The sequence below is a fragment of the Serinus canaria genome, chromosome 3, assembly GCF_022539315.1.
Source record: "Serinus canaria isolate serCan28SL12 chromosome 3, serCan2020, whole genome shotgun sequence".
Taxonomy (NCBI): domain Eukaryota; kingdom Metazoa; phylum Chordata; class Aves; order Passeriformes; family Fringillidae; genus Serinus; species Serinus canaria.
The window spans coordinates 42,470,780-42,542,425 of NC_066316.1; the positions used below are offsets into that span (position 1 = coordinate 42,470,780).

Here is a 71,646-nt window from a genome sequence, read left to right on the forward strand (position 1 = left end):
GGTTTGGAATATTAACATAACAGGAATCCCCAGACTGCAGCAGTGCTGTAAAGCTACAATTAAAACAAAAACAAAGCAAAACACATTAGTGTGACTGGCACAGATTGTTGTCTGTGAATTGTGATTTTTACTAACAGTAAGAATGACTCAAAGCACAGAGAACTCAAAGTCCAGAAGCCTGGAGGAGTCTGAGGCAAAGTTTTCCCTCATCCCAGTCAGTTTGGAGAATGTCTGAAGTTCAGATCTTAATTTTCCCAAAGTTTGTAGTGTTTAGATTCACATGTCTTGTATCACAATGGATTTGACTAAGTCTCTCTTACCTTCATTAGACTCTTGATTTTGGTAGGATCAGTTTCTGGGAGGACAGAGGAAGAACTGTGTGTCCTGGTGCAATCAGATGAAGAGCTATATGCTTTTAATTTATTATTTTTTAAATAACTTGAAAACATCATCCATCTGAGCATCTCCAAGGTTTTGCCAAGCAGCAGTGAAGTTAACAGTACCCACTCTTCTTCCTGGTCCACCTCCCTGGTGCATTGCATTCACTAATCACATGCCAAGATATTATTAGCACACTTGAACAAGATTCCCAACAGCTGGAGTGCCACATTATATTTTGGGCAATCTAAGATGATGCCTCAGGGTCCAGCTCCTGCCTTGACACGAAGAGATCAAACTCTCAGCTTTTGTGCCAGCTTTGCTCTTGCAGTGGCTGTGAGAACAGATGGAATGCAGTTGTGTCTGCTGGCAGGGGGTGCCCGCGTTCCCCACATCACCGAGGGGAGGCTCCCCAATGCACGGCTCCTGCGGGACCCCCGCTGGTGGCCCTGCACCACTGCAGCTCGCTTCAAGAAATGTGGGGAGCAGCTCCTCTCCATCCTCCCACAGTATCTCCCGCCTGGGTAGGAAGTGAGATGCTCTGCCCATCGAAAGGAATGTGGCTACTGCATGGGGAGGGAGAGAGAATAAATACCACAGGGCCTCCCTCAGATGGCTGATCTAGAATTGCCTGAAAACTGCCCTGATCAGCTATGTAAAGCCCCAGGAAAGGCACTACTGCTCAGTGGACAGCACAGGCCATATCCCTTGCCAGTACTTTATCTCAGTGTCAAGCTGAGCACACCTGTAGCAGATAATCTAGTTCAGTTTGTAACCCTGAAATTGAGAACTGTATTACACAGCATGTTGAGGCTGCTGAAGCCGTATAAGCAGTTTCCTAAATACACAAGAGGTAACTACTCTGTGTCCAAGGTGGCTCAAGCAAATTCTAATCTATTACTCCAGTCAACATCCCTTGAAGAGGTAAATGACACAAATCTATTTTCCCCAGTTTGAGTTGTTTCTCTCTCCGTTATCCTCCAACTTTGTAGGGATTGAAGGCATACCACAACTCCTGAACCTGTGAGGAGAAAGATGTCTATGATCACAGAGCTGCTTGGCAGATAAGCCCCATGCCAGATTTGATTTTCATCAGAGAAAATACACTGAAGAGTCTGTAAAACTACTAATAATTTTAAGTAAAAGGTAACCCAGTTCAATTTAAACAGTTGGCAGCAAAGGAAATACAAAGAGTGTGTAAATTGTAACGACAGGTTGTGGGGACCTTCTCTGTTACCATGCTGGAGTGCAAATCTGCTCTTTGAGCATGGAGTTACACAGGAATTTCAGTCCAATATTGAAGTTAAATGACCAGAGGTCACACAAACTTGACTTTGAAGTCACTAATCAGAAGATTTTACATGAGACATAAAACTGCAGCTGGGACAAGCAATTTTTTACATATCTGCAGGGGCTTGAAGTGTAGCAGTGTTTTTCAGGCAGAACACAAGTTACATGTTGGTACTTAAAGAAAAGCAGAAAGGTGAGATTCTCTAAAGGACACCTGCCAGCGGTACAGAAACACCTCAGGAAAACTGGAAAACCTAAAAAACTAACTGTACAAGAATTAGAAAATGCAGAAGACAGCCACTACCAGGAATGAAAAAGACCTGAACATAACATCTGGATCATTTTCTGCATCTTCTTCCCCCAGCATGCTACCCAAAACCTGCCAAGCCACACTGCAGGGCAGCCTGCTGAGTGCACAAAGCTCCATCTAGTGAGGGGACAGACTGTACTACACATTCAGCACCCAAGGTAAGTAGGGATTGTCGCCAGACACAACAAAGTCTGGAAGATAACAAACCCCTTAGCATTACACTGCCTCGGTGTTGATAGTCCATCACACATACACACACACCAACTCCCATCAGACGAGAGTACAGCCTCTCTATGTCCAGAAACATTTTCTTCCAGCCTCATCTCACTGAAGTGACTTTGTAAGAATGTAACTGAAGTGACATCACTTGGCTTTCATCAGCTGGCTGCTGCTCCCCTCTCCCTCACAAGGGACTGACCTGAAGCTCTCTGACCTCACTGAACTCCAAACATCCTTTCTCTGATGATCAAAACAAACACACCACTAGTGCTGTAGGTCCAAAAGTCTTAATACATGCTTCTCACTGTTCAGAAAAGTTATTGCATTAAATTCTAATACATAACTTTACCTGAATTTTAAAAAATCATTTTACACAATTTTGCCACAGCACCCAAAGGAAACCAGAATTTATATGCAGTTATCCCAAAAAACCCAATATTAATGCCTTTTCAGATTAGCAGAACTGTAGTTCATTCAGTAATTACTGCAAATCCCAACTTGAACAACACTATCGCCACAAGTGTACAGCTCAGGAAAAGGAAAGTGTCATTCCAAAACTGAAAGTTTTTAAACTATGACTCAGCATACACTGATTTTCTCTGTTAACCAAGTTAATATAAAAGGGTGTTTAGTTTAATTCCACACCATTTTCTTTATGTTAGTTTTTCTTTTATGATGACTTAATTGGGGTTACAAGTTATCAATGCCACTTATAGCAGTTTATACAATCCACACCTGTTTGAATTGTGACAGACACAGGAACATAATGTTTGACGACTCAAATGAAAAGAGTCCCTGATGCATTAAAACCAATATCAATGTAAGCCCACTGCTCCATGGATGGCAGCAGAGACAAAATCAGCGGGCTCAGTGTGCCATAAATAGATTGATGAAGGGCTCAGTGACAGAGGCATAACAGAGCGTGTGGCAAAATTACATTCTACATTTCATCCTCAGCTAAGGGTAAGCTGTGCTACACCATCTCACAATAGAAGCATGAACAGGGCTCTCCTCCCTTTCAGCCTCATGTTAATGCTTGGGAATTGGGAAGCTACAATTCAGCTTTTTGCATTAAATCCCCAAGCATCACAATAATCAGTCTAGAGTTCCAGATCTAACCCTTCTCCTGCAAACACACACACACACAAGATAAGGCTCATCTGTATTTATTCTTTCTTCTGCTGTTAAAGAAAAAGAAATATATCCATAGTCACAGAAAAAAAAAAGCCATCTCTTCTCCCTCTCCTCCAAAATACCCATCACCACAGAGAGCTCTCATTTATAATTTACTTGAAAGTATTTCTCAGATTAAATTCCCACTTCAAACAGATGACAGAGATTGTATTACTTTGCTTTACTTCACCAGGTTCTGATATCAAAAAGAGTTACTACTGAAATAACACCAGTAGGACACTCACTCTCTCTTTAACAGAACATGTTACACAAATTCTAACTCACTGTCCCTGTCCCTTCAAATAACAGTAGAGCTATTTCGCTGGTTTTCAATCAATGCAAGCTGGGAGCAACAAGTTACCCTTTAAAAACATTTTGCATTACTTTTTTTTGTGAGTTGCTAGCAAAAGGCCCAAACACTGAAATGCAAGTGAGCAGAGACAATAGGATGCTTTGCAAAATCTGACCGGTCAAAAGGCATCCAAAGAGCAAGAGAACAAAACCCAGCCACTCAAGTGGAAACTGCATTGAACTAGCACTATGAAAACAGGGAGAAATTAAGAAGCTTCAGTATAACAGTTATGCAGAATGTTTTACTAGTGATACCTTTTGCTTGTTCAGGCAGTCACAAGGCATTCATGACCATGATACAAACTGCAAGAGCTTTAATTTGAAAGCACTACAGGAATAGGATATTTAGTTATTCCCATTAAGGATGCTTTTTGAGGGACTGATTACAAGGTCCCTTAGCTGTAACATGATTTTCTCACAACTAAGAAAGTTTGCACAGAAACAGAAGAAGTCTGTACAACTTAGAAGTTGAAGCTGACAGCTTCCCAAAGCCAGCCTTGACACAAGACTTGGCTTACTTTATTTTCACAGACATACACTGCATGAGACACCAGCCAACACCATTCAATCCAAACATAAGAGCATTTGTATAAAGTTTCCCCATCAACATTAAAATTGCCAACCAAATCCTTGTGATTTATGCAAAAAAGATAGTTCTTGCTTATTGCTGCATTACAGGAAATGATGCTAGTTCTTGCAGGAGACAGTGTATATTTCAAAGTTCACATCTCTTACAAAAAGCCTCAGTCTCTTCACCAGGTGTTGGTTCTGTACAGCAAAACTAGCATTCCATTTCTTCCAAATGAAACAGTCCCTTCAGTCCCTCTCCCTGCCCTGTAAGTCTCAAGAGCATTTATGCCTCTTCACTATGGTTCCAACCAGGAGACAACAGCCTGTAATGCATTTGTGACAGCACCTCAAGCAACAGTGCACACTTCACTAAATGGATGTGACCCCAGTTAGATCCATGAGAAAACATGGAAAAGGAACACAAAGAGGAGGGAAGCAATTTATTCTCACTTCTCTTGAAGGGAACAAATGGTTCTGACAGCAGGTTTGTTTTCAGACACTTATAACTTGGGCTGACAGGCCAGCTTATTTAACAGAAAAAGCCCCTTCACCCAAACACTAGAACCTATACTAAAATCATTTTTATTTCAATCTGCCTCTGAAATGAATGAAGATAATCTCAACGTTAAAGAAAAGTCTGCACTGCTACCACAAAAATCACATTGTGCAAATCCATGTCATTTATCTGCAGTGCTGAGTCACATCTGGATGGTGGATGTGCCTTCCTGAATACCACACCCTGGGAATGCTTCAGCACTTCCCCTCCTACCAGAACACTGCCTTAAAAAAGAACTGCTACAGTGACATGATGAGAATTGATCTTTTCCTGCCATCTGCTGTACATGTACGTAAGACTTTCACAAACAACTGGCCAAAATTTGTGTATTACAATTATTCCCAAGTCACAAATACTACACAAGCCCTTCAGACAGGATATGCTGTCCAAGGACACGTGACCTCCACCTTCTCACTTCCCTGCACCCCATTCACCAAGTAAAGCATTACATGCTTGCAGGGATTGATTCAAAGTCTTCAGCTTCTGGAATGCAGCAGACAAGAGTTCTGCATCTTTCAGGGACTCAAAAAACCCCTGTTTAGTTCATCTGCTCAATGTACAACATGTTCAGTAAGTGCTGCCACCTTGTTCCCGGGAACAGTTAGGCTCACTTCACACCACAGAGGTGGTACTTTCCGGATTTACACGCATCAATCTTGAGGCATTTCTCAGATCCTGTAGCTGCTTGGCTGGTTTTCCAACTCCTTCCTCAAACCTTTTTTCCACAACAGGAAGGACAGTTTCATACAGGAAAGAGGCGTTCTGCCTAATGAATGCTTTTTTCTCAGGGTCCTGTTCACACCGTAAACTGTAGTCGACATGCTGGACAGCCACTAGGATGATTTCCACGAGGCTCTCCAGGAGAACCATATGGAGCTCTGGAAAGTAAAGCTTTAATGCTTCCTCCAAGAAGGCCATAGTCTGCTTAGTGAAAGCTACTACAGTGTAACTGAGGTTGACCCAGCAGTCATCACCTGTGTATTGGTCAAAATTGCCCACCCCACAGCTCCTCATCTCCTCCCTGAGCTTCCCCAGCGCCTCCGGAGTCATCAGGTTCATCTTTCTCCACATCTCCTCAGAGTTGCGGTGCTTGGTGGCCTCGATGATGATATCCTTGTAGCTCTGCAAAGCACCTTTGATATCCTTTACCAGGAGGGCGTGAATGATGAAGGTGAGATCCAGTCCAATCTCGCTCAGCTGCTTGCAGTGCTCTTTAGCCACCTGGGATAACAAAGAAAAGCAATGTTATGTTATTACTGTGTTGTTATTACTGTGCAGGCTCCCTTTACATTTTACACATTTACCAAATTTATCTCAGAAAACTAAGAAGGGTTACTCATACTTACTTCTTGTGCTTTAAGAATCTCGTTAATGAGAAATTACTAACTGAAAGATACATTCTGGATGTCAAAAATACTCTGGACAATTACACTATATAACCCACACACGTAAGCTTCCCCCCCCCGCAGTTAGCAACTGAAAGAAAGCATAATCTCAGAAACTTAGTCTTGCAAAAAAAGTAAGAAAATGTAGCTAAGGACAGCCTTGGAAAACAAAGAGAAAGTTTTGAAGTACTTATAATTCAGGTGTAGCTTATGTAAATGTTAGGACCTCCTACTAGTTAAAGGCAAATTAAGAATCAACACATTTTGCATTCCTGATAAAGGCAGGGTTTTCTTTGACATGTATTATAACCTTAAGGCTTTCCTCTGTTAAAATGAAAAAAAGCCAAACAAACCTCAAGTGAATATTAATCTTTCAACGCAGAAAACCTATCTGGAGACCCACACAAGAGTCAACAACTAAACGAGGGTTAGAAAAGAGACTTTAGAGCTTTCAAGCCTTTGTTTCAGCTGCTGCACCCCACTACCCCCCTCTTTGGACTCTCTTACCTTGACACATTCTGCCGCAGTTGACAAACTCTCTTTGCTATCAAATACTTGCTTACTGAAGGCATCTACAAACATCCTCATGGACGAGCGCGCCCAGACTACAAAGGCCGAGTAGCAGCCGTTGTTGCCGGCGAAGTCCGTCTCAAACTCTCTGGCCGTCTCCAGGAGGCTGGTGAAGAAGACATGGCAGAGCTTGTGGATGTAGAGCAGCGTGGCGCCCTCGATGCGCAGCTGCCGGATGGCCGTCTGCACGGCGGCTGCCCGGTTCTTCAGGAACAGCTCGCAGGCCTTGGTGGACTGGCCCAGGCGGATGAGCTGGGACACGGCTCGGCGGGTGGCCCGCGGCCCTCCTCGCAGCGAGCGGTCTGGGGACAGCTCGAACACCAGCACGTCCGTGAGCTGCCGGACGCGCTCGTCCACCTTGGCCCGCAGCTCTTTCACGGGCTGGCTCACGGGCTTGTCCGCCAGGTACTCGTTCAGTTTATCCAAGAGGTCCACCGCCCCCTCGAAGTCCCGCTGAGCAATGCAGACGTCCAGGTCCTCGGGCAGCTCCTGGATCCACTCAAGTGAGAGGTCAACGACCTCCTCCTCAGCGGAGGGCTCATCCTCCTCCTCCTCGTCCTCATCCTCGTCGAAGGGGTTGGTGGATTCAGGGGGAGTCGGGGCGGGCCGGGGCAGGGCCTCCTGCTCCAGGCGCCGCTTCTCGCTGAGGGCACGATTGCGCTTGGTCTCCTCCAGCACCTCCAGCCACTCCTTCTTGATCTTGGCGTTCTCAGCCTGGAAGATGCGGCTCTCGGGGAACATGAGCAGCTTGAACATGTCCTTCATAGGCGGGTTGTCCTTGACGTTGACCACGGCCAGCCCGTCGAGGGGGTACAGGGCGTCGTAGCGGTAGGCGCCGCGGCGGTTGGGCAGGGCGGTGGCCACGAGCAGGCAGTCGTTCATGAGGAAGGCGTGCACCCGCTGGATCTGCGCCATGTGGTCGGCGTCGTACTCCACCAGGTCGCCGTTGTAGACCAGGTACTTGCCAGGGCTCTCGGGCAGGAGGTCGCGGCAGCCCTCCACCTTCTCCAGGAGGGTGGTGAGAGTGCGCTGCCGCCCCTCCTCGTTGGCCGCCGCATCCTTGGCCGACAGCGGCAGGAAGGGGTCGGCGGCGGCGGCGCGGCGGGCGCCCAGCGCGGGGTCGTCGCGGTCGGCCTGGAGGAGCAGGGCCTGGGTGACGGCCTCCATGATGCCCTTCTGCTCGGTGAGGATGTGGCTGAGCTGGTACATCTCGCTCTCCAGGTAGCTGATCTCCCGCGCCGTCTCGATGAACTGCCGGTAGTTTTGGTAGACATTGCGCTTCAGGCTTTGCGCCGTCTCCTCGCTCAGCGCCTGGATGCGCTGCCGGTGCTCCTGCAAGTCCCGGTCCCCGTCCGACTGCTGCGACAGCTGCTTCACGTACTCCCCCGCCGCGAAGCCGCCCGACTCCAGCTGCCGCCGCAGCCGGCTCCCGCCGCCGCCCTCGCCCAGCGACAGCGCCATGTCCGCGCCGCCGCCGCCCGGTACCCGCCCTGCCGCTACACGGGACACGACACCGCGCCGCGCCTGCGTCCCGCGGCTCGGCGGCAAGAGCGGCTGCCCGCGGTGACGCGATGGGGCGGGGGCGGAGGGAAGGGAAGGAAGGGAAGGGGAGGAGGGAAGGGAAGGAAAGGAAAGGAAAGGAAGGGGCGGAGGGGACGCCGGCGGCGCGCGCACTCGGAAGGACTCGGCGGCAGCAGCCCGCGGGTCGGTGCTGCGCGTGCGCCGCGGCCGCTGCGGTTTCCGGTGGCGGCTGTGCCGGCCGACGGCAGCCGCGCTCGGGATGGAGGACGAGGATTTCTTATTGGCGCTCAGGCTGCAGCGGGAATGGGAAGAGCAGGACGAGGCGGAGGCGGCGGCAGCGGCACCAGTAGCAGCAGCAGCAAAGCGCCCTGATGTCTCTCCGTACCGCTCGTCCCTCCGCCCGCTGTCGGTGGTGGACGAGGCGTGGGAGCTGCTGGACCCCAGCCCCGACGTTCACGGTCTGTTCGTGCACTTCAACCAGACGCTCTTCTGGGGCAAACTGGAGGCTGTCACGGTGTCCTGGAGCCCCCGTATGACCAGGTGCGGCACCGGGGGGTGTGGGGCCGAGCTCCCGGGGCTGCCCTGTCCCGGGGACGGTCGCACGGCCGGGAGGGCGGCGGGCAGACCCATCCTTGTGTTTCGGGAGCGGCCCGCCGTGCCTCCGCCCGCCCCGACGGCGTGCGCGGTGTGTCGGGGCGGCGGGAAGTGCCGGCATCCATGGAGCCGCAGCGAGTGGCTGCCAGTGTCGGGGAGGAGCTGTCACTTGTCGCTCTGTGCTGCTCCTCGCTGTGCCCCGCTAGCGCCTTGTTGGTGCTTTGGCTTCTCTTCCCGGGCACTTGGATGTTCCGCATCTCTGGCAGAGCCCGTATGGCGGGACAGGAGTTGGTCGCTGTCGTTGTCTCCTTTACCTTGCATCTGTCGTCCCTGGCAGCCATCAGTGGCTTTCCCCGGGGTGCAGGCAAGCCGGAGGGATGTTAAAATGGAAGAAATTACTTGGTCTTAGATGGTGTGTGTGGAAACCTCACGTACTCGTGTTGCTGTTCTGGTTCTCAGTCTTTATGGTAGTTTTACTGCACGTCAGATAGGCAAATATAAACCAATAATAGTATATTCGAAAAATGTAGAATGGGTTAGGAAGGGGAATATACAAGAAATTTGAGGTTAAACAAACCCAGGAATCTTTGAAGTGCAGTCTGCAGTTCTGCAGCAGATGCAGTTGCTGGCGGCTGGAGTCCTACCGCCTCTTATCCTCTGCTGGCTGCAGTGTTCTTTAGGCATTTGGAAATAGTTGGATATTGCAATGATAGAGGACTAGCTCAGTAGGACTAACACAGACAAGAAAAGCGGTGCTTGCTGGGCTAGTCCACAGAAGTGGAAGTATATGCAGATTCGGTATGAGCCAAAAGTTGAGGAAGGGTGGGGAGTGAAATTGAAACAACCAGCAATTAAGTCAGCATTTGCTGCTGTGACTCTCCAGCCTCCGTGCAGTGTATTTTAGTCCGTCACAAGTTCTGAAGGAAACATTCTTCTGCCTTCAAAAGAGGTTTTTCTACTCTAAGGAACTTGTGGATTTTTATTTTTCTTTGCTTAACAATGCTGAGTTTTTCAAGTAACTACTCAAAGGGATTTTATTCCATGTTCTGAGTGACTTAGCATGTGTTTACAGGGGATGGCATTTTAACTTAAATTCTCAGATTTCTTCATGTGCTATGGAAACAAATAGATTTTCATATTTTCTTTCTTCTTTTCCTTTCAGCTCTGCTGGTATCTGTTCATATCATGAAAGAAGTGGGTTGTGTTCCATTCGTCTCAGTGAGCCACTTCTAAAGTTACGGCCAAGGAAGGATCTTGTGGAGGTATTTGAACATGGCTTATGAACCTGCACATAAAGTGTATTGTGCCTACCCCCCTACTTCATACAAACATTTTAGATTTCATAGGGGGATTCTTTTGTGCAGTAACTTATAGGACTGTTACGTTTGTGTGGCTTGTGTTGCAGTAGCATGGTAATCTTTAGTTTTATGTTTCTAAGTGGGCAACTCCAAGTAGAAGTTTTAAGTCACTCTTTTTTTTTATTGACTTTATTTAGAGAAAGAAACACTCCAAGTTTTTAACTCCTAAATTATCCTTTAATATTAAAAGCAAACGTGGACTGTAGCTTCTAAAGGGCCAGCAGCAGAAAATAAGGATATAGGATATGACTTAATGTGACATTTTGCTGCTCCTTGGGCCTCTGCCAGAGCTGCTGCTTTGAGCTGGCTGAACATTCAGATTTGCCTAAGAACAGAAATGCTGTAGAGTTTCAGCTTGCTCAAAAGTGGCTCTTTTTTGGGGGTGTATAAGGGATGATGTCTTTAAAGAGGTGATTAAAGTTTGAAGATTTTCTTCTTTTTGGAATGCTGCTTATTGGAATGATATTATGCAGCATGTTTTAATGATGTGGGAGTAGGGGTAATTTTGGTTTGATACATCAGCTATGTTTTTATGACCCAGACTGAGTATGTGAATAATCAAAGGTAAGATCAGTAACCACTATCAATGTAGAAGAGTAAAATACTTACAACTTAATGGTGAAACTGAAAATGCAGTGCTTTTCAGTGAATATCTAATGGTTGCATCATTGCAGACACTGTTGCACGAAATGATCCATGCCCTGCTCTTTGTCACTCATAACTACAAGGATCGTGAGTCTCACGGACCGGAGTTCTGCAAGCACATGCGTCGCATTAATCTCCTGACTGGAGCCAATGTCACAGTAAGAATAATCCTCTTCACCTGATTTAACAGAGCTTTCTTCCTCGTTTGTTGTTTTGGTTGACGGGTGCAGAATAAGTAATGTTCTTATTAGACACTCCACAGTTGGTACCAATACAAATTTGCATCCAAGTGCGTGCTAGTTCCATAGTTATTTGTTGGGGATGGTGGTGGGAACAGGTTGAGGAAGATGTGGTGAGCTGTTAGTCATGTAATTTTCAGGTATGTTCTCTGTAAGAAATTTTCTTTAAGCTTCTTGTGGTAAACTAGAAAGAACTTAAATGGTAGCAGGAGCAGAAGTGCTCCATGTGAAGAGCAGTCAAGATTTACATCAATAGAGGGTAATGATATTTATGTCAATATTTAAAAGTAATGTGTCTAATAAGATCAATTAAGGTAATAGCTGAAAGGAGAATACAATACTGGTATTGTTTGCAATGCATTCTAAACAGTTCACATTCTAGGTGAACTTGTAGATAGATTTCCAAAGTGATTTTATTGCAGTTCCAACAAGATAACCAGGACATATTCCTACACATCCTGTCTTTTTTTTTTAAAGCTTTGTTTTAATGGTAGCTAAATATTGGTCAAATTTTACTCACTTCCAGCTGTTTTAACTGTTAATATAAAAAATCACAGCAGTAGTGGAAAGAATTGAATGGAAATAGATTATTCAAAAAAATATAGAGCTAGTGATATAAAATTTGTAACTTCCTGAATGACTGGATTTTTGTGTTTGTTTTTTTTTTAACGTAGATCTATCACAATTTTTATGATGAGATTAATTTGTACCGCCAGCACTGGTGGCGATGCAATGGCCCCTGCCAGAAGAGAGCACCTTACTTTGGATATGTGAAGCGCTCAATGAACAGAGCACCCTCTGCACATGACTTCTGGTGGGATGAACATCAGAAGACCTGTGGGGGCACGTTCACAAAAGTGAAGGAGCCCGACAAATTCTCGGAGAAGTCCAAGCAGAAGACTCAGACAGCAAAACCTCCACATTTGAAGTCAGCTAACAAAGGTATTTTATAATTTTTTTGTCTTTTCTGAATTGATTTTTGTCCAGACATTTTCTTGAATGAATATGAACTAGACACCACATAAGCTTGGTTTAGATGTTACTGTTACATAGCCAAAGAACTGGGCCTGTTTGTTTGTGCACTCCTGGGCTGCTCCTCAACTGAATTGTCTGCAAAAAGTTTAGTTTGATGCATTATTTTCAAGCAGCAGTGAAGCACCTCAAATAATAAGCCCATGATTTTTTTAATGAAAAAATTCTTAACTTATTTTTAATCTGATTTTGCAGGCAAGACCCAAATGCAGGGTAATTGCAAAGACCTGACTCCTTTTAGTGGAACGGGATATCGGCTTGGAGGAGGAGACGGTGTGCTTTCAGAGAAAAACACAAACGCCAGCAGCTCCACTGCAAACAGTGAAGCACACGGCTCACTGCATCATTCAGCCATAAGGACAACACCAATCCCTAAAAAGGAGATAAAAGTGGAAAAATTACCCCATGGCAGCATCTTTCCGTTCCATAGCAGTGGTGCCGGTGAGAAGGACAACTTTGCTTTAAAGCGTGAGTTTCCAAAAGTCTCTGCTGCTGATACAGAAGATGACGAGAACGACTTGGGGTTGCCTGCTAGGACGGCTCGTGTTGCTGAAGGAACATCAAGCCAAGGTTCACCAGTTGGCAAGAGGGCTATGCCATCTTCTAACTTGTCACCAAAACGAATTTGTTTGGAGCAGACCCCAAGAGCTCAGGGTGCATCTGGGAAAAAAAGCTTAGAATGCGTTAATACACTGCAGCAATGGCCAAAAAAGGAAGACAAAACTGCCTTTGAAAAGTATTTCAACAAAAAGGGGGGTACTGATGGCCCTACAACTACAAAACCAAGAGCTGAATTTACAGAGTCCTCTGCAAGTTCTAGCAATCCTGTGCAGCAGGAGAGAAGAGTCACTTGTCCTGTCTGTGAAACTGATGTTTTGGAATCTGAAATAAATGAACATCTTGATTCTTGTCTTTCGTAGAACAGCAGAAAGTTTCTTAGAAAGATAAACCAGGGCTGGAAACATTGTTTGAAAGGTAATTTTTGCTCAGGGTTTGCTTAGCTGTGGTTAAACTCCATGTACCTGTTCTGAAATGGAATTTAAAATGTAGCTGACCTCCATATCCTCACAGTAGTAAGTAAGTAAAAATTATGTGGAATGCTGCTAGGAATACTGGTAAAGACTGTTCCTGGACATGTCATAAAAGCTTTCATGATTTCCCAGTTGAACTTCCTTCAAGTGCTATACAGGACAAATTAGGATTAAAGTGACATTACCTGCCAGTCTTTATTTTGCTCCTGGAAGCCAGCCAGGTTCATGGTTAGCAGGCCAGTCAGTTGAACACTGAAGCCATTGTGCCATGAGAAGTTGTGAGTGCCAGGCACGTGTGTTTTCTATGTGAGCTGCCTGAAGCGTTCTCTTGGTGCACTAAGGTATTTAATGGGTTAAGCATTAAACAGTGTGATTCCTTACAATCAGTAAAACTGATTGGATGTTTGCTTAAACATAAAAATAGTTTTATATAAAGAGCTTTTAAACAAAATAGTTTTATATCTTGTTACTGTAATTTTAAATGGCTGTACATGTTTACAGTGTTACTGCTGCTCTTTAAACTCAGGTTAAATGCTTCATATTTTAAAAAATATTGACACTACAGAAGTTTAATGTAAATTACTTTGTTCTTGCATACTCTAAATAAATCGTTACTGAAGTTTAAATTTCCACTAAGCTTGGCCATTTTGTGTCACTTAGAGGTTCACCTGTATATAACACTCTTGTTTATTAGAGCCTTTCTCTGTTAACATATTTCCTTCTTAAATTTCTCTGTAAAAACAGATGCTAGTGAGTACAGATTGCATCAACTGCTGCTTTCTCATCCTGTTTTTAAAACGGTTTCACTATTGTTGCACTTCTCTGAAAAATTTTACAAATACTGATGGTAAAACTTGCTTTGCCATGTTAATTTTCCATACTTCATTCTTAAAGCTGCAGCCATCTATCAGTGATACTTGACATTTTCAAGGACAGGACTACCAAGAAATATTTGTATTATCTTATGATTTTAAGATGAGGGTGAGAGTTGCACCACAAAGCAGTCTTTTACATCATGAAGTATTTTTGAGAGTTATTTCCATTAAAATTGCTCTCTGCAGTTTCCTCATTTGACTTTCCTACTGTGACAGACGTGAGTAAAGGAGAAGGATTGTGGGTATTGTTAAATGTGGGGATTTTTCCTAATGTCTTCTTTTACTTCTGAATTGTTCATTTGAATGACAAACAAAAAACAAATGAAGAATTTAGTGAATAGTGTAGCCTATTGAGGGAGGGAGGAGCTTAAGCTGTAGGCAAGTCTGTCCCTCATATACACGTCCTAAAATAGATCATTGTCCAAACAATTGAGCAATTCTGGATTAGCTATGGAAAAATAGCACCTCTGTCATGTGTTTTTACAAGGAAGTATTCTAAGACTAGCATCTCTTTTATCCAGAGAGGGAAGGCTTTGCAGTTACTATTTATTGCAGGCTGTTATTAGTGGGTCATGGCCACCTTCATTTTGGGTATGTTACTACAAATGCTGTTTCTGTAAAATGTTGTGCTTGACTACAGTGTCCTGCCCACAAGGATAACAATGACTACCAGTATGTTTTTTAAATACACTGCTCAATTTGGGTCAAAGATGAAAAATTCCATCCTTTCTATCAGTTGTCTTTGTCCTTGAGTGAGTTTAGATACTGCCTGGAACAACACATGCTGTCAGTGAGCCTTGAACAAACCCACTTCACTGAAATGCAGCATAAGTTGCCTGAATGGAAACTTGAGAAACAAGTTAATAGACTTGATTTCTGAGGCAAAGCAGCTGTGAAGGAAGGTCAAGTGTGTGTGTGCATTTTGTCAATAGAAGGTTCTGCAAACTAAAGGAAAAAGCCATCTCATTGTGGTGACCTACTGGGATTGCTCTGGATAAGTCAGAGAGGAGTTCCAGAGGTTAAAACTAATTAAGTAGGGGTTACTTGGCCCTTTCATTGTTATCATAAGAGACTGCTCTTCAGTTGCCTTGGAACTGGTTATCAGGCAAGAAGTCCTGAAGGTCGCATATTAGCAAGTATCTTTTACTTTATGGAAATGTTATCTAGGAAGTTTTCATAACACTTGAGTTCTGATGAAGCAGTGGGACGAATTTTTCTCAGGGCTCCTAAAATGTATTAGTATCTTGCAAGACGATATGGAATATAAATAGTCTGGTTTAGAGCATATTTTAACAGCAATAGTGTGCGTTCATGTCTCCTTTAGTCCAACCTCTATTTGTTTTCACCTGGCACATTTGGGTGACATGGGAGAAGTGTATTCTTACAGCCACTTCAACCCTGGTGCCTATGCATAATCTGAGGAGGAGGCTATTTGCATCTGGGTGGAAGCAAGCTCCTCAGGCAGGGCAGGGCCTGCTGCTCAGTGTGTGGAACCAGGAACCTGTTACCTGAGCCCCCTTTCTAGGAACATTTCCCAAGAAAACAACCAGAGAAATATTGCTCATTTGGAATAGGCTCTGCTACCTGCCTCTGGGCCAGTGTAATTAATGAAGGTCACCAGGTAATAATCTAGTACAAAATTAAAGGCTAGAGGGGGGTTAGACGTAACTGGACAAGAAGTGAAAAATTCCTGAGGTGCAAAGCAGCTATTCAGACTTCAAACTTCCCTTGGTGCAACAGGACATTAAATGGCTTATGAGGGTTTTCTTCCTTGTGTGTTCTTCTGAAGCCACTCAGTTCTTCTGCATTTTCCATACACACAGCATCTCTTCAAGTAAAGCAAGATACACTGTACTGGGGGGTTAACAGAAAGAAGGAATCAACAACAAGATTCTGAGGAAAAAGACTGATGGACATCTCTTCCAAGTGGGTGGAGCAATCCATGGTGAGGGTGGGATGATGCAGCCTGCTCTGGCTGGAGAATGTTAAAAAGCTGCCACCACAGCAGTTTGCCTCAGCACTGCTGGCTCTGGTCATCCTAGAACCCCATGTCTGTGCCTTTTGTTGAATCTTGTCACCTTAAATTGAAAGGCCACTAAAAGGTTGGACCAGGTGACCCTGTGAGGTTACACCTGGCCCACATCTCCCTGTGAGCATGTTTATTGCTGCCTGACGTGGTGAAGGCAGTAGTGCAACCGCTGGTCTCCAGCAGCTGCTCCCTAACAGAAAGGCAGCATTCATCAGTTTTACATTCCAAGCTGAAATACCCAAGTTCTTACTTGCATCCAGATTACTACAGCTGTCTTGAAGCCTTGGGATTTAATAAAATATTTTTAAAAATATGAATATGAAGACTCTGCATAAAAATTACCCTTGAAGTGTGGTCAAGTGTGGCCATGAAAGAGACTTGCATTTCACTGTATGTGAAAATATGTGTGTGTGATATCATAGACTCATGTATGGAAAAAAAATGTCAAGACCCCAGGAGCTTTGTGTGGAGCTTTGGGATCCTTCACCAGGCCGTTAGGTGGCACTCCTTGCATATGAGAAATTCTAATTTCGTCCTCTCCAACCTGCGCGGGGAGAGAACAGAGAGTGCAGGATTTCCAGCTCGTGCTTCGCCTACCCTGCACTCCAGGCTGGACATGGACCAGCCGCAACCCTGACTGGACCACAAACAAGCTAAAGGAGGAGGAACAGTGCTGGTGGTGGGAGAAATATCTGCGACTAGCTGGGAAACAAAATGGAAATTCACTGCTAACTAGATTCCGTGAGTGATTCTTCAACTTTGCTGCAGGAAGGACTGGGAAGATGAGAGGGGAGCTCGTTTTTCCACTTCAGGGCTCAGGAGTAAGCCCAAATGCATCCTTTTGTGGGTTACTGATCCTGCACTGCTTGCATCCATTGCAGTGATAAAGCTAATTTTCTGTCCCTGTTTGGCATCAACACAGCTCTGCAAGAGATGCAGGACAGAGTTTTAGGAAGTCAGAGGTGTTTATAAAACACAGAACTGCTGTGCCTTGGCTAAGCCAGGGAGCCAGAGGGGTGTAACAGGCCCAGGGAAGGCTAGTGTACTACAGGTGTGAAAGCTTAAATGGGATGTGGCCATGGCCTTAATTCCTGTTTCCTTTTAGCTTCTGCCAGGCCAGGCTGCTTTAAGACTAGATTAAATTTCTAAGCAGGTGCAGCAGCTTGGCCTCAATAGCTCACCCTGTCTCTGTTCCACCCATCACCTTTCATTTACATAATTTCACCTGCTTTTTTGCCTTAGTATGTCTTGGATGTGACATTTCCTAAACTGTGTAACAAAGAATTTTGAAGGGGCAAAACCCAAAGAGTCAAGTATTTGGCTTAATTTTTCTTTAACTGATGTCAGACTCTAGATCACAGTTTTTGTGTTTACTGCAAGTACCTTCTATTCAGAGAGCTGTCACTAGTGGCATAAAAAGTCTGGGGAGAGATGTGGGCTAGAAATCAGTGAAGGCCTGCTACACAATATGAGCTATAGAAATACCTCATATTGGTTGAGTTGAAGGTTTTAATTCTTCTTGTGGCTTCAGTAAGCAATTTGTAATGGCAGGAATGGCCAAAGGGCCTCTCTGCTCTTACCCCACTTTCTCCCCACTGCTTTGCTGCCCCACCTTTGTCTTCCCACTGCCACTGGTCTCTTTCCTGGAGCACCCCAGTAATGATCTGCTTCCTTCCCCAAAGGATCCCCTTGGTGGGTGTGCTGCCACTGATCCATAAGCAGTTTTTGATTTGCTGGGAAGGTGTTGTGTTTGGAGGCAGGCACAAAGCTGAGTGCAAGTGACTCACTTGGAAGGTGCCCTCCTGCAGGTGCAGCCTCTGCACGGTGGGACAGGGCCTGGCTGCAGCACCAACAGCAAGAGAAGCTCCCTGGTGTGTCACAGGGCCACAGGGCTGGGCACAGGCTGCTCCAGGTACTGCGGCTCTGGAAGGGCATGGCACAGATCTGGGCTCTTCTGGCAGATGGCAAACAGAAACATATCCAAAGGGAAGAGTCATCCTGAGGATAAGCCAAAACCCCAGGAGCTTCAGAGAGGATGGCACCTGTACCAGGAGTATGGATAGCTGCAAGTAAGGGACTCTTAAATCTGCTCTGTTCCCCAGGCTATGCTGCTAAGAATCCTTTGGGTTGTTCCTTTGATTTACATTTAGCAGTACCTACATGGGAAATTTAATTTTAAAAAAGAGAAAAAAAATTTCTTTCAGCAAGGGTGGCTGAACATAGGATTAGATTTTCTGCAGAGGTTTTGGAGTGTCCATCCTTGAAAATACTTAAATCCCAACTGGACATGGTCTTTGGCAGCTAGATTTGGGTGACCTTGTTAAAGGGCAGGAGAGCTGGACCAGACCACATCAGGAGCCCCTTCCCACATAAACAGCCCTGGGTTTCCACCTAACAACCCCAGGAGTACTTCAGATCAAATTGAAATTACAGCTAAAGGCGATTAAGGTCCACCTGCTTGCCCTTGCCCTGGTCTATCCCAGAGGTGCTCACACCATCTCTGACCATCAGCTGATTTCCAGCTGGTCATTTCTTCCTCTCCCTGCAAGGTTTGGCATGGGCCGCTCTCATCACTGCCACTATGCAGACCATGAGCATGGGGATAAGTCTCCTGTCACGTGCATCAGAGACTGGGGGACTTCAGGCAGGAGCTGGGCAGGTGCCATGACACAGGGACAGGTACAAGGAAGCTCTGCCCTGCCAAGCCTAATTGCTGAATCCTCTCCAAGTCACGCTGTGGGGGGAGGATTATCAGCCCTGCAGACAGCACGAAAGAAAACTCAGACTTAATTAACTTTGACTGTACCTAGAAGAGATTTAGAATGCCAGAAAAGCATCCCATGAGAAGAAGTAGGAGGTATTTCGTGCACTGCAAAAGCCTAAGTCTATCCAAGCTATCAGGCAGCATTTCCCAGGCAATATGGCAGAGTTAAAACAACTCTGCCAAGAGCTCTCACTGCTGACATTTGGTCTTAGGCTGTGAAATGCAATGTTGCTGAAGCGGACACAGGTCCCACGTGGTAAGCAATGCCATGACTTCGGAGCTGTTTGCAGGTGTTACAGACACAAGTATTACACGCAAGCATCCCCTGAAGGAATGGGGAGCCCTCAGCTGGAAGGAAAACACTGCAAAGTTGTTGCCTTAATGCCACCTTCCTTTTAATCCCTGTACTGGACTCCGAAATGTTATCTTCTCCAAACCAACTCTGCAGCACTCCCACCTTAAAGCAACACCTTGCATCCCCAGCTGTGCACACACTGAACCATACAGAGGCTGCAGTCAGTCCATGCACACCCTGCAGCAGACAGGGAGGGAAACACTGCCTTAACTTCTTCAGGAAGAGGAGAGGGATGGGAGGCTTCTGCTGTTGGGCAAGCATCCTCACCCAGCTATGAATTGTTACAGGATGGGTTGATCCCAACCCTCAGCATGTTTTCACATGTGGATCTGGGTGTGTGCTGAAGTGACACCATTTTTAGGAGACTGACAAGTAGATGTCCTTTTGTCAGGCAGCACCCACTCAGGGCGGGAGCAGCACCAGCCAGAGCCTGTGCTGCCAGCCATGGCTTGGTAGCCACTATTCTCAAGGCATTTTGTGCACCCAGAGCTTGGGCAGCACCCGACCACCTGGAAAGGCAGCCACCAGACCGTGACCAGCTGTCACCTCACCAAAAAAACCCCACCCCAACCATTTCCCTCAGCCAAGCATGTTACAATTTACTCCAACCCCCCACTCAAGGGGCACAGCAGGAGAGAAAGGCCTGCAGCTCATTTGGCAGCAGGTGGGACAGTGCTTGGGGAGCCCTGGAAGGATGCAAGAGCACTGGGGTAGCAAGGGGCCGGAGAGGCCCCCAGGCACATGTGGGAGCAGACATGGCAAGGCCAGGTTAGAAGCAGAGCAGTTGCTCTCCAGGCATTCTCACATGAGGAAATGAGCAAATTTTCAAACCTACTGTAAGCTCTGGAGGTGTAACCACCCCTCCATCCCTGCTCTAGTGGATTTTTGTGTCACACAGCATCCTTCCTCTGTAAGGGAGCAGTGTGTCTCTGTCACCTCTGGGACACAATATGTTTTTCTGCTTTGGGACGAGGCCTTGTCCTGGCTGTGACACAGCAGGACCCCACCTGCTCTCTCCAGTCCCATGAGCCTGGAGCATTTCTGCATCCCACTCCTGGTGTCCCAGTCACAGCCTGGCCACAGCTGGCCCCCCGCTCCCCACCTGCCCTCTTGGATTTGTGTAAGCCTTGGGTTTATCATGAAGTACGTGCTCTCCCTCCTCATCTCATTGCATAATGTTCCATGGTTGCAGAGCTACAGCTAGATACAGTCATTTCCTAATGTGCTATTTTAAATAAAGGGTTAAAAAAGCCCAAAAATCAAACAGCTATAATGTTCTTAAAGTGCAGGTGGGAAAAAATAAAAGTAGTCAAAGAAGTTTCAAAATTGCTACCTACAGGAGCTCTTTTAGATACAAGAAATATTTGGGATTGAAGAGAGTTAACTTTGTAGTTTCTGCTTGTTCATTAAAACATGACTGTGCAGAACACGTGTCCAGCACCACATTACTCACTATTATGTTGTGGCTGGGGAAGGGGAAGCGAAGGGAAAATAAATATGCCTAATGTGACAGCTCAAACTTTGCTCTTTGCTATCAACAACACCATCAACTGGACTCTAATCTCAGAAAACAGATTGTTATTAGCCACGGCCCTCTGGCAAACATTAGCGGTGTCCGCAGTCACATTTTCCCTGAGGAAATATTCTCTTTGACTTCCAAAGATGTTCTCAAGTGCTCCTATAAAAACAGTTCCAAAGTATCTTTTGGCTCTGGTAACTCATGGCACAGCACTCACCAAAATTTTACTTTTCAGATCTAGGGGTGGTGGCATTTAGTTTGTTTCTGTAGTGGTTGGTTGATTCACTCCTATCTTACTGCATGAAAAAAATGCTCAGGATTCCAAGAGCCATTAATCCAGCCCCAAAATTCTTGTTTCCTTGTGTTCCTTAGAGTTGCCACCATGTCTTCTGCTATAATGCAATCTTTTAAACTATATCTATAAAGCTTGCAGTTACATGCAGTAACATAAGCAAGACACATTTACAACTAAATTGACTTGCCTTCCAGATAGTTTTTATTCTTGCCTTTTTGGTTAACACTTGCTTTCTTTAGGTAGCAAAATACAACTCAAACCCAATATGATATTCAGGCACTAGGCTTTCAATTTCTGAGTAGGAGTCAAATCTCTACACTTTAATTATGATGGCTTCATCCTTTTGCTTTTAAATAAAATAAAACAGAACCACATCAGCCCTTGAAACAAACCCAGGAGAGGAACTTGCTCCACCCTGGCAAACCACACTGACACAGACAGACAAGCCCACAAGGAGCACTGGATATTCAGAATATTTAGAGATGAAATTTTACTTCCCATCTCCAACAATATTTTAAAGAACTAATGGGTTTCAGTTCAGACACTGCCCTGAAGCCTGTGCTTTTTGTCACAGCTTGCCTGTGTGTGATCCTGGTAAGTTGTTAGCCCATCTCTGTGTTTTACATCCCTCCCACTCTGATGTGAAGCATGCCCTGCAAACTTTCAGCCATATGGAAAGGATGGTACTGGGCTTAGAGGCTAAATGAGCCAGTCACCCCTTCCAGCATTTATCACCATGTTACAAAGGTAGTCACAACAACTTTTCCAGAAGACCCCATATACTATTACGATTAGAAGTTTAATCCCAAGCTACATCTTTAATAAGGGGAAAGTCCAACAACTTACTTTTGGAATACAGACAAGGAAACCAGCTCCTAGTTCAAGTAAAGTTATGAACATCTCATCTTCAGAGATAAAAACATGCTTGTTTGCAACACACATGCATGAGGAAAAGGATGGCTAGGATGCATCAACTGTCTTTTCTGAGACAAACATGTTGTGCATTCTTTTTCCTCACACTTCGTGTTCCTCCCAAAGCAGACACCTATAGAATATTTTTAATTGGACTGTCCCATATTCCTCGTACCCACCCAACATGTTGTACCTTGGTCACATGTGCCAGTCTCTTCACATCCTACCTCACCACTTCTATTCAACTCATTATTCCCTCCCTCTCCTGCTAAAGACTTGAACCTATCCCTGTTGGGTTGGCAAGTTACATCTCATCTGTCCCTTCCACTTTTAGAGACAACTCATTTGGGAGCTATGAGTTTGGGGTTCTTTTTTCATATTTCAGGAAAGGAATAAATGTTCTGTATATTCACTCAACTTCAAAGCCATCAGGAAAAGCCTGATGAAACTCAGTAAGTGGTAGAAAAAGTCAACAGAGCAAATTCTCTGGAATTGGTTTTGTCTGGTAGGAGAGAGGACCTTGAAACCTGCTTCTGTCAGCTGCTATTCACCCCTAACAGACAGGGTCAAGCAACTCTGATGCAGCAGATGTTCCAGAGTGAACACAGCTCCCGGACAAACAGACTTCAGTACGTGTGCAGTAATTACATTCAAGCTTTACGAGTGAAAAAAGAAAAAAAAAGCTGACAATGGGAGACCCAGAGATCCATACTTTGACCCCCATCCCCTCCAAACAGCAGGTGAGATCCAAATCCAGCTAAGACCCATGAACTTCAAAGTCTTTGCTGCTCATAAATTCCTACTAAGTATTTGCAAGAGCATGCTGCTATCTGCATGCCTGCAGGCAAGGTACAAATGGGAGACTCCTGGAGTTTTGTGACTTTGACTTTGCTCTCATCACTTGGCATTCTCCCCCCTTCTTCAAAGCATTCAGCATGCACAGAAATGGCACTTTTCAGTCTGGCCATACTTACCAGTAGGATGGAGATGTGATTTTTCCTTTCCTAACCTTGAAGTGGTCAGCAAAGCCAGATGTTTTACATATGATACAGGCTGTCAGCTCTCAAATCTGCAAATGTCTTTTCTGAGAAACACCCAAGAGAAACACTTTATTTTCCCTGGTGCAGTGTTGAAATTTACTATGCAAAACAATCCCCCTGTATATTGTGCTCAATCATGTGATAATTTAAAAAACAAAACAAAACCCAAACCAGGTCTACACAGTGCAAGAAAGGCTTCTTCCTTATTCAATGTAAAACTAGGATGGGGAAGAAGTACTTTCAAGAGAACTTGTAAGAAGTTTTACAGCATTGAACATGGAAAAAGCTTCAAAGCATTTTGCCATCAGCTCCCAAGAGCAACCTAACAAAATGCCAAAAAACATCACCTTAGAGCAGAAAGATGCACAACTGGCATCCAAGTGCCATGAAAGGTGCACTAATTCTGGAGACTTGTCTGAAAATCCAGGTAACTCTTTCTGAACTAGCTGAAGACAGACAAGCACATGCAGGGGGCTTCACAAAAGCTACAGTGATGTCAGAAGCACAGCCAGACAGCTGCTTCCTTGATAACCATACAGCCAATGCAAAGCTCATCAAAAGAGGAAGAATAGTGTGTGCTATCTCTTACAGTTTTGCACCTGCAGCCTCCACCATCCTTCTGTCCTCTCTTAAGGGCCCGTAATTCATTGGGAGCCATGTAAAACTTAGGACATCCCACTAAACCTTACAAATCCCGTTGAATGTGACTCATTCTGTACCTCACATACCTGTCAAAAGTGGTACAAAAACTAGAGCTGACTCTACATCATAACCACTCCTCAGAAAGCCTCAAAAGGGTTCTGTTTTTGAGGGAGGAAATAATCAGGAAAATGGTGACCACACCCAGCTAACTGTAGGCAGCCTAAAGTAAAGACCCAGATCCTTCTCCAGAACAGAAACAGCTCTAATTAAAAAAACCCCAAAAACTTAAAAACCCAAACCAAACCAAAACACATCACCAAAAAAAAAAAAAAACCCGCCAAAACCACCACAACAACAAAAAACCCCAAATGCAAACAAAAATCCCAACCAAACACCCATAACAAAACAACCAAAATTCTACATACCCCCTTTATCAGGAGGCATTCAAAACTTAGTTGCTAGAGAGTAATTTTAAAAGTTACAAAGATTACAAATAACCACATAGTTTTCAAGAACCTTTATACATCATCTTTTTTAATTAGATTAGCTTTACAAGCAACTTGAGGAGATGTTTCATAATGAACACTGCTTTTGAAATTACACTTTATAGGCAACCTGTAAATGAATCCTGAATTTCTTTGCCTGCTATAGATAAAGGTCTCATATTTCACAGCCAGCTAACATCATGAATAAAAATAGCATTATGAAGCTTTATTTTTAACCAGGACTAGACACATACAGATCATAAGACAGTTTAAAAAATAGTTTTAAAACAAGGACCTGCTTGGTGATGCTCAAGACTGAATATTCAACCGACATGAAATGAACAGTTTCTAAAGGACATGGAAGAAATGGCTGACCTGATTTGTTGACTCTGTTGTAATGACTTACATGGAGTGAAAAATTAAGCACTTTTTAAACCTGTCTGGCAAGCACAAACCTACAGTGTGATTAGAATTTGATACGCTGTTTGACTGCAGCGGTTTGAATTACAGAGGGACTGAAATGAGTTTAAAGGCTTATGCTTACATTGCTAAAACAAAACCAAACTTCTGTTAAAGGAGTACTAATGAAGTAGAAGAGGTGACTTTTTTTGCTTGTTTCACTGGTAGCCTAAAAGCACTGCAGACCAGACAGTAATGAAGATTTGCACTCCTTGGCCAGGTTGGCAGAGGCACTTACAGTAAAGGTATCCTGTCTGTTTCTCTGGGAAGAAAAGAGGAAAGAGGAAGAGAACTGTACAGGGCAAGAACTTACTAAAAAAAGGAAAAGTGAAATGAAAACAAAGCTAGGATTTCTGTTGGTTCTCCTAATGATATACCAATACTGAATTTTTCTCCCCTTCTGTCAGTTTGTTACTAAACAATTAGCTTTTTCATGTTTTACATGAACAATAGTAATGTTTTTAATAAAAAATTACTGAGCTTTCCATAGAAAGGGTCTTTAATTGAATACAAACTATACAGATGCTAAAATTGTCACAAGTTGTAATATATACAGAAATATTTCTGTACACTCACATTGTTTTGGCTAAATAAGGAAATAAGGGACAGATAGAAAACTGCAGTGGGTAAGGTGAACAATCCCGAAACTCCTGTAAATAGGAATGCTGTCTTTGATAAGTTTGCTTTTCTTTTCTCAAGCTTTTAAAGCTCAGTAAAAAAAACCAAAAAACAAAAAACAAAAACAAAAAAAAAGGCAAAGAAGAAGAAGAAAAAAATCTGCGTCCAAAACATCCATTTCTTAGAAATAAGAATATCACAGTTTCTGCACATCTCACTTTTATTCTGTGATATCCCATCTTCTGGATAAAATAAAAACAATGTAAAAGAAAGCAAATGTTTTCTTACTAAATATATACCTCAGTATTGATCAAAAGGCAGTGCCTTTTTGGGGAAATCCTTCAGCAACAGTGAAAATTTAAAGATGTATTATTGCACAAGGAGCCTACAGAGTGATGCACTTCAGCTTCAGTGTGCTGACCACCTTCTTGATACTATATAATAGATCAAGGTGTCAACTTACAGACTGCATGGGACACCAACATTTGAAAAGGAAATTTAAAAAAGTGAATTTTAGATATTCTATTAACTTATATACAAAGGAAAGGGGGGTGGCAAGTATCTTTTAGAAAACGGAGAAAGCTCAAAAATTTCTGTCAAGTAAGTAAGGAGGTTCTGGGTACCTCTAATAGCCTAGGAAAGCCCTTGTATATTCTTGTATCTCGATGGTATTTACCAGGTCCCCAAAGCCAATGACAGCAACTGATAGTGTCACGTTCACTTAGTGCCAGTCACTTAAAAAATAAAAAAAAAAAAACAAACATCCCCCCTCCAAAAATAAAAAAAAGAAACCAAGGAAAAAAGAAGAGAGACAGAAACTTCCCCTCTGTGGATTCAACATACAAAACCACAAACTGAATGTTACTAATAGCAAGATACTGATTTGCTTTTGTTAATAAGGTTCAAGAGAACATAGTCAAAAAAAAAAAACCAAAAAAACAATACAGCAGCAATCTTTAAAAGTTAAGATTAGTGTGAGATATGATATAAAACAATCAGATTTTTAGCTGGTAATTAAAGTGCTCCTTTTCTGAATTAAGTTGTAAAAAAAAAAATTAAAGTGATTATCAGTTACTGGCAACCCTTACATTAAATTAGGTCTTTCATGGCAGAGGAGAACAGTATGAACAGTTTTACAAAAATAGATCCATGTTATATTGGAGAATACTGTAATTTTTTTCCTTTTTATCAGTTTTTCTTTTTTTTTTAAGACTCAATTTTGACAAACTGTACCTGGTCATACAAAAATTACCCAAAATTCAAACTTTTACCATATAAAAAAAGGGAGAGATGAAATGGATTCAGCTGGATAACAGGTCTGGCAAAATATAAGGATGGACAAATTCTATGTAGGGCACTTATTTATGTCCAGATGCATATGGTGTTTCTTACTGATTGCTTATCTTCTTCACATAAGCAGTCACAGGCCTGGAGTCACAATCACATAGTACAATGCTTCAGCAGTCAAAGAACCTTCTTTTTGATGCAACATTGAAACACTGTTTGCTTCCGTATTAAGATGTTGGTTTGTTGTTGATTTTCCTTTATCTTGTTATTCACATTCAAAAGTTAATAGATAGCATCAAGATTTATCAGGGCGAACAGCAAGGGGAGTTGCTAAATCAAAGGCTTATAAAACATCTTTCCCAACTGAGTCAGAAGGTTTATTAAGTTCAACCCTCACACCTTTTTCACCTGCAGAAATATGAAAAGGAAAAGGGTATTTTTCAGCATTTATCGAAGTACAGTCTAACAGTCTAGATCACTTTCCAGAATAAAATTTTACTATCAAAACACAATATCCCATAAGAACAACTCACACATATTCTGCATGGCTTTAGTTAGACTGACACTTATCCAAAAAATGAATAGGTTTCTATTTTATGACATTTCATTCTATAATTTCACGTATTATTGTCAGTAGAAAATAAACTGCATCTTGCACAATTCTTCTGCAGATACAGAGCAAAGAATGCGATTTCAATTGCAATTGGAAACTGAAGCCACAATAATATGGTGATTTAAACCGATTACAGAGAAAACCAATACTGAAGGAGGAAGAATTTCTTCACAGAAGGGGTGATTAAACATTGGAATGAGCTGCACAGGCAGGCGTTGGAGCCACCATCTCTGGCAGCACCATCTCACTGCCATTGTCTGGTTGCTAGGGTGGTGTTCAGTCAGGCTGGATTTGATGACCTCAGAGGTCCTTTCCAACTTAAGTGGTTCTGTGATTCTGTGAAATTTAAATAACCCAGCCTTCCTTCCTTAAGTGCCTGCAGTTTAGGAGGTCCCTGGAAAAGGGAGGTGTGCAGAAGGGGGAGCACCTTCCCTTTGGGCTTGAGCCCCAACCCCCGCCCAACAATTTCTCTGCACTCCTTTTGAAAGGGCAGCAGCTGAAGCTGTGGTGAGGCTACAAAACAGCTCTGATCCAGCAAGGCTGACTCCAGGAGCTGCAGAGTTGCACACTTGTGACATGAAGACTGGCTTAGAAACAGAGAGGCTTCCCGTGGACGCCAGGCAGGCTGACTGCCTGGGAAGTCAACTGTGCCTTGCCAGGCATGTGCCACCAAGCCCTGGGACAGCCTTCCCAGCTGGAGCTGAGGGGCTCCCTTCGAAAGCCAGGCAGGAGGTGCACTGCTCTTGCCACTCCCAAAATGCATGGTCACGGAGAGCACCAAGAGGGACTTGGCTGAACTGTACACAGCTCAGGGGCTGCTTAGGAGCTCCAGACAGCAATAAATGCAAGTCCCAGCTGGAAATGACTGGCACACGTTTTCAACATCATTGGTTTCAGAGCTCTTGACAAAGCCGTGTTCGTGTGTGTGTGCACTTGCCATACACCTGATTTTGGTTTATTTTTAAACTATTGCAACAAACACAAAATTGTGATGGTAATTACAAGCATGACAGCAGTCCTAGGCCATTTCTCCTTATAATGCTAATTTGAACAGGAAAATTAGATCAACTTCCTCTTGGGGGAGAAGCCAGAGAAGGAAAACAGATGCTAGATAGGTGAAATTGGAAATGAAGGAAGTTCATTCTTTGATTACAGATTTTCATTTTAGGCTTCTGTTTTCCCAATACAAAAATTCTAGTCAAGTAAAGTTGTATTCACTTGTTGGACCCCTATATTCAATTGAAACTATTTTCAGAGCTCTCAGTTCTGCAGTGCCTTACAGTCTCTGGTGTATTTATCCTCCATGTATATTAGGGAGACAAGAGCAGAGAGAAACTGTATCTCCCACATAAAAATACTGAGCAGCCTCAGGCCTCAGAGGAAGTATAACCAGGACAGGCTTTGACCTGGATTTCATGAATCACTGCCCAGGAGTTCAATCCCTGGGTCACCTATCCTGTGAAACCTACCTCAAGTTATGCCACTTTCTCTCTCATTTTCTGCAGAGGATGGGCCAATGAGATGAGGATAGACTTAGCTACTCTTCCACAAAAAAATAACAATGATATTAAGAAGAGCTTACCTGTTAGATATTTCACTTTAGCTCGTGCTCTTTCATCTGCATCAAAATACCACACTGTTATTGCGTACCTAAGGAAACAAGAAAAAAGAACTCCTGAAGCAAACTCTGTGAAGCAAAATACCAGTGAAACACGACATGAAACACAACCTAAATTAGATGATACTTCCACAGTCTGACAGAGGAAAGTTTTCATAAAGCAAGCAGTGGGGTTGGGGTTTTTTTTCTACTAGTAGGTATTATCTGAAAAGGTGAAAGGGTGACACTGAAAGGGTGACACTGATGCTCTAAGTTTACACGCTTTTCCCAAGGAGTTCCTATTTATGGTTCTTGTCCAGAATAAAGTCTCTGCCCACATCACCTTGCTCTGTGACCTCATCTTTTTACTAGGTCAAGTACATCACTGAGTCACACTGTAGTATCATCTTTTTTTGGGTATTTGCCACAAGGGACAATTAACTACCCTTTCTTACACAGGTCCTTTTGTTTTCCACTGCCCATAGAGGTTTTAAATACAAAATGCCAGCAATTGAGAAAAGACTTTAAGGAGCTTTAGTAAATGGCATTTCACCATGACTCTTCTGGGAGTAGAGAGGGGGAGGGGAAAACGGTACAGCTTCTGGAAAAGCTGCATGATGATATGCTGACAGCTCCAGTCAATGTTCAGTGCTCTGGCCATCCAACCATGTTAAAACACGGGCAACAGGAAATGATTTACCTATTGCCGCTATCCAGAAATATCACTTATCATGGGGGATGGGGGGGCAGTCAATGTGGGTACCTTTAGCATCAACCACTGCCCTGCACCGAGGGACAAAAGAGAGATCAAGTTCCTCCTGTGCTTCAGACTGGGAGCAGCTCCTCTAATACTCCATAAAAATATTTGTGTATTGATGGTTGTTTGTGTTCCACAGCCCTCACTTAATTCCCATATTAGAATATGGTAGCTTAGCTTGAAAATCACTACTTTCTTACAGCTCCCTGCCAACAAGAGGGAACATTAAACTGAAGTACCCAGTCACTCTTCCAGTAATACAGCAGGGTGGTAAGGACAAAGGCAAGTCAAAAGGATGTAAAGCACTACAGAGAAATAATGAAGATGGCACACTTAAGCTAAGTTGGGGCCTGCTTATGGCTCTATGTGCTCCCACTGAGTTCTGCCAACCACAACTTCAGAAACTTCCCACCTACACACTCAGGAGGTTTTCTCCAAAATAAGAAATAAGGCAACACTACAAACTCAGCAATGCAGGGAAAGCCTAATCATCCCTTAGCAGAAACCACTCTCCTGTTTGTCAGGAGTAATAATTCACAGTGTCCCTAATTTCTCATTACTTGCTAAGACAGGCACCATACAGTAGAGAGTCCATCTCTCCTACCTTGTAGCAAATGCTGGCTGTACTTCATGAGGGTTGCGGCGATCAGACCAGAAGAATAGCAGTCTATCAAATTTGGGTTCAATATCAGCAAATTGGGCTTTACCTTCTGGAAATATCCGAAGGATGCCTCCACTTACCTACAAATGAAGTATTTACAAACAATGCTTGAGAGCCATGTCTCATTGTATTTAATAATTCTGAATGTCACATTTGAAAATATTTCAGACACTTGGAACTGAAACAAAAGCCTTTATCACGTGCTATAGAAATTATCAATCTATGGCTTTTCTGTCAATACATTTCATTTAACAAAATGTTTAACACATTTTTCACTGAGTTATTTTAGAATGCTACATCCTTCCATGTTTAAGTAAAAGCTGTGAGTTAGATGGGGGGAGTGATGCATTACTATTAGCAAAACAAAAATGGACAAGACTGACTAATCTTACATAGGTGGCTAAAAATACCCTGATATAGATGGGAGAAACATTTTATTTCACATCTGAGTTTCACCTTTCCCCATTAAAGAGATTATTTCATTTCACTGCAGCACAAGTTTATGTGTAATTAAAATAAGGAAAGAGTAGGAAACTTCAAACTAAAGCTTGAATCAGTACTACTCATGGTCAATTTAGATCTCTTCCAGGTTTGGAAAACAGTTGAACCTACCTGTGTATCTCTAGAAATAAGCACAAGTAGGTAGGGTTAATTATATTTATGTCACACTAAATTCTTCCTACTGATGGTGTTGATGTTGTTAAATCTAACTATAGATGGCCACCATAGACCTTCATGTCTTAACAGACATAACAATGCAAGTACTAACAAGGCAATTTGATATAAATTATGGGGCATCTGTGATCTAAGTCAGCAAACAAGTGACAATTTAGATCCATTTATTCCCCTAAAAAAAGTCTGAACTTCTTTTTTCAATAAACAATATACTTGGTAGTACATTAATTTGTAATTTAAAATAGATTTTGCAGGAAATAAATGCCTTTGTTCATAAATTAAATACCCAGCTAGTAAATTTTTCACAATGATTGTGAAAATGCAATTTGCTTGACTTCCACACTCTGGCATGTATTCTTTTTTTTTTTTTCCAAGACAGAAACCATATTATCAACTAAAACTCCCTAAAGCTGCACTTTAAGATGTTTAGTACAATCAGTCCATTTACATGCAAAGATACTATCACAGAAAAAAAAAAAAAAAAAAAATTCTACTTTAAAGATTCAATTTGACATGTCAAAGAGCACATCAGAAACAGAAAGCTTGAAGGGTGTCCATCTGACTCAGCTTTCTGATCTATCAGTTTTATGCAAGTATGTTATTAGGGTAAAAAGAAAACTAACTCTCATCAGCAATTTGTGTTATCCATACCTGGTGCATGCTATGCACAGAATCTGACTGCTCCCATGTACTCTTCCACATGCTACTCTCTTAGCATGATGAAGCATCAGTAGTTTTATCTTGGTTTTTTTCCCATACACTATGAGAATTAACTTCTCTATCATTAATGGCAGAGAAATCAAAGAATTAGCAAAGCTGTCTTTGCACTGCTCTTTCTCGGTCTCAATACTGCCATTCAGATACATCTGTTCTTCTCATCTACCTAGTCCCACTGAATCACTAGGAAAATCCTTACTAAAAATTCACTTTAATCACAGTCACTAGTAGCAAATTCTTAGACTACCTGAACTGTGGTATAAGTCTCTTCTACACCCTGTACCTACAATGATACAAGACTTGCGCTGCTTTGAACTACACTGATGTAACAATGACTGTAACTCTTGGCTTATTTGAAAATGCTCCCAAGCTATAGCATCTTTCTTTTTATAAGCATACTCAAATAAGCAATCTAGTTCCACAAACAGCAAACTCAAGATTCAACAGGAATATAAGGAAAATTTAAATTAAGACTATATGAAATTGCCTTTGATTTCTCTTTGCGTATGGGGAGGCACTGACCACTTTCCTCCAATCTTACTGTCAAGAAGATCCTGCTGACATCATGCAAAATCTTGAAAACAAATGCTTCATCTCTATCTGCTCTCACTAACAATTAGGGAGGCAAAGGACAACCACAGTTAACACAGCGTAAAATCATGACTAAGGCACAGAAATAAGGACATGAATAAAAACCTCAAGCAAATATATATATATATATATATATATATATATATATGGATGTAAAAAACATTTTAGAAAGAAATTATTGCATACCTTGGCATCCCAGTCTTTATTAAGATAGTATATACATGTAACACATCTTCCATCTCCATTTGGATTATCAACGTGGAGCACATATCCTGTTCCATTGCCTGGATAACAAGCTACCATAGCCTGGAGTCAAAGAATCAAATACAAGAATTACTTTTATCTCTGTGTGTGGGAAAAGTCTACATTTTATCTACACTCATTCTTAAGTAATAATACATAAGCAATAGAAAAATTAAACCAGAAATAATGTGCAAAGAAATTTTTTAGCTATGCTTTCTTTCTAGTTAAAAACTGGTTTAAACACAAACAGACGTTGACAACAAAGGCACCGACAGACACTGAGAGGAACACTTAATTAAGGCATGGAAGGTGGGGCTACTCTCATGTTGTGACTAATCATTCAGACTTCCCTCTCCTGAATGACATGGAAGAGAGGAAGAATGTATTGTGTGTAATTTAACAGCCTCTCCTTGTGATAAGAAATCTTCCAGACTCAAGTTCAGACAGCTATCTTTTTATCTTTTTTTTTTTCCCTGTGTTTCCAATGCAAAGAATTCCTTCTCAAAAAATACTGCCAAACTTCTATTTTTAGGAGGCTTTTAGACAAAACCAGTAGCCCATGTTACTCGATCACTCCAAGAGCATTCTTGGGCTTGTGTTTTGTCCTGTACATAGGAGGTCTTTGAACCTTTGTTGAAACAAACCTACATGTACAACAAAAACATCCTTTTTAGACAAGAAGTGAGAAATGGAAAACAGACACCGAGCAGTAATCGGCAATAACCTTCTGACATCAAACGACTCCCAGTACAGCAGTGTATTAAACTTCCCATGCTGCACTTTGCTCAGCTGACTTGAAAGACTCCTGGAAGGCGATTTCTGGGTTTTCAGACATACGGATGTGCATGTGAAACAAACTGGCCCTTGCACCCAGATGGCGTGATTAGCTTGATTAGCTACCAGAGCACGTGGCTGGTTTGTTGCACAGCACATCCCTGTATCTTTGTGCCTTTGCTAGAAATAATGATTTCACTTTTTTGAAAGAGATCAGAACAAAGTTTTCCAAGTCATCACCCACTGTAACCACAGTACTCACAGTGACAATATCCTGTCAGCATGAATTAAAAAAAAAAAAACCCAAAAACCAACCAAAAGGTGAATTTCTACCAACAAACCAGCATACTGCTAATCTCAATGACTGCCTGCTGTATGGAAAAAAGTAGAAAAAACTTATATAAACAAACAATAAACTGTCTAGATTTAGCCTGTTTAAGTTAGAACTCTAAGTCAGAGCTCTGCATTGCAAACTCTTTCACCTCTAATGTAATATACAAAAATATTTACCAATAAAGTGACTTTTTTGCTTTATACTGGTAATTTTAATTACCCCCCATTTTATATGCTATAAATAAAGCTTTCCACAGTTTGTATTACTTGCAAGCATTGAGGAATACATTCAGTGCAGGTAGCTGGATAAACTGTGCTTTGTGCAAACTGAGAAACAGTTTAAAGTACTTGCAGTTCAATCCATAAAATATTTGCATGTCACATGTAAGCAGAATGGATTTTGCTATAGCAGCAACCTTTTAAAAATCTGTATTTTCATACATACTCTACTAATGGAAACAGCAGTTTGTAATAGCTATGTCTAGGCAGAAATCAGAACACAGTACTTGCCAAGTTGTAAGCCCATGACTTTAAAGAATCCTAAAAATAAAGACAAACTTCATTCGTATTATTTGGAAGTGACTGCACTGCATGAAAATCCAAATATACTTCTAATTTTCACTAGGCACTTCAGCTTCCTAGCCTCTTTACTGTAATCATAATGCCTTTATGATTACAGGCCTCATGTTATGAAAATGTTACACAGATCAAGAATGTGATCTAATATTTGGCAAAGTTGTGACTTACCAGTTTTGCTTCAGGAAGATAAACCCACAGAAATCAAAACAGTGAGTTAAAGATACCAAATAATGTAATAGGGTTCTGTAATTTCCTTTCTTAGGAAGAAAAAAAAAAAAGGAAGAAAACAAAAGCAAAGCTGGGCTGGAAGAGGAAGATATTTGGTTTCCACTGAAAGCCCACACTTGATAAAAAAGTCCCACGTACCACATAAATCGCACCAAGCTCTCATGGAGTATGAACAGTGCTGAAAGCAGATTCAGGTCCATCTCCAGAAGAGTATTCCTAATAGCAGGAAAGTTTTAATTTAATGGGCTTTCCTGAGATCTATCATGCAAATTAAAAACAGACACTACCTGTGTGAAAACAGCTACTAAAAATCTCTCAGAATGAGGTGAATTTTGAGATCAAGCAGCTAGAGCAATGTAAATTCTCACTTTAATCATGAGGAGTTAGACTCCAAGGCAACAAAACAATATTTCACACCACACTGGTGAAGAAAAAGAGGACCAACAACACTTTTTGGAATGTCTGAGGAAACACCAATTGTCACCCATTTCACATAAAGAGCAGCCATATTCATTTCATATAACCATTTGAATCTAAAATACTTTCAGTCTTTAAAAAGACCTCCTGTTTTTCACTTCAGAGTCTGAAACGTCTCCTATCATCAACTCCAAGTGACAAGAAACAGTTTTGCTGCGATAACTTATCTACTATGTATTTGTTATAACACTGAGAATGATTCAGCCCTCAACAGCAAATTGGAAAGCAAATAAATTTGCAACTCAGCTGCTGTAGCATAACATTCATTGCCTCTGCTGTGGCCCCAGTTAACCCATGATAAAGAAAGGTACAAAATGTAACAATTTATCCGACAGGGGACGTATATTGCTTTGTGCAACAGCATGAAGTGAGTTCATGCCAAACTGTCATGAAGTGCAAGATTACCCATGTAGACAGGACAAAGAAATGATCCACATAAATAACAAAGCCTTTGTTGTTTGTTTTAACATGCTACAGTATAAATAACAAAGGAAAGATATGAATATCAAGAACCAAGAAAAATTGGTGTCTGTGGCAATTTTTTTTTTACCAAACACTGTTAGTGGCAGTTGGTACAGCCAGGCATTTGAGACCTGAAAGTCCAAGATTCCCTAACATTTTGGACTATGAACAATAAAGTTCCTTGCTTTCCAAAAAAAGAGCCACCCAGTTGGGTGGCTCATCAGCTGTCCCACAGAAGCAATCAGTTAATTCAACTCAAGGTATTACATGCATTTTCTTAACAAAAAAGGAGCCTCCTCTTTTGTCCTTCTTGGGCATTACTATTTTTAAACATTCAGTAAACTTACTTTCTGCAAAAAATGTTTTTAAGTCGCACTGGATTTGTTCACTCACAGGATTCCTGTGCCAACAGTTTTAATATTAACCTTCTTTAACCCAAGAGCATTCCGTTTTAGACTGAGCACTCGTGTCTAGCACATGAGCGCTGTCCTAAGATACCCCCTGGAATTCATGAGTAATCAAGAAAGCATGAACGTGCCCTCCCCACACTGATATCTGCCCAACTTGTGTCCATCAAGACTGAAGTACTCACATGCTACAGCTCCTGCTGATTCCTATTTGTATAGAGATGTTCTGGGTGTAAATGTTCTAAGTCCAAAAAATAAGGCCATCAGCTCAAAAAACAACATTAAGTTGTTAACAGAAGAACTAATTGAAACCACAGATTTTTTATTAAGAATAGGCATCCTTAGTGTGTCAGGCATTACTCTAATCACAATAAAATGCACAAAGGTAGTATCAGAGGGAATAAACCATAGTCCAAACAGTTTTTTTTACTACGTAAAAGACATCAGCTAAGACTCAGCCCCAGGAGGCGCACCACAACAGTGCAGCTGAAAACACTGTTTCGTTTGGGACTTATCTCAGCCTCCTTTCACACAAATGTATGACAGCCTCTCCCATCTATAAAGAAGGAAGACTTGTAGGTAAACAAACTTAAGCTTTATCTTCTATCCTCTCAGTTTCTCTCGCTGCTGGATGCCTGAAAGCTTAGGTATCGCTCCTTAAAAAAAAAAAGGAAACATCAAAGCAAACTCTTAGGAAAGAGAAGGAGAATACCAGTAACATGAGAACACAAAATTCTCTAAGGGGGGAAAACCCCCAAAACCACAAACATGTAATGGAGAGAACATGTGTTCTATTCATTAAATAAATATAATAAACATATTAATATTTATACTTTATTGTTAATCTCAGATTAAAGCTGCATTAGTCAAGGAGATGGCACTTTTGCTGTTTGCTGAAGGAACTGCAAATCTCAGTGAGCCAAACAAGATGTCTAAATGCAAGACTGATGACTTCCTACCAAAATTTATCAGATGTGCTCACAAAGACTTCACTGGAAATCCTTGGCATTGGACATCTGACAGATTATTCAAAGAAAAAAACTTCACACACCACTACAATGAAGAACCAAAGAAAAATAAAATTAAATATAAAAATGACCCAACCCTGTTTGGTTTGTGATGTATTTCTATTTCAAAAATTTATTCATCCCTGACAAACAAGAGTTCTGAAGAAATATATTTCATTTTAAGAACACATCAGGCTATGACTTTTCACAAGCTGAACAAAGTAACAGTCAAATCAAAAGAACAAAAGACTGGTTTAGTATCACCTTCTGTGAGGAGGATCAAGATTACTGACTTACACATGCTAGCATGGTACAACTTGGCTTGGATTCATAAGTGTCCTAGTTTAGGGCAAATTTGGGAGAGAAATCCTTCACAAGTACAGACAGAAACTTGCAACAGAAAGAAAATGCCAGCAGAGAGAAACTCCTGTCAGCCTTACCCATAACAGAGCAATCTAAAAAAGGTAAAATAAATCTGAGACACAGCTAATCTAAATATTTCTATACTAACCTCCATCTGAGTAAAATTTCCTGCTGTTATCCTCCATAATTTAGTATGCAAGGCTAGAGAATCAAGTTTTCACACATTTCAACAATGTGAAACTAAAAAAGCTGGAGAGAAATATCAGGTCCTGCAAAGATTTTTTATTAAAAATTCATGCCTTACAGTCATCATCAACTGGAGAACATGCAAGAGAAAAGTAAACTGCTACTTAGCAGCTTAAAAATTAATCAAGGCATTACACATCCTCAAGAGAAGAGAGGAATCTCTAAGTTAGAAACTAAAGAAAAAAAATTGACATGTTGCAGCAGCTTTGAATCGCTGATCTTTTAGCCCTTTCTCCTAATATTAAACTACCACTACATCCATTTGATTTGTCCATTAGCAAAGGAGTTAGGAACCATTATTTTCTTTCACATTTTTCTCTGCCGATATGGTAAACACCCAGCTGCAGAGTGAAGGAAAGAAAACCCCAAATACCCAAACAGAAACCAACAATCACCCAAACTAATAAACCCTGGCTACAGCATACACCTGCTATTTGTGCCATCTTCTTGTAAGAACAGAGTAATCTGCTCTTTCAGGAAAAAACCCAAGCAACTGAAGGCATGGATGACAAACACAGGTCACCCTCTCTTGTATCCTGCCAAGTTTTAACAGCAAAGTTGGAAAGCTTGGCAAAGTGAAGGCAAACCAAACTAAGAACAGAGATGAAAAATGAACTTAGACAGGAAGGGAGAGAGGAAAAACTGAGAGTTGACTTAGCTGCTTACACTATTAATAGAATCAGCACTCAGCTATGTACGTGGATTATATCTTCCATGACCTTCTAGGGAGTTCAGTAACCTGACCTATCCCCCTCCTTCCCAGGCTTTTCAATGCAATGGCCAATACAAGTTTTCTACTTGCTTTGGATAGAACCACATTTCATAAGCGTTCAAAATCAAGCACCATACCATGCCATATACCATACCATACCATACACCATACCATACAACATACCATACCATCAAAAGTTTGGCACAACATATTAATACCCTTTTACATTGCTTATTTCTAACTTGCCAATCAGATGCTGATTTCTCAGACCACATTTGAGAAAAAGCCTTGCTAACTAGCAAATAATTCCTCCTCAAGTCAGGGCCTCATTCCTGTCTTCATTTTTATGTGACATTTACCACGACATTCACTTCAAACATCCTAATAAAGTGACACAAGCCAGAAGGCAGCAGTTTCCATGCTGGTTCAGTGGCCACCTTCAGCTGAGCTCTCTGAGGCCAGTAGAGCCACATGAAGTTGGGATCCAAACAGCCTGAATGTAACCATGATGCCACGGAGAAAAAAACCAGCTCAGGTATTTTTCCCTGTAGCAACAACTAGTTTGGTACTCTCCTTTTACCATTCAATTCTAATTGTCCTCAACAGCAGGACCACACAAAGCTCATTTTCAAGTACCATTCCTTTAATCCATGTATGCCCATAGGCTCTAAGAAACGCTCTTCAGCTCTTGAATCGCTGAAGAAATGTTCATACAAGTCTAGATGATTCATCAGTTCTTATACATGGCACAGGAAAAAACACAGAACTGCAGTTGCTTAAGTCTGATATTCAGGAAATAACTGTGCACATGGGGTGTGCTTAGGCTTTGATGAATACATCTAACAAGTAAGAAATAGGATAGAGAAGATCTTATGAAACTATCAAGCAAGAGGCATTAGCCAGGGAGAAATGGTATTGATTCTCTACATGGGGACAGCAGAAGGCATGTTCCTTGCATGGAGACTTTGACTGAGCCCTGAGGAGAGCATGGTAATTGGGGAAACACATCTCCAAAGGTGAACCCATGAGCAACTGAAACCAGTGCTAAAGACAGACGTAACAGGAAGATCTAAAACACTTCCCAGCTGAAGTTCTCCAGCTCTCACTGCTACTAAACTGAGATAAAAGTGCTTAAACATTAATGAGCTTTTCTGCTCTCCTATAACTCAGCTCATAAAGCTGCAAGTCTCAAATCTCCAAAGGCAAAGAGAGGGTTGAGTCAGCTAACAAACGGCAAGGTAAAAGAAAGATTGTATCTTCTGTAGCACAACACAGTGGCATTTTCCAGGCTGCTAGCCAGGTTAGGTGGGACGTTCCTATTCTCAAAAATTGTGCCAGTTTAACAAAAAGGTGCTGTTTTAAAATTAAGTCAGTGAAGGCACTGAAAATACACCTGCAGTCCTTCAATCTTCTGAAGTTCTAGTTTCCATTAACTTAATCTAACTGCTTATCAGGAAAATAAACTGGAGTTCAAATCTAAAAATGTACACAGAGAGCTGTGCACTGACTTAAATAGAGTAATAATTTAAAAAAAAAGTAGTTTATCTAACATATCTCTGAATACAGACAACGTCTTCAAGTCTAAACCACCTGCATTCCCTAAAAAAAAAAAAAATATATATATATATATATAAGCACATACAAGATATGTCAGTGCTTCAAAGCAGTAATAGCTCCCTCCCCTAAGATTCAATACAACACAATCTGATAGTTTTGATAACAAAGTCTACTGCAAACTTAAAAAAAAAGGTCAACAACACAGAACACACATACAAAAAAATCCCCCAGATATACTTAATTGAGGCTTCCCAAAGAAAGTAGATGGAAAGCACTGCCACCAGAGGCAGAAAGTTCTCTGTTAAAAGCCGAGGAGCAAACACAACACTTGGCTTTAATGCTAGGAAGGGTCTAAAGCATACTTTGATTTGTGTCCGTCTAAATCTGTCCAGAGCATGATTGAATAAGATGACCAATACATTTCAGATTCAAACCACTGTTGAATAATATTAAATATGTTTGTAGAATTGGCAGCCCTCCATGGCTAACTCCCTGTACCCTTCAAGAGAAGCAGACTCATGACTCACTGTTTTGGCGGTGTATAAAAATTTGACAGAGAGGTAAGTCAGTCAACACAGATTTTAAGAGTCTGTTTTTAATTTAACACCATAATTGCTTTGAAATGCTCTGAATAAAACCATTTAGAAAACAAGTACTTTGAAACTTTTTTCCCCAAATGGGGCAGAGCTTTCTGCTCTCGCATAAGAACTACTCAACTTCCTAGTTTCATCACTACCCATTCAAAAGGAACATAGAGCAGCAATATCTTTAGGAACTAAAAATAACAAAACACTAAAGCAAATTAAAACAGTGCACTAAAAGAGTATGAAGTTAAGTCTCATTCAGCTACATCACTTAAAATATATTCTGACAGCACTTTGTGCACACCAGATTTCCAGAGCCAACCAACTGACATCAGCAGGCACACTGATGGCACAGCACACAAAAAAGCATGGTTATCTATTTTTAGATTATTACATATTATCAGTGAATTTTTTCAGTTGTGTAAGATCTACTGGGTAAACAACAACTGAACTCAATCTTAAGGACTCTTTTTCAACCTTAATGATCCTGTGACACACCACCTTAAAGACAAAGCACACACATTAGCCCAAAAACCAAGCTTGGGGACTTCTTAGCACCAGGAGAGGCTGGGAAAGAAGAAACACTAAGGATTAACAGTAGGCAAGAGGGGGTTGCTTTTTGTTTTTCTTTTTAAACCAAACTTTACTGTATTATCTGCAAAAGTAAATGGCTGAGAAATTTGCCATTTAAAGAATGTCCCTCATCATCTCTGCCTTTCTCTCTTCAAAACTCTACATACTGAGAAGCCTAGAATTTCTTTCCCCTAGAGGATAAACCATACACAATCATTTTGCTAACTGCTAGGAGGGAGATTCATTTCTTACTTAAAACTGCAATTTTGTTTCTGTTTTAGGGAATAAAATAGCCACATAAGTGAAATTTAGCTTGTGGAAAGGTATCTTTATATAAATTTGAATGTTGCACAACTGCATGGGAACAGGATTGTGTGTTTAGTACACTATGTTTAGCCAGATACTTGGAAATGCTTCTGCACTGCAAGTTCCATAAGTTAGCAAATGTTAATGTAGTTGCAGTAAAATGTCCAAATCTGGACCTCAGGTACCACCTCTAGATTTTAACCACAGAAAGATTTACTATCATAAACAGTATGCTGAGGACAATTATTTTAAAACAGGTTTTAAGGCTATTTTCAAGGGGACATATATGATTCAGCATGCCCAAACCTCACATTATATGCTATAGCATTCACTCCTAATATTAGAGTCCAGATAATCCTTTGAAATCATTTATAAATTACAGAAAAAGAAGTAACTATGCACTGAAATGCTATTAGACATTATTTATGGAGAGATTTAATTTATGTTAGCACTGCACAGAAATCTAAGGTTTAAAGCCAAACAGCAACGAGCAGTCTGTAATATGCTTTCAAGCCACCTACAATTTAAATGCAAAAAATGCTGACTCTGCCCATGCTATGTTTTATGGGCTTTCACACATAAACTGTCTCGATCCAAGCTTTTCTTTACAATTCCACCACAGTCCAGTAATAGGGCCTCTTTCTCAGCTGGCATAAACAACACTTAGGGGTTCTGTTGTTTTAACCAGATCACCCAGTGTATCCAGTTCGAATGCATGCAGGCATTAAACAAATCTACTGATATTCCAGCTGTCTCAGTTCCCACCAGTCCTTGGGCAAAGCCTTGAGGAATAGCTGAGGCCATGCAGCACTACAGGCTGAACATAAACACCAGGAGCAGGACTGCTGGTGCTGGCATGCCAAGTCGGAAAAGTGACTCCCAAACCCACCCCTTCTCTGTATGTCCCAGCAGAGCCAGCCGTGTCATTTCAGGTTATGGAGGCATTCTGCTGCAAACACGGAGGCTGCACTGGCTCAGTGGAAGGAGAGTGGCTCAGGAATGCAGTGTATTTGCTCTAAGAGCGTGAGGCCTTGTGAGCATGAGAAAGATCTGAACGTACCCAACACTAACTCCAGGGAGTCAAAAACACCTGAGGAAACTGTCTGTGCTAGTCTGGCCGATACAAAAGCCCCACTGTCTTCTGAAATGCCTATTCAACTGACCATACAGTGAGTTTATGTTCATGACAGCAACAAGATCATCTCTAGGTTAGGACCTCCTGCAGAGCTCCTTGGTGATGCTTCAACAGGTTTTTTTTCCCAGTCTCCCCATCAACCATAACCACTGGCCCAGGAGACCAGCGTGATGGAAAAACACATCACTCTCATGCCTTGGAAAAAATAGAACATGCTGCATTATCAACTATAAATTGGTTAAAATGGACCCATCTGGTTTGTTCCAAGTCTGTTTATACTTGGCATTAGGAAGCTGCTATGAAGAAAACCAACCTAATAAAAAAATCTTTTCACTTTTGCCACTATTTCAACAACAAAAATAGTATTCATTAGTGTGTGTGTGTGTATATATATATATATATATATATAATTTTTCACCCTTCTCAAAAGGCAAGTAGGTTTCTCCATAGATTAGTCTTTTCCTGTGAACAACTAAAAAGCCTGTTAATGTTAAGTGAAAAGGGTCCTGTCAATCAAATTGGTTATGACTGTCTTTAACTCAACAAGTGTTGTGGTTAGATGTCACACGCTAACTTCAAATTCCAAATTTTCCACTCTAAAAATCAGAAAGTGACAGAATCCAAACTTCAACACAAAGTGGTGATGTTAGCAAAAAAGCCATGGTATACAAAACCTGAAAGGAACAAGACAGCTCCTCTTTAACAACTTGTCAATGAGACTTTCCCTCCCCAACCCTCTTCTGAGGCATTCAGAAGAACACAGAACCAGGACCTCTCCCCTCAAATGCTCACACAGAAAGTCAAAAAATCTCCACATCAGCTGTGTTAGCATACAGCCAGCACTTACATACTCTTAAACCTTCTTAAAAGCACTGTATTTAGTAAGAAAGAGAAATACACTATTCCACACCCCATCTAGAAATAATTAATTTAAGGGATATGCACACCTCCTTTTTCTTTTTTTTTTTTTTTTTTTTGTGTTTTTGCAGAAAGGTTTATCTGTATGTCCTTTAAAATCCAATCAGCAGAAACTTTCCTGGTAAACCAAAGGACAGCTAGGGCTTTGCAATCTACAGTACCCACTGGGGAGAGATTGTGGGGATTAGCAATAGTAGCCTAGATCAGAGGTGTCACGTCAGTTCCACAGCACATATTTATGCAACCTACATGCAAGATCGGCAGAGCTTAAGTAAAGCCTGTTCTCAGCTTAACGTTGTGCCAATTAAAGAAAAGAAAAGAAGAAAAAAGAGGCAAGAGCATAATGGATGACAAGAAAGTGTTTCCCTCAGTTTGCAAATGACCTGAAACAACTCATACCCAAGCTATGAACTCATCATCAACTCAGGCAACAGCAGTGGAAATTACTGATGGACAGACAACATACAGTGACATGAAAGGAAGATGAAGAAAGAAGACACCAAAAGGACACAGACAAAAGTCTGCATTATTGAAAGGGGGAAAAATAACACCAAGTATCACAAGAACTAAGGAAAAAACAGAACAGCAGCCAACTCTAAAAATCTTAGATTCCAGATTTCTACAGAGTCAACTTCCCCTTCAAGTCAGCAAGCAATCGCTTCAGATTTCAGGATTGGCAGAAATAGTCTTTCAGGCAGAAACTGTGTTTTGAAATAAATTTTCTATATAATTGTTGGAAATAAACAACACGTGTCCTAAAATTTGCATCTAGTATTGCACACTAACACTGGGGAGCAGTTTCTAAATAGGAGACTGCCCTTCAAGAAATTATCGGCAGGCAGCCAACTGATTTGCTAATTTCTGCAATGTGTAGTACAGGGCCCTTTATCTTTATACTAAAGACACTACAGACCCCAAAACTTTTTCTGTATTCTCTCAAAGTCACATTGTTTGAAGATGGGCAACCAAGAAGAGGAAACCTCATGTGAAGCCAGAGAAAGGCTGTAGGGAAGAACAAGGAGGAAGGGGAGGAGTGGGCAAGGACCTGTGGACAGTGGATGCCCTTGCCAATCCTGTGCTGCAATAACAAAGGGAGCAAGCTCCACAGCACGGGTTTTAATTGCGATTACCCTGCTACTAACCCCATGAAATCAAGCTGCAAGCACTAATGAGTGAGATACCTCAGCAGGCCTCAGCTGTAATTGTTTTTGGGTGTCCTCCAGCCCCCTAATGGACCACACCACAAAGCATCTTGGACATCCAAGGTTACTCTCAGCACACAGATTTGCAACCAAAGATAAGAAAAAAGCAGCCGCTCCACACACAGCACTGTGCTCATATCCACCCACTGCGTGCAGAAGGCTGCTCACATCAGCTGTACTCCAGGTAAAATGTTTGCATGGGGGTGGCCTTACAAAAAGCTACTTACCTCTCTGAATGCCTGCTCTGCCCTCAAGCCTATTGATCAATTTATCCCCCTACTTGGAGCACACAAAAATCAGTAAAATGATTGATACATTTTATTTCCAGGATCAATACAAGCAACGTGATATAGCTACCATGAAGACATCAGAGTTACTCCAGAAAACAAGAATTTACTTCCTCTGTAAAGACAATCCTTAATTAAGGGTTCCCAAACAAAGATAACCATTCCTTAAAAATGAAGGCAAGATGCTGAAAAAAAAGAAAGTGTAACAGATTTTTCAAAGGAAAAAAAATTCTCAAAAGGGACTCCATCTTCCTATCTATGGCAAATTCTGTTCCCTACTGAGCTCCTGAAGAATTCCATCACTCTCTCCAGAAAGCTGTTCCCAAAGGGAAGGGGTGGGGGGGGCAGGGAGGAAGGCAGAGGGGTGCAGTGGAATTTTTGCTCTTCAAAGGCAAGTTTTCTCTGGGGTTTTAATATGGAGCTATTCTAAGTTGAATTGCAGAACTCGAAGTCTCAATGGTGAGGAAGCATCATTTATTACTAGCTTTGTCTTTCAGTGGGTGTGTTCCTTCAAAGTAGCAGGATGTGAGTGTAGAAAGAGTAAAAGACACAGTAAAAACCAGAAATATGCAAAATCCGAGTTGCTATATGAGACAATTAAACTGAAAATAAAGCTAGTTGATAGTATCTTCATCTACATTGCATGTCCTGCAGTGGAATATTATTTTCCATGTTTACAAGGTCCTTTATAAAGCTATAGGACTAAACAGGTAAAAATAATGTATGTTTATCTTATTACCTCTTAAAATATAATTTTGGCATAGCCTTGGCTCATGAGTGGGACAACTCCCATTTTCTATTTTCACTAAGGAAAATGACAAAGTCAGGACTCCAGTATAGGAACTCCTGTGTTATTCTTGAGTCTGTGCCAGGTGTTAGGAGGCCTTCAAGAGTCATTACATGTCATTTTGTCCAAGCTATAGCAGAGATTTAATGCAAATTTACTCAACCCATTAATTTTAATGCAAACATTGAACATTTTAAAATATATAGCACTTGAACAATGGATCTTACTTCCAAGGCATTTTGTAATAACGGAACAGGCAAAGGAAAGACCAATAAAGTAGTAAATTCCAGTTGCAACTTCACTACAGCAAACTAACTTCCTTTTAGTGAAAAATGGGGTGTTACCAGAAGGATTCCCAGACAACCTGTACTATTTCTGTATGACCTGGGAAACAGGGGTGAAGGAGCAGAGGGATGGTGTTTACCTGCAGTACCTAAATACGCTGCAGGCCCTCCCAGCCCTGGCTGCAAAGAGGCACAGGGAAGGGTGTAAAATGGTACCAGCTGCCTAAACAACAAAACAGGAGGTGAAATTCAGGAAATAGTAAGTGCAAAGAAATACCCCTTGGGGGAAAAAGAAAAAAAGCTTTCTTATACGGTGGTGTCTTCTAAACTGGATACCATCACTTTAGAAAAAAAATTCAGTACATACAGGCTGTTCTCCCAAGAACTTCACGTCAGCACAGCAGAGGAAGCAACTGAAGTGTCATAAATCACTAAAGAAGGAAAGGTAACACAGAATACATCACCCTGCCAGCATACAAAATCAGGATATATTCGTACATTAAATACTGTGCTTCTGCTTGCCTTACCTTGATCAGCATAACCAGAAAAGCTGCACAGAAGTGCAGCAGGAATAACTAGAATAATGAAACAGTACCCACTGGATAAAGACAAAAATGACTGCAATTTTTCAATTTAGGAGGGAAAGCGTGTCAGCTGAAAAAATGCATGCAAGCAAGTGCCAGACTTTTTTAAAGAATATGACAAGTAAACTACTGGGAAGTGAGTTTTCACAATACAGTCCAGAGACACTGAAATCACCATCAGTGGGTTTTAAACAAAAGGAAGTTCCTTTTCCATCTAATCAAACTGCAGGACTCGCTGTTACAGGATGTTGCAGAGGCCAAAAGTACAAATGGCTTTTAAAACAAGATTACAAAAATTAATGGCAAATGTATCCATCCATCTGCACGTATTACAGAGAGTGGTCTAGATACAACCTCTGTCTCAGAGCTCCTCAATTGCCAGAAGTCAGTGGTATATGAGAACATAACTTATGTACACTTTGAAGCTTTAAATACTGAACAATTATTGATTATTTACAACAACTACATAACAGATGGCAAATACTTGTGTGAAACAGACATTTGATAAAGGAGAACTCCCACTGAGGAAACACAAGAAGGCAGCCTGCTAGAACCTAAACCAAATTAGCCAGAATGCAAAAAGAGTTAGTTTTGAGCAGGGTGGGTCTTCAGCATCTGAACAATAAGAACAAATGGCTTTAAATTTTAGGGTTTTTTTTCACTAAGACTGGGTAGTCCTCTAAAATGCTTAGCTTTAACCCACAATTCATGGCCTAGCATCTAGTTCATCCAGAAGGTCACTTCAGATGAACACAACTCCATCTGGCTTCAATTTACCACTAGATATATGGTAGGGATGGCCAAGCTGACACTCCCGAGAGGCACACGGCTCTTATCTCTCTCACACAGTCCTTGCGGAGGACAGGCCATTGACAGGGTGCCTGCGACTGCCGTACCTGGCAGAGAGCAGCAACTGAGGCAAGCCTTGGTCTCTGCACCCCTGCTGGGGCAGGCAGCCTCTCTCAGCACCTGCTCCTTCTCCCTCCCCTCTACCGCAACAGGAAAGGAACACACTGCTGCAGAACAAGGTCCCCAGGGGAGCACAGGCGAGATGGGAGCAGGCAGGAGCAGCAAGTATGTGTGGGGAATAGAGATGAAAGAAAATGACTATAAAGTAGATGGAAGAGGTAAGGATCATAACTTGAGAGCGGCAGTATTTTATTCATTCAACAGCCTGGCAAAATACGTAAGCCTGACTCTTACCAGTTCAAATGTTCCCTCGCCACACTTTTTTTTTAATACGGAGTGGGTGGAATTTTTCGTAAGTAAAACAAAACTGAAATGTACCAAAAGGAATATTTGGCCAGATGTTTGTTACAAAAAAAAAAAAAAAAAAAAAAAGTAAAAATATGTGAATTATTAAAAGTAAAAGCACTTTTTGGTAGTTTGTGGCTTTGAAACAGCATATTTCATTTTTCTGTCTGTCTTGCAAGAAAAAGATAACTATACCTGTTGCACTATGCCTTCTCAGTACAGAAGTGGACTCAAGATCATATGTAACTTTAAAGTAATTTTGGAGAGAAAGTATGAATCCCTTACAGGCAACTGACTTTAATTTCTTAAACATTTGCTTAAATCAGTCTTGTGGAGTGTACACATGCTTAGTATTAGCAAGCTTTGCTAGGAAAGGACTGTGCTATGAGCATATGCACACATGAATGGAAAAACAGGCAACTTGGGAGAAAAGAGGAAAGAGGCAGCAGCACAGACTGAGTAAAAGTGACCACCTGGATGACCAAAAGGGATCCAACACAGGAATATTTCAAACAGTTACATTACTGGCATATTTGACCACAATGATCTTTTAGGGAGTGAATGACACTAGCAGGAAGACAGACTCCTGGTAACTTCATTCAGAGATGCAATAAGCAGGACTTATACTGACAGTGCCATTGCTGGGAAAAATATTTTAACAGATTGCAAAATTTGGCAGTCACCTCTGGAGGTCACATGCTCTAGCCCACTGCTGAGACGGGGGGCACCCAGAGCAGGCTGGGTGACCACTGATCAGGTTTTGAGTATCTCCAAGGATGAAGACTCCACAATCTCTGTAGCAAACTGCTTCTTGGTTCATCACAATGGAAAAAGCATTTATTTCATTTCAATGGAATTTCTTGCATCTCAGCATACCCACTGCCTTTCCACTGAGCACTGCTGCCAAGAGTCTGGATCCCTCTCCTTCACTCCTCCTGTCAAGTATCTGTATACACTGGTATGGTCCCCTCACACCTTCTCCTGTGCCACATAAATAGTCCCAGCTCTCTCAGCATCTCCCTATATGACCTGAAAGACCAAATCCTCCACTATGAACAGCACTACTGCCTGGCTGATGCACTGTCATAGAGGGGCTAAGGCACACACAAATAAGGTTAAGCCAAACAGAGGTACAATTCAGCCAGCGTCTATTTCACTGGGCATCATCCAGAGTGCCAGCCGAAAAGGAGTCAGTTTAAGAAGCCCTTATCAACTGGCCCCAGTCTCCTTTCTCACAGCAGTAAGGCTGCATGCCAGCTGCCTGAACAACAATGCGGCAACCACAGAAACTGGAAGGGCCCAATGCCTTCAGCAGAGAACAGACCACACACTGTTCCAATACAGCAGAAGCTGTTGAGGGATCCTGGCACCCATGGCAAGGTTTAGCTGCTTGAACAGATGCTTGAACAAGACAGAGAGCAGCAACAAGAAAGATATGTTATTAACCATTGATAAACTACTTTGGAAACCTTACACATGTTGCATCCCTGGACTTTTTCACAGTACAGAGAACTTAAACATATGAGGATTGCTGCCTCAAAGTTGGGACAAGTCTAATCTATAGCAATTTAAATTCCACATTACCACAATGGTCAGGTAAACTACTATTGAAACATTTTTGTTTCATTTGACAAGTAATGTCAAGACTGTTATAAACTATATAACTGCAGCCGTCTGACCTGCTCAAGCAGGAAGATAACAGACCCTGGCATACCAGAAGGGCAGCAAACCACAGCAAGACTATGCCCAGCAGAGAATCCTATAGCCTCTGCCAACTCACCGAGAATTTCAAGCTATCAACGGAACAAATTGATGTGAATTGATAATACAAGCTCTTCCTGGAAACGGATTTAAAATATCTTCATACAAAAAGACAAATCAAACAAAACAAACAAAACCCAGGAAAAATAAACCAAACCAAACAAACACATATCAGGCCCTAATGTCTTCAGCATTTAGTACATTTTTTAACTTGACAGTCAATGCAACAATTTCTCCATCCTGCTAGGACCAAAAAAAAAAAGCCCAAAAAAACAACAACTCCCTCACCGCATTCATCTTTGTATCATTTTCAACATCATGTTTGTTTTTGCTGAAACAAAGCAAGGCAGTCTCAGGCTTTGCTCTCACCGCAGCACATTAAGGTGACACAGTATCATCTCCTCAAAGGTGTACATAATTTCAACAATGCAGAATGCCTTCATGATCAAACTATGTGCTCTAAGCTGGTCTGAGCCTAAATTAATGCACATAATTAATCCTTGGGTATTAAATAACCTTCTTCTTTAGGCCCCATTAGTTACCCTACAGGTATGGACTTCATCTCTTTGTCAGAGCACTGTGCACACAACATATCGATAACCACCCTACCTCCACACACAACCTCTGCCCAGACGTGCAGGCATGCACATTTCTACCCGATTCCTATTTATAACATCATGTGCTAACAAAAATACTCTCAAGCAGTTTTAAGTTAAATACCAAAGAACAAGAAAGTCTTCAAGTGTAAGCAGCTGTTACGTGCATAAAAGCATTGCTCTATTTTTGACAGACACTGCCCTGGAACAGCGAGTGGATTTTGACCTGAAGCTTACGACTGCCACTTACCAGCTAATTCTGGCACAAGCCTGCACTGGAAATACGCCTGACCACCCATCTTAACCAACAACCTTCAGAACCTCAAAGGAGTTTGCAAGGATTTCATCAGCACCAAATGACTTTCCCAAAAGGCTTTAAAGACTAGCATTAGTCCTCCTTCTGAAGGCTCTAAGTAAGTCACAAATGCAGAAGACAAAAAGGGTATCATAAATAACAATTATTTCACTCAGTAATAACTGCAAAGTCAAATAACTCTACTGTTCTATTCACTAAAAATACTGCTTTCAAACTGTTTTCTTAGTGGAGCGTAAAAAACATGCCAATGAATAAAGAACTTGATTTGATATAATCTGAGTATGCTGATTTCCAAAAAAACACTTTTACAGTCCTTGCATTGTTTGCAGTCACTCCCCCACTGAAAAGTAACAAAATACAGCTGCACAAGAGCCAGGGAACCCCACGAGTGTCCTAATGAGGAATTCACTAACCAACCCACTCACAACAGTCCCAAAATTAATTTTTACACTGATAAAAATGCTGTCTTTGTACAAGAGCTCTCTCAGGAGCCTAAAGAGAAATTATTTAGTCTCCGGATAGTCAAGAAGAAATTTTTGCTTTATATAGAGTATCCGTTTCCCTTTTATAACAAGTTTACTTTCTGCTGCAGGAGAAAGCTTTCATTTAAACTCCAAGTACACTATGTACATACCTAGAGGTACAAACATGTATACTAGCACCCAGTACAAGTAACACAGAAGCAACTAGAAAGACAGCATCCTGCAAAATTCCAATAGCAACCTAGCCTGTTCAAGCCAAGATCCACTAGATATTAATCAAGACAGGCTATCCAACTGAATTACAAATCTAATGAACACGGTAAATACCACAGAAGAGAGTAATATGCTGCCAATTTATTTTTTCAGGAAATAGCTAGCAGCCTATTCAGAAATTAGGCACCATTTAGAAAAAAGGAAAACATCTCTCAACCAACCAGTCAAGGTTACTGATACAACAAACCCAGGGATCTGAGAACTGCCGTTCAGACAGTCCTATGACTTGGCAGGACATCACTTGCAAAGAATTTCAGTCCAAGAGGCCACAGGGAAGGGAAGACAGCTCTTCCTCTCAAGCTATACAACTATGAGAAGCATCCCTCTTGATTCTTAGTATTAAATGAGCCCATTCTGTGCAGAAGAGACAGCACAGAACATCAAAGTAGCAACAGAGTCAAAAAATCATTGATATCACTGACAGGAAAAAATTAATTATCCACAGGGTACCGAAATCACTGATGAGCACAAACTACAATGCTACAGGTTCCTTATCTCCAGAACAGTAGACTAAAAAAATGTGAACTCTAGTTACAGTCAAAAATGGCTTGGAAAAGCAAGAAGAACAAGCACTGGAGCAAACACAAGGGGACGGGGCTGAGCAGGAACCTTCCTTACCAGCAGCAAACAGAAGCCAGCTGCAGCGCACTGTTTATGGCAGATGACACCAATCCAGCTCTCTCTTGAAACAGAGGTCAAGAACATCTTTTATGCTAATAAAACTCTAGAAAAAGGGATAGGAGCAGCCAATAAAGCTTAAGAGCAGGTTGATTTTGAAGCTGGGAGCATGGGGGAAACCAATTTTCATTTGGAGAAAATACATGTTTCCTCTGTACATGCTATATGGGATCACCTAGTGGGTAGACAAGCAAAGCTTCTGTATGAAATTGTTGTAAGAAAGATTCTTAGAGGACAGACGTGTGTGTTTCTGATGGCAAGAACCAAACCTCACACTGACACAAAAGAGCAAAAAGAGAAAAGTTAAGAAACAAAAAAAATACATAGCTAGCAAAGATTTCTTAAACTGTATTTGAATCTTCAAGGGCAAATTTTGGGAGAATCAGACTCAAGTGCTAAACTAAGGCTGTAGTTTGGCAAACACTTTAAACTGGCATAAATTTGCATTGCTGCTGAAAGAAAAGTCTCACCATCTGCCAGTCCTCTGTGCCAGCACAAACATCCGAACACTGAACCAGGAGCACTTCTTTTGCCAGTTTATTTTTCAGATGGATCAGTTCCCCAAACCAGTTCACAGGATGGCCATGTAAATACTTGTGCTGGCAAAGAAGAGTGACTACTCCAGCACTACGAGCCCAAAATGTTCATTGAACTACAGCCTAACACACCGGGGTGTGGAGAAGTTCTAGCAGTCACAGGTGGTGCTCCCCACCCTTGGACACACTATATTCATACCACACTTTGAAGTTGTGATCACCACACAGCTGCCCTCAGAAACCAGCATATCTCTGTAATTTTCTCTAATAGAAGAACCTGTCAGAATCACAGCAATGCTAAAGTAGGCTGTAAACAAGAGTATTTTCTGGATGTTGCTGAGCTTTTCCATCAAAAGATCATTTGAAGGAGAAACCCCAGTCACTCTTCTGATCACCTCCTTCACCTGGGACCCAAAAAGCTTGTACATAAGGAAAAAAAAAATGAAAACTATAGTTGTCACATGTCAGGGCTCTACTCCCAACAGGGATTTAAGAACTGCATGTGGGCTGTTGTGTATCCATGGATCACCACACAGTCCTTTGCAGACAGCACACTCATCTACAAGAAAACAAAATCACCAAGAGAAGCGCTGCTGTCAGGGAAACAACTAACAGATTAGGACGAGCATCGGTCATGTTCTGTATCAAGGTCAAGCAACACAAGTGAGTACTGGGAGATTGAGAGAGACCTATCCACACTTTCCCACAACCCAGTGGCAAATTGAAGGCCATACATGAGGTCAATCACTAGGAAGCAATTAGATCAGTAAGTTTTCTACCAAGAAATAATTTTGAGGTGTGATAGTGAAACGATCTCCAGAATGATACAGGAGGATCAGTGTAATCACACATGCCACAAGTGAACTGCAGGAAAGTCCCCACTTTACAGACATTCTTAAGCCCAGATCTCCAGTCACAGATCTTCAACCAGAGCAGGACTAACCCGAGCTGCACACCTGTCCCTGTGATTTCTTTCCTTTCTTCTAACACAGTTTTGGCATCACCATCACTTTCCAGTACCTGCTTGGTTGCCAAGTCCTTATTCACCCTTATCTTTCATTGTCTTCTTATTGCCACACATGCTTACAGTTATATTTTGTAGAATGAGATACAGTGGAAAGAACACCCATAAATCTTACTTTTCCTTGGTAATATTAATCCAACATGTTTGTAGAAAAGCTGCAACATAAATAAGTGGCAAGAGCAGAGAGCCTCTTCTGTCCAGTTTATAAAAAAGCTAACAGCAGGGTAGAAGATGCACTCACTCTTAGAGAATTATTTTCTAAAGGAGCATTACTAACTTTGAGAGAATCTAATTTAATAGGGCACAGTCAGACTAGTCTTAATCTAGGGTCCTCTACGTCTTCAGAAAACTCCAGGATCTCCAGCGTAAGAGATAAGCAATTGACAGAAAAAGCAGGAAAGCAAGTTTGCACGATATGTAACAAATAAAGAATTTTTTTAAGCTACAGGTGTCTGAGAAGCAATGGGTGCCACTAGCATATTAGCAGAGAGAGGAGAGCATTAAAATGCAGCAAATTGAACAGGATTGGTCTCCTAACAGGTTTTTAGAAGTAGGAATGAAAGAAAAACTAAAGGGATGCAAGAGGGCCTGTCAAACTGTCTATTTTAATGTCCTTGCAACAAAAGGCAGAGGGTAGGGTTTAGGAGACGGCTGGCACTGGGTGTAATGGTGAGCAGAAAGAAGAATAGCTGATGGATCAGATGTCTGGTTATATGGTGATTATTAGGAACACAGTCCACAACTGGGAAGTCACAGTATGACTCCAGGACCAGTAAATGATGTAAGCTTCAGATCAGAGAGTCCACAAAACAGGAAAGAAAAAGCTAGCAAAAAAATCATAAACCTGACACCACCCCTAACCCCCTCTTCATGCTCCGTATGGGGAAGGAAGAAAAACCATCTCAGCTGGGGTATGATTCAGGACAATTTCTTTTCCTGATTTTGATGACCAGACTTTTACCTCCACTAGTTACATAAGAACAGGACAGGCAAAAACCAGAAATACATGCATGTACAAATGTGGCAACTGATAAGACAAAGAAAAAAAAAGGGGATTTATGAAAAGATGAAAGAAGTAAAAACTAGAAAGCAACAGGAAGTAGGAGAAAGACACTAGAGCTCAAATATGCACGTATTTACCACTGTCTGCTAGAGAAAAGAAGGAAGCAGAGTCTGGAAAGAAAGAGAACAAAAGCAAGGAATGCAGTAAGTCAGGACTTCCAAGATGAGTAAATAGTTAGCCACTCTCTTATACCTGCTGCCCTCTCCACACACCTCAAAGGTACCTGGCTAGTTTATAACAAGTGCTGTATAGATGTTTTTCAGGCTGGAGAGTAATTTGCTGACACTCGGGACTAGGTAGAACCACATCAGTTTAGGCAGATCAGTTCTAGGTGGCCCAGGTAACCTAGAGAAAACACCTATCAGAGACTTAAAAATATAAAATCTCAGGTCACAATCAACATTTTACCTTATTTCATGTTCTCTGCCTTAGTGGACTGGCCCTGGTGAATGTAAATGTTTGAATTAGATCCTATTAACATAACAGCTTTTTCCCTGACAGGCAGATTTACAAGCCAAGAGATTCAGGATATATATATTACCTCAGACCCATTTCTTCTTGTTTTTTCATACACTGCTTCTAGACAGCTGAAGTGCACTTCAATAGACACTTGCCACAGAAGTGATGGCAAGTTCTAAGCCAACATCACCAGTGGGTTACAAGTTATATGGTTACAATACAAATTATTTGAAGTGATACTCTGGGTATCATCTGCTTCTGTTTATTCAACTCTGAAGTAAATATTTAAATATTTGAGAGTTAATGACAGTTTTCATTCTGCTTTTGCTGGCATTCTAGAGAACTGAGCTTTCCTGCACACTAAAAGCACTGTCTTTTGCAGGGAAATAAGCAAGGGAAAGCAAGAAGACAAAGTAATGCATTTCTGTGCCACCAAGACTAAAGTACTGTGCTCTTACTGATCTGATCCCTACACCTGTTCCAATTTCCCAAACAGAGGGATTTCAAAAACCAAGCAGGAACATAAAATACAGTGGTCCAGGAATTACAGGCGTGCTTGAGGATTACAATTCCAAAAGCCTTGGCACCTATTTTTTACAGAAGCATACCACTGCACAGAAAAACAGAAGAAGTATTCCTTTTTGCTACATAAAACTGAAATCCAGCAAAACCACTGATATTTTTAGAGTGCAAGTTTGAAGCCTTGAGGAGCTTTAAGACTGCCTGAAAGATAAGTTGGCTTAGAAAAGTCCTGCAGGAATCTAAGAGGACTCTACACCATGTTCCCATTGAAATGTTTTAGCACAGTACTGGTTCAACTGAAGAAATGCAAAGACAGCATTGCAAAGAAAAAAAAATTCCCACCCTCTTTTCTTTATCAAGGGAGTTTCCCGTGCCCTGAACAAATCCAGGGCTGTTTTTTGCTGTCCAGTTTCTCCCTCCCTTCTTCCCTCCCTCCCGCAGCTTCCTACCAGCTGAGATCCTGCAGCTGCAGCAACAACAGTCCATCTGTGACAGTGCAACCACCTCGGCAGGATGACTCCTACCATTTCACTGGCTTCCTTATGCTTTAACAGAGGTAGCAAAGTCTGAAGGGGCTTCACCCCTCTTTTTTTTTTTTTTTTAATTAAACTGAAAAGATACTGATGAATATTCATTACTAGTTCTCTACTAAGAGCATGAATTTTATTTAAAGGACTGGAAGGGAATCGCAATTAGGCTAATACAATGGGAGATTTTGACTCAGTTCTCAGGTCTCGAAATAGAGCTAAAGAGTAAGATTTTTGTGGAAAAGTGACTTAATGAGAGTAAAAGAAAAATTCTGCCCAAAGCCACCCTGCTCCATGGCTGTGATTCCACTGCCTGCCACAACACCCATCTGCCAGAGTGCCTCACTGTAACTCACGGGATTATTGTGCCACCGGGGCACTCACTGATGCAGGTCTCCTGACCACATTTTTAAGTCCTGCACCTGGCAGGCCACATCCTGAGCCAAGGTTTACCAAAACCCGGCACATTTATGCCTACAAACGCTGTGCACAAGTGGTTCCACCCTCTTCAGCCAGCGCCACTGCCGGGACACCTCACAACCAGCCCCCTGCTTCCCGAGGCTGGTCAGAGCTGTCTGACCAGCGTTTTTCGGGAGACCACGAAGAACTCCGATTTCGATACTCATCACCTGGGAGCGGATAAGCTCCCAGGTCAAGGAGTTTTTAACAAAACGCAGGCAAATAAAGAAGATCACCTTTTTTACCTGCAAACAAACCCTTTCGCACCTTCCCGGTAGAGAGCGATCTCCAGGCTGCCCGCGGGACAGCAACCCGCCCGTCGAGGCCGCGGCCCAGATCCGCTGGGGGTCCCTCCACGGCCGGGCGTGGGTCACAGAACTGTGAGAGTTGGAAACCCCTGGAGATCATCCAATGTAACCCTCCTGTCCAGGCAGGGTCACCTCGAGCAGATGACACAGGAAGGCGTCCAGGTAGGTTTTGAATGCTTCCAGATAGAGACTCCACGACTTCCCTGGGCAGCCTGTTCCAGTGCTCTGCCTCCCTCAACATAAAGAAGTTCTTCCTCTGGTTGAGGTGGAACTTCTGGTGCTTTAGTTCATGGCAACTGCTAATTGTCCTGTCACTGGACAACACTGATGTATCTGGCACCGTCTTTCTGACATCAACTTCTGAGATATTTACATACATTAATGACATCCCTTCTATCCTCTTTTCACTAGACTAAAAGGGCTCAGCTCCCGCACTCTCTCTTCATGACAGAGATGCTCAAAACCCCTAATCATCTTTGTGACCCTCTAGAGAAAGAAAGGAGCTTCTTTCTCATACTGAGGAGCCCAGAACTGAACACGACTCGCAAGTATGAGCCGGCCCTGGGGAGCGGAGCGGCAGCGGGCGCACACACACAGCGCAGCCCCGCATAGGCAGCCGCACGGACAGACAGACAGCCGGACGGACGTGCGCACACGCACGCAGCCCCGCAGACAGCCGCACACGTGCGCGCACACACGCCCGCACCCGGGGAAGCGCCGGCTCCAAGGCCCCGCTCCCGCCCCCCCGCTACAACCCCCCCGGTAGCAGGAGCAGGGTGAGGCCGGGCACCGGCGGTCCCAGCTCCCTCCCTCACTCACTCACTTTCGTCCTGCCGTTGATTTTGTAGTTGCCCAGCTTTCCATTACAGTGTCGGATGAGATCGTCCATGCTGTTCATGAGGAGCCGAATGGTCTGGCAGCCCGGCTCCTTGCCCTCCACCCAGGTGATCTTGTCGCCGCGAATGTCCTTGGAGGAGTCGCTCTTCTGGCTGACGAGCTGCCCGTCGGTGAAGCGGCCGGTGTGGTGGAGGGCCCGCACTTCCTCGGCCACCAGCCCGCCCAGCTCCTTGCCGAGGAAGTCGTCCACCACACAGATGCCGTGCTTGTTCATGCAGGGCACGATGTACTCCAGCGCCAGCCGCTGCGGCACCAACGACTTGGTCTGCCCGTTGGGGCGCAGCGCGGTCCCACCGGGACCCGCCTGCACGCCGCCCGGGTACAAGTTCGACTTGTCCCGGTACAGTAGCACTGCCTCCCCGGAGGGCGACGGGGACTGGGCTGCGGCCGAAGCCTCCGCCTCACCGCCGGCAGCTGCAGCAGCGGCGGGGACGTGATTGTTAGTCAGCGGGGCGGCCTCGGCGGGGGCCTCCGGGGACGGCGGCGCTGCGCCCTTCCCGACCCCCGCCCGGCTGCCGCTGCCCGCCGCGGCCCCGCCGTGGGCGCGGGGCGGCGAGGGGTGCCCGCCGTGGGGCTCGGTAGCGCCCCCTGCCGCGCCGGCCGCTGCAGCACCGCCGCCGCGGCAAATCAGCTTGTGCTTCTTCCAGTCCTGGCGCTGGTGCTCCTTGCTGCAGTAGAAGGAGCTGCGGCAGCGCCCGCACCGCAGCAGGTTCTCCATCTTCCCGCACAGCTCGCAGTATTGCCGGTCTCGCTCGCTGCTGCTGCTGCTGCCGCCGCTGCTGCCGCTGCCGCTCTCGCCCTGGCCGCCCTGACCGGCGCCTCCGCCGCTGTCATTCGCCATGGCGCTGGTGGTGCCGCCGCAGCCCCGCTCCGCCGGGTCGTATTATGTAAGAAGGCGGGCGGGAGCGGCGCTAACGCGGGCCCCCGCCCGGCCGCGCGGGGAAGGAGCGCTTACTGCATCATGGCCGCCCGGCTCCGGCTCCGCCGCGGCCCCCTCCGCCTCCGCCGGCCCGCGGCCTCCTCCAGCGCGCGGAGGCCCGCGCCGCCCTCCCTGCGCCGCTAACGTTGCTTAGCGCCGCCTCATCGCCGCCCCACCGGCGGCGGAACGGCCGAGGGGGAGCGGAGCGGCGCGGTGCGGGGCTGCACTCCGCTCCCCGCCGGCCTCTCTGCCCGGTGCAGCACGGGCCGGCGCCGCCGCCGCCTCTACCCACCGCGCCTCCGCCGCTCTGCCGGGGCGAGGAGGAGGAGGCGCCACTCCAGAGGCCCGCTGTGCACGTACGCCACTTCCAGCCCGCCAGAGCCGCCGGCGCGTCAGGCGGGCGTGGCCGGGCGGGCGGGGCCGGCTCGGAGCCGGCCGCGTCCTCCGCGCCGCTGCGTGAGGGGCTCTGAGGCGCTGCTACAGTCGTGGGCTCACGGACAGGCCGCGGTTCGGAGCGGGTGGCCGCAGTACTCTTGTGGGGATGGCGCCCTTCCCTCCCTATGACGAGTGCGGCCTTCCCGGCAGGGAGAGTGGGGAAATTGCTGCGGGGTGTCACTGTTCTGGGCTGCCGGGGCCGCCCCGTCGTCGCTGGGCAGGTCGCTAATCTGAGGGAGCCCGTGAGCCCAGTAGCGAGCTGCCCGGCTGCCACTGTGGGGTGTGGGCCTGCCGCAGGTGAGGCGGGGGCACCGAGGAGCGGCGGCTGACGTGGAAGCTGGCTGGGCACTGTGACTTGAATGACAGGCAGTGTGGCGGCGGCGGCGGCACCTGGCTACAGTGGAGAGCCAGGTTATTTCACTCCCGTAGGCCCCGAAATACTCCCGCCGGATAGCTGGTGGAGCGGGAGAGACATGTGCTGTCTCCTTCATAAATAACACGTGGCTTGTGTCCCGCCTAATGGAGTGGTAGTGAAGGCCAGAGCTAGGCTGATTAAGAAATGAAAAAGCAGGAAGAAGGAGCCAGTTCATGTAGTTGCCAAAACAAGGCGAGGCTAGGAGTTGGGGCCTGTGCTGTGAAGAACGGATGAACGTGGCAAAGTCCCTGACAGGCAAAAGGAAGCTCTTTTGGCAGAGCAGTGCTGATAAGGGACAAAGGTCTCAGCTCAGTCGCATCCGTTGCCAAAAGCCACATGGGCATCTGGACTCCTCAGAGGTGATGTTTAAGCTTCCACTGATCCAATTAACCGTGCCTTTGCTTACTTGTGGTTTAGTTTAGGAAAGTGGAGTTTCCTGAAGTACAGCCCAACACGGTAGTTGGTGCTTCAGAGCTGTGTGGTGGGGCAGAGCAATCATTCCTCCGTGGCTGGATCTTCTCCTATCCATCTTCTCAGAGAACCATTTGGTGAACAGACAGCAAATAGCTGCTCCGTGGGCTGGGCTGGTGGGACACGATGCATGCCATTGGTCTGCACTGCCTGTAAGTTAAGCAAATCCATTCTAAAGCCCAAGAAGTGTAAAATACATGACCCAATATACAGATCTTGAGGTAGAAAGGTGAAATGAACCCAGAGACTGCCACAGGACTTCACATGACATTGGATAAGTGATTTGTTCCTCTGCCACTGTAGAACAGGAATACTAATGCTCTTGCTTCTCACAGGCTTTTGTGAGGTTTAACACTGCAATATATTTGTATTATAGTGATAGGACTTTATGTATGCAATTAATTTAAAAAATGGTTCAGTTCTTATCTCTTCTGTAGAACTGGATTTGGGATTGATTGGCATAGTAATAGGACTTGGAGAAATGTTAGGCACTGAATGTACTATATGAAGCATGCAGGAGAAACAAAGTGTACCAAGGCTACAAGTGCCTTGTGGTACGTACATGAAAAATGAGAAGGAAAACCAGGGTGAATTATTAGAAAGGCAAAAGGAGTGCTGAGAGGACAAGGTCATGAAAGCCCAGTGGATAAAATTTCAAGGTGAATATGACTAGTGAGCTCCAAGGGAGAATTAAAAACAACAGCAACCACCAAAGGAAAAAAAAAAAGGCAGCAAATGAACTGGAAAAGATGGGAAATAAAAACAAAATTTCAGATTAGTAATTTCTTTTTGATAAGGACAGAGGGAAGTGGATTAAAACCAAGTTTTAAATCCTGTGCATGAAGTGGACAGATTCTTAATGTATGTGTAATGAGAGTTTTTCCTTCAACTGTAGGTATAGGAGGTATGTCAAAAATGCTAGGTTTAGGCATTCCTCTAGCTGCTTTAAGATGAGATGAATTCAGCTGATTTCCTTGGACTTACAGCATTGTTAAACTGGGCTAAATGAGAAGAGCGTCAAGGCTATTTCAAAAACTTGAGAAATGCAAATAATGGTATTCTGCCAGATAGAAACTGAAGAGTTAAAGATCTTTTACATTTCTTGTGTACTCCTTCAGCAAACACAATGGAGATGAAAGTCACAGACAGTCATCCAACCATGAAACAACTAGGAAAAGTTCGAGGCACAAATATGGTGCATGGCTGAAATCTAATTATAGTTATTAATTTACAGGCTAATTTGGCTTCAAAAGTCTTCTGTTCTTTCCCTTTCTTTTCCTCATGTGTTTTGGGATGCAATCAAAGGTCTTAGTTTTCACATTTGCTAATGTGCTAAGCTACTTCAGGTTGTCTTGACATCATACTGTTTCACAGCATGGTCAACAGAAATACCAACTTCAACAAAATCCATCTTTGGGTGTATGAAGCATTTGCCTTACTATTGCAGCACTACACCAGTGACACAAAACTTAATGAAGGTTGTTTTACAGTGACAAAGCTGTGTTGAGGAGCAGTGGTGGTAAGGAAACTCAGGAGGACAATGAGTATTTATATGACAATAGCAGTGTCTGCAACGTGCTAGAAATGTTTTCCAAGCATAGAAGACTATTCATTGCCAAAGAGCTTGTGCCTTAAAAGACAGTGTAAGGACAAAGCACAACAAAAAGCAACATATGGTATACTAAGTAAAATGATCCATATGATGGTTGCCAGAACAGAGGAGGAAGGGACTTCCTTTTCTTTTTTTTTCAGCTGTTTGCTCTTCACTTGGTCCCTAAAGTGGCCTTTCTAAGACAGCTAATTTCTTGCCTGTGTCAGTGAATGTTGGAAAAGAGCTTTACTGGTGACTAGGTAATGATGAGACATACTGCTTTGCAGAGAATGCAATGAAGTCTTTAAAATTAAATACCAGTCATGATGAGGATATTATGGGATAAACTTAGTGCAAGGTCATAGTTTTTTATCACCACTTAGATATGGATCTGATATGTTTATTAGAAAGGGATAAAAAAAAGGCTGGTCAATGAATAACTTTTCTGTTTTTATTAAGTAGTAATAATAGCTGCATTTATGCCATGCTTTAGATAGCTTGTGTACTGCAGCGCTGAGATTACATATGCAACCAAAAAAGAATCTTTGAAGCCTGGGGAGAAGGGGAATGCAGAGTAACAAGATTATAGAAGGTTACAAAGTCAGTTCAGAAATAAAGTTTAAATGAGAAACTTATCTCATGCTGAGATAGTTTCGCTGTGAATGGGAAAAAAGTGCTTGGACTCCTGGCTAAGCTTTTCATTGCTGCCAGAAGGCTTCTTGGAAGCTGCGTGTGTTCCTGAGGTGGGTGGTAGCATTCAGGCATCAGTGACACAGATGAATGTTTACAACAGCATCATAATTAAAAGTCAGAACTTGGGGGCTTGTGGCATTTGTTCTCCTCCACCCAGACCACTCCGCCATGTTCTTCAGCCTGACTGCTGCTATTCCACTTAAACCATTATTCACTGGTCTCAACAGTGCCATTTTCCAAGCTTGCTTTTCATACTAGCAAGTGAACTGTAACAGGTTTGCAGATTTTCCAAATTAAAGGACAGAACTGTTTGTCTGAGTTGGATTCTCTGTTAAGCTCACTTCCTTTCTAATCAGGACAAAGTGTACAGAGTACATCCACAAGGCTATGCAAGTGCTCCTTTGTTGAGTGCACTTTCTTTTCCTGAGGTACTCAAAGGGTTAGCATGGTTTATTAATCTCCCAGATACCTCCCCTGGCCCCTGTTTCTGGAAAGCAAGGAAAGGATCACCTAGTAGATGTGATCTGAAAGATGTGGGATTATTGGCTGGCAGAAGTAGTGCAAGCCGTTACAGAGGAGCACATGACCAAACACAGGGTCCCCTCAAGTCACTTGGGCAGCATAACTGAAGGGGTCTCAGAACTTTTCAAGATCCAGGCTTTGATATGCCAGAAACTTGGTGTTTTCCACAGTATGAAGTGGCATAGGGCCCTTGGGACAACAGAGAATTTGGCTTAGAGCTCTGAAAATAATCTGCAGCACCCTGTACCATCTTTCATTCTGCTTAATGCTTGTTGATGCCATTGTGGAGTTTCTCTAAAAGTTTTTGCTGAAATTAAAGTCATAGAATAAGCTGGTTGTTTATCACTGAATATCATAATGGTCTAATGTTTAAAAGAAAAAACCTGTCATTACAATTTGAGTTTATAAGTGTTGGATTAAATTATAAGGAGTATTCTCAATTACTTTATGTAAACTTGTGTTTAATACTGTCTTTAATATTATGAGATTCCTCTGGGCTGTTTAACTAAAATTGGTTTTGCTGTCCCTGAATCTGTCTGAAAATATGTGCAGTTTCATATCTGGGAATATAGCCTATTTTTATTACACCAAAAATATGGTTAGGGTTGATCCAGAGAGATTTATACATATTAAAATTTTTGTCTACTCTAATAATTTTATTCATGTTTAAGGAAAATTAATTATGCTGGTGAAATACAAAAAAAATTTTTTTTCTTTTTAGCTGAAAATTCTGCTTCTACATGTCTGTATCTGTAAAGCTATGGAAATGCAGCATAGCTTAGAAAATCCTCAAGACCAACTAATTCCAGTTTTGTCCTCATTTTAAACTTTGTACCATGGAAAGTTCAAAAGCTTTTTTTCACATTGTTTGTGAGATTTCTCCAGAGGGAGTATTTCTGGCTCTGGTTAGAAAAGAACTCCCTGTCTTGCTAAAGATTGACAATTATGGACATTTTTGGCCTCTAACTTAAGCAAGCCAGCAGGCCCTCAGGGTGCTTAAAGTCCAGTTATGAACAGAAAATTACTTTTAAATAACGTTTTTTAAACCCATTTGAAATTCACTCACTGATACAGCAATGAGCAGTTTTGGGGGCCAGAAAAAGAGAGAGATTCCTGTTTTATCTGTATGTAGGTCAAATTTATCTGAACTGCTCCAGAAATTTTTCTTGATTTTTCTGCAGACAAGTCTTCCAGAGTGAGAACAGAGCACTCCAACATAAAGAAAGCCCAGCACTTCATAGCACCACAATCACAAAAAATCTGTTCATTCTCCATCTGATATGTGCTTCCTGCCTCTCTGTCATCATGATTCAGCATGGTGACATGCTGAAAGATCATTAAGGTGGAAACAATGCCGAGCAGTGTTAGGATGATGTGACCTGCTGCGATTATTTTGTGTGTACCTGATTTATTGCACATCATATTTTCTCTTTCCTCGTCTTTCGGCTGCCAGGCACGTAGTTCGTACTTCTGCCAGTGCCTGGTCTTGTACTTGGAAAAGAGAACAGGGATGCCCTGGGGTGTAGGCAAGGACAGTTTGCCCTCTGCCCCTTGGTTTGGGAAGCTTGAGAACACCTCAGCTCATGCTTTGCAATATATTGTGCTATTTAATGAGTTACAAAGTCTCCACCTTTTTTATTTAGTTTTCTGATTACCTATGGACAGTTATGCAGAGCTCAAGAGAGGAACTCAAGAAGTGTTCCTTAAAACTATGAAGACAAATTTGTTAAAAACCTGGACATTTTATCTTTGGGTGAAGATGCAGTTTCTTTTCCCTTTCTCCAGATGACTAGCATAATTTCTGATACCCCTAAACTCTTTTTCTTATGGATGCAGTTGTGCAAGTAGGGGAGATTCCAAGAAAATGGTGAACTTAAAAGATTTGCTGCTATGAAAGGAGAGACCTGTCTCAGTAATTTAAGAGAGGAAGGAAAAGATAATAGTGAGTGAGGTTTTGAGCTAAGACTGACTAGGTGGTATTCCTCAATAACACTTAGCGGTTTGATTTTTGTTCTTTCTTTTTTTTTGATGAGGCAGTTTCTTGAGAAGAATGGGGACAGGCTTCATTTTGTTTGTTTTTCGAGTGAACAGTGGTGTCCTCCCTCTTTTCTTGAGCAATGGGGATACAATATTATAGCTCACCTTTTGTATAAACTCTCAAAGTAGCACATCTGTCCAAAGAGCTCATCTTTGCCAGGGCTGGCTACAGATGCACACAGACAAAAGCACTGTGAGCCTGAACCCCAAAGAGCCACTGCAATCCAGGTGGCTCAGTACTGTGTTTTCTGTCATTAGCCATTCTTCCTTCTGCCAGGACAGTGCCTGTGTTCCCATGTCCCCCCTCTGATGCATAACACAATTCAATGTCCTGTTACTCTCCTGCCATTGCACCCTTCAGTGTCTATCCCATCCCAAGGGCATTGTGATGTCTATTCTTGCATTTCTATTCTTCCCAAAGACACAGTGCCCTTACTCTATGCCTTTCTGTTTGCTTTCAGTGCTCCTCTCATGCCCTTCTTCAACACTTTCTTCAGTTGTGGTTCACTTAAGACACAGTGTTGAGTTGCTGCCACCAGAAGGGGTGCTTCTGCTCCCTCCAGAGCCTTTCTCCTTGGCATCGCTCTTGTCAAGCCTTTTGGTGAGTCAGTTCAAGAGAGTAGTTTTCTGTTGGATTAACAAGCTGGATCAGTTTACCAAGTGGTTTGATGTGGTGTAAGAGAGGGTGTGGACCAGCAGGGCCAGGAGTCTGGGAGGGAAAAGCAGGACCACCCAAGTCAGAATAGTAAGCTGACTCAGTCATGTCATGTAGCTTCACTCTTATTTACTTCACATTATGTAACTCGACCCATTTTTACTTTCTCTTTTCTCTGATTGAAGAGAAGCTTTTCATTTTGAAACTGTATTGAGGGAATCAGCAGCTCCAAAATGCAGGGCATTTTGTACCAAGACAGGATAATGGCTAGTGTCATCTGATACGGCTATCTAAGGATGCAAGGAGAGGTGTTTCAGGCTATTGTTGGTGCTAACAGCATGCCAGGGACTGCAATTTTGTAAGTTTTTGTTTGTTTCTTTGTTTTTCTTTTCATGTTTTAGTACTTGAAAGGTTCTGGCTGTTGATGATAATAGTTATTGATATTTTAGAACTGAACTCATACGGTATTAAAATTTGTGATATTGATGCACACTTGTTATGATGGTGTTCTCGATGGTAAAAGCACAACCCACTGTGCAAATACTCTTTGACTAATACCAGAGTAAGGTATTTCATCATGTTTTAAAGCACATCCCGAGCAACTTATACCAAGGACATACTTACTAAACCAGGAATGCCAGTAGTGGATATACAATAATTTAAATTCCCATATTACGAAAATTGTTGTCTCCTCCCTGAATGTTCTAAACTGACACTATTCATTTTATCTCTTTCAATGAGCATTCAGATGGCACAATGCTGTTCATGAATCCACTGAAACATGGAAACATGTTGGAATTGTACATTGGAGAGCTTTTACAAAGCAGTAGTGAAATGTTAAGTCCTGGAAAATTAAGTTTACAAGGATTTTGTGCAAGTGCACAGCTAAATCTGTATTATTAACATGCTTGTTTTGTGTTCAGAGTGATAGTACGTGCTACAGAGCTGTAATTAGTGCTGGGTTGTGATTGAGTCTTGCTATCATTCTGCATCAGCTTGTCACTGTTTGAGTCACCTGAACCTGTTCCTTGCTCATCCAGTCAGCTAATTGGTGACTTAGAGAAAAGGTGGCATTATATTTGTACTAGAAAAAATGGCCTTTCATTTTTATGCAGGAGCAAAAAACAGGTCAAGAAGCAACTTGCTCCTTCTTCATCCACTTAGAGTGCAAGGGAAGATGATAATGTTTATCTTGTCAGGAGGTGGATTTCACTTTTTTTCCTTTCCTGTTGCATTAGGTTTATATTTTCTCCCTGGAATTACTATTTTTTTGTTGTTGTTGTTTTGGGTGTATATTGTTGTTTGTTCATTTGTATCGGGGTGTATGTGTCTACCCTCAGATTGTTGGTAATGCCAGGACCATGTTCAGGAGTTTTCATTATAAACCAGATTCCTAAAAAGTATTTCTCCTTTAGTTTAGAGCTTCCTCACTGTATGGTTCACTTCTGACTGGAGGGGACAGGCAGACAATTGATGAAGACTCTGTCCTCATCTATTTACAGAATTGTTCAAATGGTTGTTGAAATTTGTGTAGGAGGCAATACTTCTCCCTTTGTGCAAACACATCCTCCAATAAAAGCCATGTGCTGTGAGCAGAAGTAGTCAAAGGCTTGCTGCCTTTTTCTTTTTTTTAATAAACAGCAACTTATCAGTTTCAGAGGCTGAACATGGCTAGCTCATACAGGTGCACAGACTGTGTTTGTGGATTTGCCCCCCAGACGGACTCCTACCTTATTTTAGCTACAACTACAGCCCTTTATCCACTATTTTAAAACATATTCTGTATTTAATTTGTGACACGAGTAAAAAAAATGCTGAATCATATCTTTGTGGAGCAACACACAGCAGTGCGTTTGTTAATTGAACCTTATTTTTGATTTTAAAATATCAGCCTCAATCTTTTCAGGAAAAACACAGCACAAAGCTAAAACCAAAGTTTTTCTTCTCTGTTATCTTAAGATAGCTCTGAATCACAGACCTAGGACAAAAATCAATTGAGAATATGGGTTCATGGTAGAGAATCTGCCCCAAGCATGTCAGGAAGAAAAGTTTTCAGAGGTTCATAAATGCCAATGTATATCATCAAACACATGCCTGGTGCACTACATACTGTACTGCAAAGGTTTAGTGATTGTTAGATGCCAGGCAAAGCTCTAAAGCAAGGTGGAAGCTTGTTTCCTTTTGTAAACCTTCAGAGCAGCTAGATGTGAGCTCTTCCAGAAAACTCTCTGGAAACTTTCAGCTAGCCTCAGTGCTCTATAAATAGAGGAGGTCTTCATCCCTGAGGAGGTTTTGCAATGTCGTGTGGGGGAGTGCTGAGCTCTGATGAAGGCAGAGGAAGCAGAGTTGTGGAGCAGTGTGGTGGAACCAGGAAGGGGAACAGGATCTCCTTCATTGTGAGATGAGGTGTGAGGACAGGTTGAGAGGAGGATAATTAAGATATAAGGCTCTTCCCAAAAATGTGTGTGGAGAGAGAAATTCCCTTAGATGCTATAGAGAAACTACTGCCAGCAGTGTGGAAAATGATGCCACAGTGACCGTCAGCTGCAAATGACAAAAAAAGATACCTGCCTCAATCAGTCCAGAGACACTCCTGAAGGGGGGATCTTTCTCTCCCTACCACAAATGGAAAAATGGTTTCACTGGGACCAGTGAATACAGCAATACATGCTGTAAAAAATGCTGTTGTTTACCATGTAGAAGTTATTCAATTTTTCTAATGGACTGTCATGAGTGTGGTAATATATGACAGAATAATTACAAACATAACTCTGGACTAAGTCCCAAGGGTAAAACACTTGGAATTTTGTTTCTGAAAAATATGTAAATATAGAAGGAAATCAGGTGACTGTTACAGAAACCAGAAGAGTATGACCTAACGCTCTCCCTTTTCCTTAATGTATGTCCCTTGATTGTGATGGCAGATTAAAAAGCACCACTGTCTTCCAAAATTTAGCTACACTGTATTTTCCAAGATTTATCCACAGTTTAAATATAGGGGAGAAGTTATGTTTGGGTAAAATTTCATGTGTTATTTTCAAAAGGAATAAATTTAAAAAATGGGATTGAAAAAGAAAAATTTCGCTCTGACTTCTGACAGCTCAGCCTCAAGGCAATATCAAAGTCTTGTGTACTATACATTTGAAAGAGGCATACTCCATTACTTGTTTGGTTACTTTTGGGGAAAAAAAAATCTGAAAATATAAAAAGAGGCTAATTTTGGCTAAGCTCAATAATTTTGAGTGAACAAGGCTAATTTTGAAGGCAATAATCTGTCTACAGAAGAATGAAAAAATGAAAGCAAGCTATTTTCCTGCTTACAGACTGCATATTGAACATGGTCTATAGATAAGTTATTGTTTGATCTCTAAGACCTTTGATATGCAATCTTTAAATGTTTTTCTTCCTGCCAGCAGAGTTTCAGAGTTAAGAGAAACCTTTATTTTGTTGACATAAAAACAATATGGAAATAACAATAATATAGGAAAACTGAGCCACTGCCCTGCAAGGCTATCATTCCTCTGCCTTCCTGAATCTATCATCCAGCTACAATTTCTTTTAAAATGCTTACAATTTCTTCATCTCTTTAAAGGTGAGGGAGATCTGTCTTCTCTACCAGAACAGTGCTTACTTCTATCAGTGTGCTGAGGTTTTATGGTGGAATTTTAAGTCCATTCCTTAGATGGGTTAGAATGTATGATACAAAGTGCTAATTGTAAGGTAAATTACAAGGAGAAAACCTCACAAAACCAAAACTGATGACAAATCACTTGGTCATGCTTGGCTTCTTAGTAATCGGGACAAAATGTACAAATGGGAGGGGATTTCTACCAGTGTCATGCATTAGCTCCCAAAAGCTTCCCTTTGCTTTTTTTGTTCCAGTGAGCAAAGTCATTCTCACATATCCTAGGCTGCTGCAACTGAATCGTCTACTGCACTCTCAAAGGCCACAATGGAAAGAGTTTCTTAATGTAAACAAGCCTGTTCACACACACAAGAGAGAAGTAGTCACTCCGATGTTAGTGTAATCTGTCTGAGCAGCTTCTCAGACATCCTAAAGCTGTACTCTTGAAGTCGTGCACCCATAGCTGAGATGTGTACAGTGGTTTTAAGAATATTTTGTTAACATTTTGCTAACTACTGAAATACATTGTTCATAAATTGGTCTGGCTGCATGCTGGTTTGCTGTGAGAGTGTCTGAGAAAGAAGGGAGAGGCTAGAACTTGTTTTCAAGTGGTTTACTGACTATTAAACTTATAGCTAGAGTAAATACAGCAGCAAATAACCTGATCTTTATGTTACAACAGTGCACAGTCTCACCTTCTCCCTTCTTGCATTGTATTTCCTATCTAGGTCACTGTGCAGTGCAAGGCTGTTGATTTACCAGATAATGTTTCCACACATTGCCCCAGAGATGGTGATGACAGGCAGGTTTTCAGACTGTTTATGCAAATCTCTAGTGTCTTGAGCCTACTCCTGGCACAAATTTTACCTTCCTCCTTGCTGTTTTGGTGCCTGGTATGGCTTGCCCAGCCTTATGGATGGCACTGGCTATACTGACATCTAAACAGCTTTGTAGATAAAGCCATCTTGCTGTCAGCCTGTTAAACATAGATCCCGTCACTACCCTGCAACTGCTGTGTAATTAAATGTTCTGCTAGGCATACACTGGCTTAATGAGTTTTATGAGTCATGGTGGCAAAGAGAAAGGAGAGTCCCCGAAAACAAGAATGGGCACAAACACCCTCTTGATAATTATCTTATTTAGAGAGTAAGGTTCTTGTTGTATAGAGAAATCAACACTAGGTCTCCTTGGATCCCTTGTCAGAGAATCTCACACTGATGCCTGCTAAGGTACCAGAGAAAGTGATTTTGCCGTTCTGAATTATATAAAACAGTAGTACAGACACTTGCAAGAAAGTGGTTTGTTTGTGGCATCTTGATTTGAGAGGCTTGAGAAGGAAGGAAGGAAGAGGTGAGAACTTGCAAATTCTGTGCTCTCATAAGCTCAACCCCAAACCCATCTACACCACAGAACATGTATTACACCTACGAGGAGAGCGTAGCTAGGCCCCAGTAGTCAATATCCGAGCATTTAAAGCATCACCAAAACCATGTCTCACTAGCTGCAAGCAACTAGGGGCATGAAAACTGCTGGTGTGAGAAGGCAGCTCAGCAGCATCATGCTCTTGTGTGCTGAGGCAGAGGGAATGCACCCTGCATGGCCCATCCATACCCTTTCACACACTTTCACACCCTATTGTTCCAGGAGGGAGGGACTGTGCCCCTAACAGTGTGTGCAGCATGGTGTGGCTCTGCTTGACCCCAGCTGGACCTCAATGGAACTTTTTCCTTGACTGCCAGTGGAGGGAAGAGGCAGTCAAGGAGCATGTAGGGATGAAAAAGTGTTGGGCACATCTGGAGTTCCTCTGACCAGACTCACTCATTTGGTGTAGCTTGCACTGAACACAAGCCAAAGTCAGCTCCTGGATGCATGGGGCAGACCAGCACAGAGGTGCCTAAGTCAGTGTGGAAACTCTAGGTCTGTCAGCTGAGGAGATTACTGCTCATCCAGCTCTCAGGCACACACACACCCTGCCAGCTTTCCTTGACCTATTTACTAGCATTGAACTAGATATAGGCAGACCTTGTGTTTCAGCTGCCTGAGCTAGCATGGCTCACTTTGATTCCAGAGGAGCAGGGGAAGCATACAAACAGTTTTGCTGACAAATCTGGGAGGGTAGCAATGGTTAGGAGGAGAATGGTAACAGCCATGGTGGGATTGGATGGGGGTACTGACACTTCAACATAAGCTGGAAGCTTGAGTCTCCAGCCTGGCTGGGTCCATATGGCTGCTTACATGCTGTGGTTGCAGACAGGCTACGACAGCACAAGCAGGGCTTTGAGTAGAGCTGTTCCCTCCCTTCTTTTCCCCATGCTGCCCCAGAGGGTGCTGCAGCTCCCCCAGCAGCCTGCCTGCCCCTCCCGTGGCTCTCCTTGTCTCTCCTTGTCTCACCTGAGCCTGGTGTGCTCATGCAGGGACTGCTCAGGCTGAGGCAGCTGAGTCCAGTGCCTGCAGCAGCACACAGCACAAATGACAGGGCTCTGTGCTGTTCCCCAGATGGGACCAGGATCAGCCTCTGCTGCAGCCCCTCTGCTTAGCTTGTCCTTTCACCTTAAGCTGTTCATCTATCTGGGTCCTGTTGCAAATGCTGAAGTAAACCCTTAATACTCCTGAGCAGGGATGGAAGGTTAAATCAGATGAAAGATTAGAATATCTTAGCAGGATCTATGCTTAACCAAGGGTGCTGGGTCTGTAACTAAAGTCTAAAATGCCCCCAGGCAGCTGGCTACACCCCTGGTGGTGCCAAGACTTGCTAAGCAGCAGCCTGTGTGAGCTGCTGGTCCCTATTCAGTCAGATCTGCTGCTGTCTCTTCAGGACCAGGACACCAACTTCATTTGGTGGGCATCCTATAACCCATGGGCAAGAGAAGGTGGCACATAAAATTCTTTGCAAAACCCTGCAACCCTGAGACAGATGTCTAACCTGCAGAGAGGGATTCACACAGCCTGTTCCTCCACAGACAGTTT

At 42.7% G+C, this 71,646-nt stretch overlaps 3 protein-coding genes across 3 annotated transcripts; 1 reads left to right on the forward strand and 2 right to left on the reverse strand.

Moving 5' to 3' along the window:
• Positions 1 to 3,347: 3,347 nt before the first annotated feature.
• On the reverse strand, positions 3,348 to 8,349 carry EXOC8 (exocyst complex component 8). The gene is made up of 2 exons (XM_050972489.1): positions 6,740 to 8,349; positions 3,348 to 6,068 (listed from the first exon to the last, which is right to left on the reverse strand). Exons 1-2 carry the CDS (start codon positions 8,261 to 8,263, stop codon positions 5,460 to 5,462), a joined length of 2,133 nt encoding a protein of 710 aa, XP_050828446.1. The 5' UTR covers positions 8,264 to 8,349; the 3' UTR covers positions 3,348 to 5,459.
• A 101-nt stretch (positions 8,350 to 8,450) lies between these two features.
• On the forward strand, positions 8,451 to 14,059 carry SPRTN (SprT-like N-terminal domain). Its single transcript, XM_009092844.4, has 5 exons — positions 8,451 to 8,863; positions 10,080 to 10,179; positions 10,950 to 11,078; positions 11,834 to 12,101; positions 12,387 to 14,059. The coding sequence occupies exons 1-5, from the start codon at positions 8,583 to 8,585 to the stop codon at positions 13,109 to 13,111; spliced, it is 1,503 nt and encodes a 500-aa protein (XP_009091092.4). The 5' UTR covers positions 8,451 to 8,582; the 3' UTR covers positions 13,112 to 14,059.
• A 10,096-nt stretch (positions 14,060 to 24,155) lies between these two features.
• On the reverse strand, positions 24,156 to 58,302 carry EGLN1 (egl-9 family hypoxia inducible factor 1). The gene is made up of 5 exons (XM_009092845.4): positions 57,243 to 58,302; positions 32,300 to 32,419; positions 30,074 to 30,210; positions 28,698 to 28,765; positions 24,156 to 26,910 (listed from the first exon to the last, which is right to left on the reverse strand). Exons 1-5 carry the CDS (start codon positions 58,155 to 58,157, stop codon positions 26,846 to 26,848), a joined length of 1,305 nt encoding a protein of 434 aa, XP_009091093.3. The 5' UTR covers positions 58,158 to 58,302; the 3' UTR covers positions 24,156 to 26,845.
• Between the last annotated feature and the right edge of the window lie 13,344 nt (positions 58,303 to 71,646).

Bases quoted from the DNA above. Each gene is read 5' to 3' on its own strand.
- EGLN1 (XM_009092845.4), bottom strand. From the start codon at position 58,157: ATGGCGAATGACAGCGGCGGAGGCGCCGGTCAGGGCGGCCAGGGCGAG. The intron at 28,766-30,073 runs GTAGGAGAGATG...TTGTTTCCTTAG, and splicing joins CAGCCAGCATTTGCTACAAG to GTACGCAATAACAGTGTGGT. The intron at 26,911-28,697 runs GTAAGCTCTTCT...ATATTTCTGCAG, and splicing joins TAAAGTGAAATATCTAACAG to GTGAAAAAGGTGTGAGGGTT.
- EXOC8 (XM_050972489.1), bottom strand. From the start codon at position 8,263: ATGGCGCTGTCGCTGGGCGAGGGCGGCGGCGGGAGCCGGCTGCGGCGG. The intron at 6,069-6,739 runs GTAAGAGAGTCC...TTGTTATCCCAG, and splicing joins CTGCGGCAGAATGTGTCAAG to GTGGCTAAAGAGCACTGCAA.
- SPRTN (XM_009092844.4), top strand. From the start codon at position 8,583: ATGGAGGACGAGGATTTCTTATTGGCGCTCAGGCTGCAGCGGGAATGG. The intron at 11,079-11,833 runs GTAAGAATAATC...TTTTTAACGTAG, and splicing joins TGACTGGAGCCAATGTCACA to ATCTATCACAATTTTTATGA. The intron at 12,102-12,386 runs GTATTTTATAAT...CTGATTTTGCAG, and splicing joins TTTGAAGTCAGCTAACAAAG to GCAAGACCCAAATGCAGGGT.